The 61,833-nt window shown below is 43.3% G+C and overlaps 2 protein-coding genes across 4 annotated transcripts; one reads left to right on the forward strand and one right to left on the reverse strand.

Moving 5' to 3' along the window:
- Positions 1 to 7,481: 7,481 nt before the first annotated feature.
- On the forward strand, positions 7,482 to 33,069 carry ide (insulin-degrading enzyme). 2 transcript variants are annotated; one of them, XM_083694452.1, is made up of 25 exons: positions 7,482 to 7,597; positions 8,593 to 8,777; positions 9,511 to 9,718; positions 12,255 to 12,424; positions 13,217 to 13,339; positions 17,234 to 17,346; positions 17,451 to 17,613; positions 17,880 to 17,972; positions 18,129 to 18,220; positions 18,411 to 18,491; positions 18,745 to 18,848; positions 20,033 to 20,135; positions 20,605 to 20,727; positions 21,139 to 21,221; positions 21,544 to 21,688; positions 23,875 to 23,985; positions 25,354 to 25,474; positions 26,169 to 26,260; positions 27,139 to 27,250; positions 28,405 to 28,572; positions 28,731 to 29,003; positions 29,585 to 29,646; positions 30,204 to 30,276; positions 30,383 to 30,450; positions 30,595 to 33,069. In XM_083694452.1, exons 1-25 carry the CDS (start codon positions 7,512 to 7,514, stop codon positions 30,688 to 30,690), a joined length of 3,048 nt encoding a protein of 1,015 aa, XP_083550578.1. In that variant the 5' UTR covers positions 7,482 to 7,511; the 3' UTR covers positions 30,691 to 33,069. The 2 variants fall into 2 exon arrangements, with proteins under 2 accessions (XP_083550578.1, XP_083550579.1); XM_083694453.1 differs by lacking the exon at positions 21,544 to 21,688 and adding an exon at positions 22,229 to 22,373.
- A 246-nt stretch (positions 33,070 to 33,315) lies between these two features.
- On the reverse strand, positions 33,316 to 58,933 carry marchf5 (membrane-associated ring finger (C3HC4) 5). 2 transcript variants are annotated; one of them, XM_083695687.1, is made up of 6 exons: positions 58,563 to 58,933; positions 45,358 to 45,560; positions 37,263 to 37,393; positions 36,981 to 37,164; positions 36,361 to 36,527; positions 33,316 to 35,590 (listed from the first exon to the last, which is right to left on the reverse strand). In XM_083695687.1, the coding sequence occupies exons 1-6, from the start codon at positions 58,604 to 58,606 to the stop codon at positions 35,474 to 35,476; spliced, it is 846 nt and encodes a 281-aa protein (XP_083551813.1). In that variant the 5' UTR covers positions 58,607 to 58,933; the 3' UTR covers positions 33,316 to 35,473. The 2 variants fall into 2 exon arrangements, with proteins under 2 accessions (XP_083551813.1, XP_083551814.1); XM_083695688.1 differs by lacking the exon at positions 58,563 to 58,933 and adding an exon at positions 47,101 to 47,125.
- Positions 58,934 to 61,833: the final 2,900 nt, after the last annotated feature.

Here is a 61,833-nt window from a genome sequence, read left to right on the forward strand (position 1 = left end):
AAGGAAGGTGGGAGAAGTGACCTACGAACTGTTCATGCCTGACCGAGGTAAGAAGTATCAAACCTTCCATGTCAACTTGTTGAAAGAGTTTCATGCCAGACAAGACCCTGTGAAGGAGTGTTTGTTGGTCAGAGCAGTAAGTGGGGACGAAGAGGTCCCAGAGATGTTTTTTCCTGTCCAGTCAGAACAAGAACTGGTGGACTTATCTCATTTGTCATCTGTTCAGAAACAGGACCTGATGCGTCTAATGGACCCGGAGCTGTTCCAAGTGAAACCTGGACTCACAAGCGTCGTTCAGCACAGAATCTACCTCAAGGAGAACACTCCATTCCGACAGAAGAGCTACCGGATCCCAGAGAGGCTGCTTCCTGCACTGAAACAGGAACTGGAGGTGATGTTAGAGATGGGGGTGATTGAACATTCAAGCAGTGAGTGGAGCAGCCCTGTAGTGCTGGTTCCAAAGAAAGATGCTACACTGAGATTTTGTATAGACTTGAGGACTGTGAATGCAGTTTCCAAGTTTGACCCCTATCCAATGCCCCGGGTGGATGACCTGTTGGAGAGAGTGGGAGGAGCTAAGTACATAACCACTCTGGATCTGAGTAAAGGATATTGGCAGGTGCCTTTGGCTCCAGACTCCAGAGAGCTCACAGCCTTCAAGACACCCTTTGGATTGTTTCACTTCACAGTGATGCCATTTGGCCTACATGGGGCGCCAGCCACATTTCAGAGACTAATGGACCATGTTTTGAGAGGGGGCTCTGACTACTCGGCAGCATATCTGGATGATGTTGTCATATTCAGTGGCTCCTGGGGGGACCATGTAGCACATGTCCGCTGGGTGTTACAGCGTATTAAAGCCTCTGGGCTGACCATCAATCCCGGGAAGTGTGCTTTTGCCCACAAGGAGGTGCAGTACTTGGGTTTCAGGATTGGAGATGAGGTCATAAGGCCACAGGTGCTAAAGCTTACACCCACCAACAACGACGGTGACCCCCGTCGAGGCTACCATTCCTCAGACACCCTCATCAGACACTGTCACCGTCATCCAGGACCTGTATCAGCAGAGCAGTGAAGGGCTGGACTCGACTGAGACCTGCTCAGCTGAGAGACCTGCTCCAACAGTTCATCAACGTTGCATGCGATGAGGAGTGCACCCAGACCAACCTGGTGCAGCACACAATTGACACTGGCACAGCCCCACCCATTAGACTGCGACTCTACCGGTTGGCGCTTGCCAAGCGTGAAGCTGTGATGCCTGCACCACCAAGAAAGGATGACCGGACGTTTCCATGCCCCTCTGCAGCAATACCAGGTGGAGGCCCCCATGAAGCGGTGTGGACATCCTTGGTCCATTTCCCACCATGGACAATGTCAACCGCTATGTCCTTGTGGCCATGGACTTTTTTTACTAAATGGCCAGAGCGCTGCTACCACAGCCGAGTGGCTGGTGTGCAAGATGTTCTGTCGGTTTGGTGCACCCGAGGAACTACACAGCAAACAGGAGCGGAACTTCGAGGCGCAGGTGTAGGCTGAGGTGTGCCAACGTATGGGGGTGAGGAAAACCAGGACGACGCCCCTCCACGCCCAGAGTGACAAACTGGTGGAGAGGTTCAATCGGACGCTCACAACGCAACTTGCTATCGTCACCTCACGACACCAGCGAGACTGGGACCGACACCTACTTCTAGTCCTGTGGGCGTACTGGTCGGCAGTGCAAGAAAGCACTGGGTGCACACCAACTATTCTCATGTTTGGGAGAGAGCCGCTGACCCCTGCGGACTTAGTCTTTGGCACAGCCCCTGGCACTGATCTTCCCAAGATACCCAGCTTTGAGTACCTGTGGGACATCCAACAACGTCTGGCTGAGGCACATGATTTCACCTGGCAGCGCCAGGAACAGGCGGGGGCAAAGTGGGCGTATGACAGTCGTTGTCAGGGCCACTCCTTTGCTTCTGGAGAGAAGGTGTGCGTCTACAACCCAACTCGGAAGAGGGGAGTCTCACCCAAAGTTACCAGCCAGTGGGTGGGGCCCTGTGAGGTGTTGGAGCAGCTTTCGGATGTTGTGTACCGGGTGAAGCTGTGTGTCTGGGGGCGGGTGGTGGTTTTGCATCGGGACTGCTTGGCACCTTACCGCCCCTTGGCTGAAGGACCTGCAGACCAATCCAGCTCATTTGGCATGATTCCTCCAACACCCACAAGGGACCTGCGACCCCACGGGTTTGTAGGCAGCGGGGACAGCTTCCCCGTCGCTATAGGGACTTTGTTGTCGGCTGAGGACAGGCGACACACTGGTGGGGGCAGTGTAGCTACGAGGCTACACAGTTAGCATTGTGCCTTCCTGTTTTCCAGCATGCATTGTGTTCATACTATGAGAGGTATGTTATTAAGTTTTAAATGTCCTATGTGTTATGAATGTTTGTTCAGATTGTTTCTGTTTATGTTGTAAGTATTTGTGGTATTTGTGGAATTAAGTACTGAAACCATGGTTGACATTGCTGTTTGGTTTGATGACCCCAGCGTTAAATTTCATGCTAAATAAGTCTTTGTCTCTCAGTTTTGCTTGTCAATAAAGAGACTGTGCTAATGTGTGCCTTACTTCACCGATTACCACAATACAGTGCAGCATTCTGTTAATTTAAACACTTTTTCACCAATACTAGCTACACCAATATGTCATTTGCAAATCAATCTTTCACACTCACTGGCTAACTGCAAATGCATGGCAAGAGTGCAGTTCATTGACAACATATATGCTTTTACCATATAAGATGCAAATGGAGCATGTAATAAAGTAAACTGAATACTAAACTGAGAAATAGAGTGACAGTGTATGTGTTACTGATAATGTTAATGTTAATGTGTAATAAAATGAATCTGTTGCCATGAAATACAATGACAATATAGTGGTCTTCTATTTGGATTAATAACATTCAGAATTGCAACATACTCTAACACAAATTGTCTTAAAATAAAAGTCTACGCTGCTTTACAGCGTACAGTGACCATAAACTACATCTCCCACAATGCATGTCAAATTTGTGACCCGCGAAATGACGGGATCCTGTCGCTAAATCGCATATCGGCGTTTGACTAAACCGGTGATGGATATGAAAAAGATCTACAAATAATCCCAAAATGTCCAAGAAGAGAAAAGTCGATGCAGAGGGAAGGCAATTTAATGAAAGGTGGGAAGGCGAATACATGTTTTTGCTTCAAGGAGAAAAACCGATATGTCTTCTATGTTACGAGGCAGTGTCGGTGATGGAGTACAATTTACGTCGGCATTTTGACACGAAACACGGAGTCAAGTATGCAAAATTAAGCCTCCAAGAAAAACATAAAATGATCCAAGAATTAAAAGGCAGACTGCAATCGCAGCAGAATTTGTTCACAAAAGCTACAGCCAAGAGTGATGCAGCAGTGAAAGCTGTTTGTTATTCACTTGAAAAGTTTGATCTTTGATTGATGGAGTAATGTGGGTTTCTTAACCTGATAAATTAAAGGGATTTATGTTATAATAACAGTGCAATGTGCTTACATATATTTTTACATTTATGTAAATACATGTACAATATTTGTACACTTGAATAAATAATAATCAAATGCAGACAGTTATTTGTTACAATATGTTAAGGAGAAGTTAAGGACAACCGGCCCTTTGAGGGCAACCATGATGCTGATGTGGCCCGGGGTGAAAATGAGTTTGAAACCCCTGCTCTAACAGATAACCCCATGGTTACATTTGCAGCACGTGAAGTCTCCATGGAAACAACAAATAGCAACAACTAGCTTCTTGAAAAATCACTCACTGGATGTTGGCTAAGGAAAATAACTTAATAAAGAGGGTAAAAGGTTAATTTAAAAGCGCTGGAAAAACTGCATGAAAAGACAATATAAAATGTATATCTGGCTCCATCCAGCGGTCATAAAGCATAAACGCACCTGCCGACAGTAGCCTATTTTGAAAAAAATACAAACTGTTGTGTTGTGTTGTAATTAGTGGGCTTGCTTTAGCAAAATTGTTTTTGCTCATAGTTATTATTATTAGTGGGCTTGCTTAAGCAAGTCCAACTATTGTTTTTCAACATACTTGTTATTATTATTCCAATATTATTATTCCACTTCCACCTGCTACTCCTACAACTTTAAAACGTGCACAAGGTTCTAGAAAAAGAAAATAAAGACTGTTTATTTGCCATGCAATCAATTCACATCAATTGTTGGAATGTGTCTTTTTGCACACACCCCCCCCCCCCAGACAACACACACGCACTGCACTGCACACCCCCCCTCCGAGACAACACACGTGCACACCCCCCCAGGGAGAACAGAGCGCTGGGCTCTGGGCACAGGGTCAGCCAAGTCAGCGCCCCTGGAGCAATTCGGGGTTAAGTGCCTTGCTCAAGGGCACAACGGCAGTGGTAGGGACCTGGATATGATGCCAGCAACCCTCCAGTCACCAGCACACATCCAGATCCCTCCTGGAGCGGGGATCGAACGAGCAACCTTCCGATTGTTGGCCGGCCTCTTTAACCTCCAGGCTTCTAACTCGCGTTGCTATGACTTTGGGTTTTGATACCTATTAAATCGTTTAAACGTTACAAACTTGAAAGTGCACTTTTTAACATGGAAGTCTATGGAAACTGAAATATGGCATTTTTGAACCACTGCCGATCTTACACCTTTTAAGCTATTAACACTATTTCAACTGTAAACTGTGCTAAAACTCCAAATGATCATCTCTGATGAAAGCTATTTGATACCTATTTAAACTATTACGCTTTTTGTAACTCCCAAACCTCTCATCCTCTTAACATGGAATGATTTAGGCCTACATTCTGTGAGCTCCTCAACCAACAAACCCCCTACCCATTCCACTGAACTACCCCAGGCTTATATCTATCGATCTATGACCTTCTAACATACTATTCTGTCTAACCTTCTATCTTTCTAACCTTCTATCTATCTAAACCTTCAACAGCCTAGCATCATCCTTTCTTCCTTTACCAGTCACTACTGCTTCACTCAGTATAACCCATACTGGTTTACCTCTTAATTGTTTTGATCTTTCTATACCTTCATTCAAGAAAATCTTCATCAACCCTGATAAGAGCTTTCTGATACCTATTAAACTTTTTAAACTATTACTTTTTTTGTAACTCCAAAGACTCTCATCCAGTTAACCAACCAACTCTACCACTCAACCAGCCAACTCTCTAACCACTCCACTGAAGTATCCCAGGCTCATCCTGTCTGTCTATCTATTTAACATTCCATCCATCCAGCCAAACCATCCCTAACTTTATCCGCTATCATAATAAGACTCTTACTTTCTTTACATTACCCAGCAATTCTATCTATTTATTCAAACACTTTTAAACTTTTTCCACAACCAAAATAAGACTTTGCAAGCCCACGAAGGTTCTTCTGGAATTTATTTTTCTAGTTATTCCAATTCTTCCACCTGCTACTCCTCCTACAACTTCTAAGCTTTTCACACCAATCCAACTTTAATACATGCAGAGAGGTTTAACTCGCATTGCTATGACTTTGGATTTGATATGTATTTCACTTTTTAAACGTTACAAACTTGAAAGTGCGCTTTTTAACATGGAGGTCTATGGACACCAAAAGATGAAATTTTTGAACCACTGCCGATATTACATCTTTTAAGCAATTAACACCATTTCAACTGTAAAATGTGCCAAAAACTCCAAACATCTTTAAACCTTCTCCACAACCAAAATAAGACTTTGCAAGCCCACAAAGTTTCTTCTGGATTGTCTTTTTCTAGTTTATCCACTGTAACCTTTCAACTTCTCGTCAGAAAACAGACGCTGATTTAGACAGGAAATTATAAAAATGTCAACGGTAGGTAGGTATTCATTGTTATGTACAATTTTCACATAATTAATTGTTATACATGTTACACATGTACATGTATGTTTGTAAACTTTTATTATGGATTGTAAATGTTATTTCATTGGTTGAAGAGATGTCCCGTCTTCAAAAGCACTCTCAAATACATTCATTCAGTACATTCGGTCCAGAACCAAACAAACATAACAGTAATTCACCTTAGCCAGTAACCGAGAGCATCGCAGGATCTTCAGGAGCTTACACTAAGTGTGTAAATGTATTGTAGTAAATACTCAGAAGGCTCTGTAGAATCAATATATGCTGTCATATCATGGGGCACTGCATAATTGGGAGTGCACGCAATTTTTTCAGGTGCACTTTTAAGCTGTGAATCTCCCGTTCTACCACATCCCAAAGGTGTTCTATTGGATTCAGATCCAGTGACTGGGAAGGCCACTGAACACTGAACTCATTGTCATGTTCATGAAATCAGTTTGAGACAACTTTTGCTTTGTGACATGGTGCATTATCTTGCTGGAAGTAGCCATTAGAAGATGGGAAAATTGTGGCCATGAAGGGATGCACATGGTCAGCAACAATAGTCAAATAGGCTGTGGCATTCAAGCGATGACTGATTGGTATTAACGGGCCTAAAGTGTGCCAAGAAAACATTCCTCACACCATTACACCACCTCCACCATGAAAAGGTGTACAGGTGTTCCTAATTAAGTGTTCAGTGAGTGTATATTGGCTTATAGTGCAAAAACTATTCTAGGCACTGCGATAAATGTACTGTAGCAAATACTCAGAAGAGTCTGTAGAATCAATATATGCTGTCATATGGGGCACTGCATAATTGGTGTTATTGGTCTTTTACTCCGCCCATACCATTGACTACAATGCAAATCATTGTCTATGAAATATGTACATTGTCTTATAGCTCAAAAACTATTCTGGGCACCACGGTAAATGTATTGGAGGGAATTCTCACTTGGGCTACCACTAGCCCTATACAGTCAAAATAGAGCACTTTGAGTTGTATGGTCACAGTAAAATGCCATTAACACTTTGTATGACACCACTCATGGTTGAAGTTCAATTGATTAATATTCTAGAAGTGTTGACGAGTAGGTTGGTACTAATATATGAAAAATATGATAAAATATTGTGATCCCATGACTTTCCAGTGATCTTTTATTTTGTAGTCACGAAAACGAAACCGGAAGTCTCATTGTCAGAACCTGCCGCTTATTGTCATTCACAGAACGCAGATGTTTCCGAGTTGGTCATGAATGATCACTAGTACTGTTTATCTATTTACAAGAGACCTGTTTCAAATGTGGGAGTGGCTTGATACGTTTCATGTACGTTTCAAAAATCGCACATACAGGCTGGTTAATCGACATTGGGATTTGAACATGACACGTGCATTCAAATCGTACTCAGGTCTGATTTTCTGGTAATCACAAAATACTGTCATTATAAATATTTAATTAACCAAAAAACTCATCACTCGTGACCTATAACCAATGACCTAAAATAGATCTGTGCCTGTCACTCGACCCTCTGGCGTCGATTGCATTGTCTGCAGGCTATTATCATATGGCGTCGTAAAGAGCGAAGGTTTTCTGTTGTCTCTGATCCGAAGTATGCTACAATGTGTTAGCCGATCGGTTCAGTTTACGAGATATCTTCCGATTGCGGACAATAGTTTGTTATTTAAACAAGGTTTTAGGTGAGTGTTAATAGTCCGATATTATTTATTGTATAAACGTCTTTAAATGTTAAGATAGCTAGAGTAACTGCCTTGGCAACATGAAGAAATACGGCTAATGACGTAGCTAGCCAACGCTAGCCTTCTTAGCTAGCTAGCACCTGACTAAGCATTAGCTACAACATGGATAGCACTCTGCTAGCCGGTAATCAAAGAACATCGCCAGCAGCTGCAAGCTAGCTAGCTACACACATAGCTAGCCAGTAAGGAGCTAGTCCTAGCTAAATTGGACGCAGTAAAACACCGATTTGTTTTTAATCTGTGTGATGTATAGCTAATCTCATCTCATATGAGCCAAGTCATGTCGTTATGATTCATGTGCAAACGAGTAAAGACGACTAGCATAACCAGCTCCCGGGACTAGTAGTGCTAGCGGTGGGCTAAGTAGTGGGAACTGTTAATGTTAGTAACGTTTACAGTTCAGCCTAGGCGTTGGTGATTGCATTAGCTAGCTACTAACTATCCATACGTGTATGATGACCGAGAAGAGCAGGCGTATAAACGCCTGCTTATTCTCAGTCATACACGCATTATGGCTAGTTTAGCCACTAACTGGAATTTGGAAGCTTGTATTTGAAACGAGGGTTATTTTGTAGCCTGCTATGTATGTATCTATCCCGACACAAATATATAGATTTTTAGCTTGTTATACTTGGGTGGTGGACACCGGCGATGTGCAAAGTTGTGGGACCGTTTCTCCTAGATGTAGAGAAAAAAGACCAACCTGGTCAATGTTGGGAAAATCCTGATCAAGGGGGCCATATTTGCAGAAGATGCAGGGTCTATGCATCATTGCACTGCATGTGTTTTTGTTTGTCTTGTTTGCAGCCAGTCCATATATCCTAGAGTCACTTTGATATCTCTCCACAATCCATTCTTCCACCTTCATTTAAAAAAGCAATCAGTAGGCTGACTTCCTGAATGAATTAATAACCACTCTCTCCTCTATCCTGCAGGCTTGCATCGTCCCTTCCCTTCAAAATGACAGACCCAGCCGTAAAGAGGGTGGTGAATGACATAGTTCGGTCTCCAGAGGACAAGCGAGTCTATAGGGGCCTTGAGTTCACCAATGGCCTAAAGGCTGTCCTCATCAGTGACCCCACCACAGACAAGTCCTCCGCAGGACTGGATGTCAACATAGGTAGGCCAGGCCTATAAACGTACCTACCCCACCCCCTAAATTATAGCAAAATTATGCATTGACAATGCTTGCATTGCGCTATGGCAGTGTGTGAAAGACGCCATCTTCATATTTTTCTTAAACCTGTACCTTTCTTTCATTGCAGCAGTTTTCTTTCCTCACTTTCCTATTGTCCCAGCTATTCCTGTACCCTGTAATACAACAGTTTCTTACTAGTTTGCAATTACACTCTTTGCACTTCTGTTTTTATCCTGTCATCTTAAGCCTACCGTGGACTAGAAGCGTCAAGCATCAGTGTCAGACTCTTTTCACTGAAGCTACCATTGTTTTCAATTGGTTTACTACCATGAATATGAATTAATAAATGCTCTGCGTATCCCTCTTTTGAAGATGCCTATAGTGCTGCTGTAATTAGTGTGTTGTCAGTCGGGTGATGCTATATAATTCTGCATCTGATGTGTGGCTATGGCATCACATTGCCATACATTTGAGTAGCCATGTAGTTGAGTAGTTTTGTTCCTTTATGGGTAAAAACAGGAAATCACTCTCCAGTGATTAGCAGCAACCATTAGACATGGGCATTGTCATGTTTACAGTGTAGTAGTGTGTTGAGTCAAGTCAGTGCTGCTTAATTGTCAATAGAAGAGTGGCAAAGGATGCAGCACCTTACAAAGATAACAAGTAAAGACATGCAATATATTGATTATCTGTGCACCTCTCTCGTCTTACTCAGGTTCATTGTCAGACCCAGCAAACATCTCGGGCCTGGCCCACTTCTGTGAACACATGCTGTTCCTGGGAACAGAGAAGTACCCCAAAGAGAATGAGTACAGTCAGTTCCAGAGTGAGCATGCAGGCAGCTCCAACGCCTTTACCAGCGGAGAGCACACCAACTACTACTTTGACGTGTCCCATGAGCACCTCGAAGGAGCGCTGGACAGGTGGGGCAACAACTAGCTTAAGATGGAACTAATGTAAAAAAAAGAAAGAAAGAAAAAGAAGCTGTCATTGAGTTTGTTTTAAATATTGGGTGTGCCCCTCTAAACTGATATGGCTGTGTATGAAATATACTACTATACTACAGTATGAAGCCTCCCCTCTTCTAGATATGTCTGTTAAGTCCATCCTTCCATTAACTGTACCATGTCTCTATGTAAAGGTGTCCTTGGGGCTGAACTGCTCTTGTCCTCGAGTGGAATGTTAAAGCCGAAGTAGGTGTTCTCTAAATATTCATTTGTGATCCATCCCTTGGATCTCCGGGTGTTAGGCTTATCCCAGAGTGCCATCGGCACACTATCCCTCTGTCTCAAGTTTCCAGTCCCAGGGGTAGCTTGTGTAACAACAACCAGTCTAATTTCCACCCCCAGCTGAGACTTCAGGGATAGATGGGATCAGTTTCTTTAGTGTAGCTGCTCTCATGTGTCAACCACAATGGTGTAAAGGAGATTAGAGGGGTTACTGCCAACAGGGAGTGCCGGACCATGTGAGCTAGGTGAATGATGAGTTTTCAGAGCATCAGCCTCTTCTCCATCTTTCCAATGTTATGGCCTTTTTATTGTGTAAAAAGGTTCTGTAGTTTGTGGTAACTTTTGGATGGGGTATCTAAACTGATTTTCTAGGTGTAGAACGTTTGCGACAAACTTACAGACTATGTGATCATTCTACAAAGAGCACCTGTTCATGCCTCATGGTCAGAGCAGAACACAGTTTTATTCGACTTTGTCCTTGGTGCAGACCATCTGTTGTTTTGGATGATGGGCAATGAATTTACAACAGCACAGATATAGGCTTAGAAGAAACAAAACTGATTCATGACCCAGATAAATGTTTATAGGAAACCAAAGCCACACTCAGAGGGGTGTGTGTGAACCATCTGTACACCGACCTCCAGAAATCACAGTGCAGAGCAATATTTGGTCTAGGGTTGTCTCTTAAACATGAATCGTATCACTGGGGTCTGTGACCTGTGACCTTTTTTGAGCGGGGCAGTCCCACTCATATTTTTCTTTATTGAATACAGACAGTGGAGTGAGACATTAACGTAGAGGAGGAGAGGGCATGTCAGTAGGGCATGAGCTGGATTCAAATCCATGACGACACATGTGCACTGTAGCCCATGGTGCTAGACCACTGGACCACCCCAGGCCACATCTACAGCCTATCTTCACTAGACCACCCCAGGCCACATCTACAGCCTATCTTCACTGGACCACCCCAGGCCACATCTACAGCCTATCTTCACTGGACCACCCCAGGCCACATCTACAGCCTATCTTCACTGGACCACCCCAGGCCACATCTACAGCCTATCTTCACTGGACCACCCGAGGCCACATCTACAGCCTATCTTCACTGGACCACCCGAGGCCACATCTACAGCCTATCTTCACTGGACCACCCGAGGCCACATCTACAGCCTATCTTTACTGGACCACCCCAGGCCACATCTACAGCCTATCTTCACTGGACCACCCCAGGCCACATCTACAGCCTATCTTCACTGGACCACCCCAGGCCACATCTACAGCCTATCTTCACTGGACCACCCCAGGCCACATCTACAGCCTATCTTCACTGGACCACCCCAGGCCACATCTACAGCCTATCTTCACTGGACCACCCCAGGCCACATCTACAGCCTATCTTCACTGGACCACCCCAGGCCACATCTACAGCCTATCTTCACTGGACCACCCCAGGCCACATCTACAGCCTATCTTCACGCCAATTCATTAATTGCAGTCTTTTCCTATTTGCATGGCAGTTGCTCTCTCAGCACCTATTCAAATAATTGCGCATACCTCACCTATACGTCAGTAGTCGCTGTGTACTGTATGTCTGCAGAGTAATCGTACTCAGAAATACAGTAGAAATTAGATTCTCCTATCGGCTAAGACTTAAGTGTTTACTGTGGTTACAACTAGGGCCCAGAGAAATTCTTGACTGCCTGACCTGTCATATTATTAACCAGTAATTCAGAGATTATGCTGAACTGGACACTACATGCACATCTGAGGCCAATCCGTTCAACAGCTTTTCTTCTGCTAACAGTTGACAAATGGACTAGACACACCAATTAATTTAAAAATGTTAAATTCCACAGGCCCATGATTGTATTATTAGCAACAGATTTTCTCACTCTCTACTTTAATCTTGTATACTTGATCGCGCTCTGTCCTCAACATCTTTAAAAGATAAGTTAATATACATCCCTGTTAAAATATTGTGACTCACAGGTTTGCATAAACACACGGTTTGAGAGGGTACTATGCTGTCCTTTTGTGGCTGGGGAAAGTAACTACCAGAGAAATGTTTAGAAGTCATAACCACTAACGTGCATATATTATTAAACTCACTGTTGTACAGTTGAGTTTAATCTCTAACAAAAGTAATGTTTAAACCAAGGTTTGTTTTATGCTGCTGGTTTTGTGACTATTGGCTATTGCCATTGTAATGCCTTGGCATGTATCTCTATAGGTTTGCCCAGTTCTTCCTGTGCCCGTTGTTTGATGAGAGCTGTAAGGACCGGGAGGTGAACGCGGTGGATTCTGAACATGAGAAGAACCTAATGAATGACGCCTGGAGACTGTTTCAACTGGAGAAGGCCACTGGGAACCCCAACCACCCCTTCAGTAAATTTGGGACAGGTAAAAATCTCAGGTCACCTCACACAAACAGTTAAACTTAAACACAGTAGTCCCCTGTAAGAAAAAAAACAACAACTAAAAACCTTGTCAGGCTCTCATTGCTTTCCCACAATTAGACATCAGTCTTTAGACTGCAGGGTCAAGACCAGAATAGCCAGCTGGTGGCAGTGTTGAGTAACAATAGCTTTATTTCAGCTGCTAATAGAACTGAATCAGCTGGACTGCAACACCATTAATGAATGTCCGGGGACGATTATGGTCATGACATCCGTCACAAAAAATTCCTTGAAATGTTTAGCGATGTTTTCCTCTCCAGATGTTGCAGATTTTGTTCAACTGTCTATTTATTTTTAGTGGAAGGAAATACCACTAACTAGCCTGCCACAGAGGAAGTTCTACATTTAGGCTGTGGTTGCAAGTAGGGGAGGGCTAGTCCACAGAGTACAACAAGTGGTCAACTTATGTCACTGATGGGTTTACTTGAAATAATGAGTTGTGATGGTGTTAGGAATATGGAAGTAGTAATTTTTACTTTTAACACATCTCTTGATGCTTGTGAGAAAGCGATTTATTTTGGTCTATGTTTTACTTGGCGAAGATACAGGAGGATGTGTATCTTTATGCATGGTTTCAGTCAGTTCTGTACATTAATTTTGATCACGTTTGCAAGTTGCTTCTCTCCATTATATAATAATCAAGGGCCAAGGGTGTATTATAACAATATTTATTTATGATGCGTGTTTCGTGGCCGAGCTGGTTAAGAAGCCGATCTGATTTATTTTCTTTTTGTAGGTAACAAGTTGACTCTTGAGACCAGACCATCCAAAGATGGCATTGACGTTCGTCAGGAACTCCTGAAATTCCACTCTACCTACTACTCATCCAACCTAATGGGACTGTGTGTGTTAGGAAGAGGTAAGTGTGTTAACCTTTGGGAGTTAGTGTGTGCCAACATGCAGAAAGTTGCTTGGATCCTATACTGGTTTGGTGGGAGAGGAAATAACACATCAACTTTCCAAATACAGCTAAAATCTATCGAGCTAAAAATCACTGTATAAAATAAAATGTGTGCATGCAGCACATCCACTATGATTTGCGGTTGCAAACACAATTCACAAACATCTAACTTAATTTGTGAATTAATACAAGATACACAAACATGCAAATTAATGACATTTTCATCACGCAGCATGTTGACATCATGCAGTACATTACATCGGTAGTGCAATGCTCACACAGCTTTGACCGTGATTTAACTCCATAAAATCCCTCTTGGGTCACACTGAAGGTAAGGAAGTGCTTTCTAAACACTCCTCCTATAAATTTAGCAAAGTCCTGCTGTCATCTGTTTGTTCAGCCCTCCAGAGACTTGGCTACTGCATTTCAGTCTGCACAGAGACCAGGACCAAAGAATAAAAGGAATATAAGACCTCTACTTTTACATGTTGAAATATTTTCCCTAATATCCACTCCTCCACCCTCTGTAGTAAATGATTCCTGAATACCCCTTTGGTTCAACTTTCCACTTCTGGGAGCCACAGACGAGCTATCCAATGAGCCATGTCGCTGGTGTGGTCATTACCAGTTGAAATGGTGCATTTTTGTAACACCATGTCCTCCACTGTGAAATTAAATGGGGTGCACTTGGCTGCTGTGTTTACGATGGCATGACTTCATAATAAATGGCTTTCACAGTTCCACAGTTGACTGTGCCCAGTTACAGACCATTTGCTAGCATTATTGACCATTCCTGTACAAGGTGAAGAACCAAACTAACAAGAGGAAAACTCTTCTGAATGTTTCATGGGAGTTGTACTACTACCTCCAGCTAGTTTGTCAGTTCTATTGTCAGGGCTCCAGAGTGTGACCAATAATCTGTTCAGTGCAACTAAAGATTTTCTTTCGTCGCACCAGTGCGACTGGAATCTAGCTGGCCTGATGTTTCTCTTTTTTTTGTTGTTGTATCCCCAAAACATGATTTGGTCAAATAGTAGGCTAATTTTGTGTGCATTATTTTTTAGCATCCTCCGTGTGCTATATCAGCGGCATTTGTTTCTCTGTCGTGTGTGTTTGTGTGACTGACTGTGAGCAAGTCTTCTTCCCCTCCCCGTTCCCTTGTAACAGACAACATTTTCTGCGCGAAAAGGAAGCTAGCATAGCAAGCGCTGGAAAATGAACCCGTACGATAAACTCATTTTTCGGAAAGTCTACTAATGTTAGGCCTACGGTGGCCAATGCATCCCGAGGCCGAAATGAAACCAACAACAGATTCCAAGCCAGAGGTAGAACAGCCAAAGCCAGCTGCAGCTAAAAAGGCCAAGTGTTACTGTATACCGTTTCGCCCTGAATCGTAGAATACACTTGGCACATATGATAAAGGCATGAAGCACATGTACTGTGTTTACTGTAAACAATGTGGTCCAACTGTTGCAGCAACACACCATTTACAGCTGCAGCTACATTCAAGCATGGCATTTCAACGGCAAGAAACAGACTAATACAATTTAACATGGCATACAACATCGCCAAGGAAGAACTGCCTTTCACCAAATTTAAATCGCAAATACTTCTTCAAAACCCAACTTACAGCAACGACACCTTTGCTCAGTTCATTGGAGTGATAGCGGACACCCTGAAGACCGCTGCGCAAATTTCTGCGTCTCCTTACCTGTCTTTCATGATAGATGGTGACACCGACATATCAACGAAAGAATGTGAGATTGTTTATGCGTGTATTATCATTCGCAAGTGAAGACCGACCAACATCCTGATAGGCCACGTTGAAGTGCAGCATGCCAACGCACAAGGTGTGTATATCAAAGTATATTTACATAAGACATGCAGCACTTCATTTTATACTCTATCTAGGTATGATTTATTAGGATAGGCCTACCTAATGTAAAAGACAAACAAACATGATGGTATTTTTCATTGAAGGAGTCTATTCTGCTACTTTGCTGGTCTCTGGGCACAGTGGGAGGACTGGCATGAAAGAACTGTGGTTAAGGGGGCAGATGGTGTTAAGTTGTTATTTGCATGTGCTGTGACTAAATATCAAATATAGCATGGCATAGACAGTGCATTCAAAAAGTATTCAGACCCCTTCACTTTTTCCACATTCTATGTTACAGCCTTATTCTAAAATGGATTCAATTCATTTCTTTCCTCATCAATCTACACACAATGCCCCATAATGACAAAGGGAAAACAGGTTTTTAGAAATGTTTGCTAATTTATAAAAAAAAAAAAACGATCACATTTAAGTATTCAGACCCTTTGCTATGACACTCGAAATTGAGCTCAGGTGCATCCTGTTTCCATTGATCATCCTTGAGATGTTTCTACAACTTGATTGGAGTCCACCTGTGGTAAATTCAATTGATTGGACATGATTTGGAATGGCACACACCTGTCTATATAAGGTCTCACAGTTGACAGTGCATGTCAGAGCAAAAACCAGGCCATGAGGTTGAAGGAATTGTCCGTAGACCTCAGAGACAGGATTGTGTCGAGGCATGGAACCACCAAGACTGAGAGCTGGCCGCCCGGCCAAACTGAGCAATAGGGGGAGAAGGGCCATCGTCAGGGAGGTGACCAAGAACCCAATGGTCACTCTGATAGAGCTCCTCTGTGGAGATGGGAGAACCTTCCAGAAGGACAACCATCTCTGCAGCCTACCACCAATCAGGCCTTTATGGTAGAGTGGCCAGACGGAAGCCACTCTCAGTAAAAAGCTCATGACAGCCCGCTTGGAGTTTGCTAAAAGGATTCTCTGGTCTGACTCTCTGGTCTGATGAAACCAAGATTGAACTCTTAGGCCTGAATGCCAAGTGTCACGTCTGGAGGAAACCAGGCACTGCTCATCACCTGGCCAAAACCATCCCTACAGTGAAGCATGGTGGTGGCAGCATCATGCTGTGGGGATGTTTTTCAACGACAGGGACTGGTAGACTAGTCAGGATCGAGGGAAAGATGAACAGACGAAAGTACAGAGAGATCCTTGATGATAACTTGCTCCAGATCGCTCAGAACCTCAGACTGGGGCGAAGGTTCACCTTCCAACAGGACAACAACCCTAAGCACACAGGCTAGACAACGCAGGAGTGGCTTCAGGACAAGTCTCTGAATGTCCTTGAGTGGCCTAGCCAGAGCCCGGACTTGAACCCGATCTAACATCTCTGGAGAGACCTGAAAATAGCTGTGCTGACGCTCCCCATCCAACTTGACAGAGCTTGAGAGGATCTGCAGAGAAGAATGGGAGGAACTCCCCAGATACAGGTGTGCCAAGCTTGTAGTGTCATACCCAAGAAGACTTGAGGCTGTAATCTCTGCCAAAGGTGCTTCAATAACGTACTGAGTAAAGGGTCTAAATACTTGTAAATGTGTGTATTTCAGTTTTTTATTTTTTAATAAATTAGCAAACATTTCTAAACCTGTTTTGGCTTTGTCATTATGGGGTATTGTGTGTAGATTGATAAGGGGGAAAAAATAATTTAATCCATTTTAGAATAAAGCTGTAACACAACAAAATGTGGAAAAAGTGAAGGGGTCTGAATACTTTCCGAATGCACTATGTATCTATAAAGGTCAGAGCTGCAACCATCGTTGTGTCCAGTGCTTGGGGCGCTGTGGCACATTTTTGGGGGCGACCAAATTATGTGCTGGTGCCTTTAACTGAAAAAGTTAGTGGCACCAGTGCCAGTAAAGTTAGTTTGGAGCCCTGATTGTATCTCAAGAATGTTTGAGCAAACCCCTCTTGGTGTGTTCTTGAATTTGAATGGCTTCATCACTCTCTCCTCTCTCATTCAGAAACATTAGATGAGCTGACTGCCATGGTTGTCAAACTGTTTGGAGAGGTAGAAAACAAGAGTGTGCCTATCCCAGAGTTCCCTGAGAATCCCTTCCAGGAGGAGCACCTCAGGGTGAGATTCTTGGTTTTCTGCCAAAAAAGACAGACACACACAGTGTACATATGAACGAGTTAAACGCCCCCCCAATTCAAACTTCTCCTTGATTTTCTCCACAGCAATACTACAAAGTGGTACCTATAAAGGACATAAGGAACCTGTACGTCACCTTTCCCATCCCAGACCTGCAGAAGTACTACAAGTCCAATCCAGGCCATTACTTGGGCCACTTGATCGGCCATGAGGGCCCAGGAAGCTTACTGTCTGAGCTCAAGTCTAAAGGTAGGTCAGAGGGGGTGGGCATTTAATAAAGTCAAACTATCAGCCAGGCCTTAGATTATGAAGGGCTTTGGAATAATGGCATATTGGAAAGGTAGAAATACTTAATTACAAATATTTACTTAGCAAATAAAGTACAGAGGACGCTACAGGTATCCCAAAAAACGCACAGGTGCTCTTTTTTTCATTTGAAAGAATATACACTACTGATTAGTGCAAGAGCTGTTGACTCTTACAGTGTAAAGTTAATACCCCTTGATCTTCCACAGGCTGGGTGAACACACTCGTTGGAGGCCAGAAAGAGGGAGCCAAAGGATTCATGTTCTTCATCATCAATGTGGATTTGACAGAGGAAGGACTGTGTAAGGATCAGGATTTCAGTGATTTTCGCTTTTACATTTGTGTATTGTATTCAATGGCAGAAAGGCACATGTCTACAGTTTGTTCCTTCTCTCTTATGTCAGAGGTGTGTGTGTGTGTATAAACCATGTGTGCTAAAGTGTGATTTGCCCCTGTAGTGCACGTGGATGACATCATCTTCCACATGTTCCAGTACATCCAGAAGCTGCGCACTGAGGGACCTCAGGAATGGGTATTCCAGGAGTGCAAGGTGAGTGGTACCACTCGGACATCTGTAGTCTTACCGTAGTCCACTCACTATTGACAATCATGTCACCACCTACCCAGTGGAATACTCTGCCACCTTTGTATATGGGTGTTTCCCCATATATGAAATCTCAGTTGTATGCAATGGGCCTGTACTAACATGCAATTGGCATGTGACTTGTCTTCCCTTGTAGGATTTGAACAATGTGGCCTTCAGGTTCAAGGACAAAGAGCGGCCCCGCGGTTACACCTCCAAAGTGGCTGGTTTACTGCACGTAAGTGCTTTATTAACCTCCAAAGGTTGTCTCCATGGTGACGCACAGCAGCTCTCTGGCTCTGTTTAGAGGATTATTTCACCAGTGCTGCTAGTGCTCCATGTCTTGTGGGAGAAGATGTAGAGATTATGCCACAGTCAACATTTAATTCTCAGTCCTGCTTGAGTCAAAATATTACTATGGTAACAAGAAATTACTGGCGCATACAGCGTGTGTGGTGCTAAAAGCTTTGTGATGTGCTCTTGTTTTGCAGTACTACCCTCTGGAGGAGATCCTAGCAGCAGAGTACTTGCTGGAGGAATGGAGGCCAGACCTGATAGAGATGGTGCTGGACAAGCTGAGGCCAGAGTATGTCAGGTCAGTCCCAACACTCCTCCATGTCACTTCCTCTGTTCACTTCTCCTAGAGCTCCTCTCACTGGAGATGCTAAGTGGTAAGGAACCAAATATGAGATTCTGTTATTTGTGTGAACTATCCCTTTAACCATTTTAAATCTCAGCTTTAGAGGGGTGATGTGCAGTCTTTTGATGTCCAAGAAATGTTACACCAAGACAAGTTATTGATGTCATCATTCTCTTTTCTTACCATGTTTTTCCAGTAGTCAAAAGGGTTTCTCCTTTTGAGATAAGGGGTCGTATTTGTTGGCAGTTTCTAAAATATGACATCCTGCTATGATATTTGAAATAAGCAGCTTTCTATTTTCTGCCTTTCATAGTGTGTGAGGCAACTTCACAGATGAAATTTCCTCCTCAGCTTCAGAAGGCTATTTGTTACAGTACGGACTGGTATTCTTGCTCTGGGGCGCCTTTTTTGTGTTTGACTTGGTGAGTTGGAGATGTATGAATCCTATCAGGATTTCACATTTCCACGTTTTGAACTCCTGGTGGTGTCAGTGTTCCTGTAACTGATCTGAGGCCACGTTGATAAAATGTCCCCTTGAATTGGCTTAGTTACGTGGAGATTCATTTTATTAGTGGCCTTGCTGAAGCAGAGACACTCGATACTCCTCACACTTGTTTATTTATTATTAGTGGGCTTGCTTCAGCAGGTCCAACTATAGTTTAATTCTTAAAAAAGGTAATTGAAACTGTTTCCAATTGAAAATGGAGTGAGACGTGATTGTCACGTTGGTTTGTTCTAGGCACTATTGATCTGTGTTTGCATTGAGCCTAAAAACTGTCATTGACTGAGGCCTGCAGGTCTCAGGTCTACTGCTCTCAGTACTACTATGTTATTGATTGAGGCAGTCTCAGGACAACATGCTTTTGTTCTAAGCACAGTCTATCGATCGGAGGACCGGCATTGCCAAGGTGTAGGACTTCTAAATATAGCTCATCAATCAGTGACCCGACAACGCATTGATGAATCAATGCTGCCTTGGCCTCCTACAAATAGAACCCTGATAGAAAGGCTTTGGGAGGCACTCAGCTGAAATGTGGTGTTGCCGGCTCAGAGAGAGCAGAGTTTGTTTAACCGGGCCTGACGGGATTTTATAAATGTTGGTAATGTGACCTGTCTCCATCTGTCCTCTCTCCCTGCAGAGTTGCAGTGGTCTCAAAGTCCTTTGAAGGGCAGACTGACAAGACTGAAGAATGGTACGGGACGCAGTATAAACAGGAGGCCCTCTCTGATGAGGTTATAAAGGTGAGTCATCTGTTTCAACACTGCAGTGCGTCACAGTCTTGTATTCATCACAGTGAGCCTGCTTTTAGTCAGAAGATTGGCAATGCTTCAAGGAGTCTCCTGTTCATCCACCTGCTGTAATGTATTCAGACATGCCTTGAGATTTATGTATCATACCCACAGTAACAGATCGAGAATAAGGTGATGAATGATGTGCTGCAGCGTAGTAGCAGGGCTTGGCAGAACATCTGAGATGTATTAGTACTGTAAAATGTACGTTTTGAAAAGTCATTATGCAGTCAGACAGACACTTGCACTGTTCTCTGTTCACTTCAGTGAACTCAAGTCCAGGACCAGACTCCCACGAATGTTAGGGGTTTTATGTGCCTAAAGCCTATTTTCGAAGGCTTTTAAAAGTGCCAAGTTCACATTTCATGAGATTTGATGATTCTGGTCACACAAGGTGTGTGTGTGTGTGTTTGTGTTTTAGAAATGGGCAGATGCTGACATCAACGGCAAGTTCAAACTGCCCATGAAGAACGAGTTCATCCCCACAAGCTTTGAGATCTACCCACTGGAGAAGGACTCTCCATCCGCCCCAACCTTGATAAAGGTAAACATCTGCTGGGTGTGTTGCATCAGTGTCGTCACCTGTCATTTCTTAACTGCTACAGACAGCACTGGAAGCATAACTGTGTTTCAGGTGTCTATTCATATTCTTTAATTTGATAATGAGACAATGCTATAAACCTGTCAGCTGTAACTGTAGTTGACAGGGTAGAATATTGTGTTGAATGACTCTTTGTAACAAAGCTATTGTATTTAACCTTTTACCACTGTACACGCAACCCACTGAGTACAAACATGGTAGCAGAGGTTTGAATACAGGCAGATCAAACATGGTAGTAGAGGTTTGAATACAGGCAGATCAAACAAGGACATCAGGTTTGCAGGACTCGCACTAGCATGCCGAGCCTCCTCAGTGTACTCTGCTGCTGCTAACAACCTCGTTTTGTTTATTCAGGACACTGCTATGAGCAAGGTGTGGTTCAAGCAGGATGACAAGTTTTTCCTACCAAAGGCATGCCTGAACTTTGAGTTCTTCAGGTTCGTAACCAAATCTCACCACCCTTATGTGAACGTTCCAAGTACACTGGTATGAGGTGTTGACAGACTGATTCTCTTACTATCCGCATTGTTTTGCCTCTTGGCCAACCAATAGTAGTGCTATGTCCATAATGATGCTGTTTTGATCATAAACTGGAGTCTTGGCAAGGACCGTCAATAGAGTGCTGGTCCTGCTTATCCGGCTCTTTCTACTGAATGTATTACCTATGCTGCTACTGTTTGATGTTCAAGGAGAACTTGGAGAGCACCTTCTGCCTGTGGGGATGTTATGTGTGATTCACCACTGCCATTTTCTCTACAGCCCGTTTGCTTATGTGGACCCCTTGCATTGTAACATGGCGTATTTGTACCTGGAGCTCCTCAAGGACTCCCTCAACGAGTATGCATATGCAGCCGAGCTAGCTGGCTTGAACTATGACCTCCAAAATACCATCTATGGGATGTATGTAAGTATCCTAATGTCCCATCGCCCTCATGTTCTCATGCCGCGACCCAAACCTCCCCTCCAGTCCTGGACCATTCTCAACCTGGGCCTTCGTATCAGGTCCAACCACCTCATCCTTTTCACTCATCCTTCCGCTTTCCCTCCTCCCCAAACGACCTTGTCGCCAACCCAAGTCTCCAGAGGTGTCAGTTTCCCTTTTACAGTGGAGAGGGCAATTGACAGCAGAGTGGTCATTTGGCTAACAGATGGAGAGGGACAACATATTTTCTCAAAAAGTAGATTTCGAGGAAGCAGACACAGCAGGACCCGTCTTTATTGTAGATGTAGTGGTCCTGTGATTAGTGGTAGTAGCAGTGTTCACTTCAGTGGCAAAGTACTCCGTCCCTTTAGACAGACAGAAAGCCGGTCATGAGGCTGCATATACATACTCTTTTTATCAGTCTTCTCACGCTGAACTGTCTTGTCCTCTTTTTCTTTTTTTACGATATCATTCCCCCCATCCCAACAATGTCTTTTCTTTTTGTTTTTCTTTTTTCGTTAGTCGCTACCTATACTCAGACCCCCTGCACTGCAACATGACCTACCTGTTTCTCAGGTTATTGAAGGATGATTTAAAAGAGTATACATATGCAGCCCGCCTGGCTGGTCTGATCTATGGCATAGCCTCAGGGAGGAATGCCATCCTCGTAAGTACAGCGTCCGTCCACCCCCAAACAGCCAGGGGTCTGAGGGGACGAGGGCCTAGCTTGAGGCTTTGAGAGTGTGTGCGACTGGCTTTTTTTTCCTTCTATGCTCTTTGTCTGCATGTGTGTGAGTCTGTCTATCTGAAGGTAGATGGGGCAGGTTGAGCTTCTGTTCCCCCTACCTATGTCCAGTCCCATCAACGCACCAGTCAGGTTGGAGGATTCACTGCAGTAGAGTTGGCCAACCCTAGTCCTCAAGGCTGACTGTCTCACGAGCAGCTACTGTATGTGTTTGTTTATTTGGTCAAAGGTTACCCTAACTGATCAAGCATGGATCACAGTATTTTGCTCCACCGATTTTTACACATCCAAACTAATATATATTCAGATAGAGGTGCTCAGAGGAGGAAAGCCAGGTGACCAGATTCTTGCATTTTATTGATTTATATTCATTCCTCTTTAGCAGCCAACTCTCATTGTGTCAATGTCAGCCAGATTGTAGAACAGTAAGTGTCTCCTTCACAAGTCATAAGGAACAAAGCCAAATGCTGCCAGTTATCTGATATTTATTGTTGGATTCTGCTGACTCATCATTCCAATAGCAAGGTATGACTGGAACTGCATCCAGAAGTCATTGGATACAAATAGTAGATTAATGACTACTTGGCGAAATTGTGCAAGCTCCTCTGATGCTCTCCTTTTTCTTAATAACTTTGGTTTGTGGTGGTGGTGCTTTGCTCTTCTAACACACTTACTAACAACTTTTAAACCTCCTCACTCCTAACATCCAAACTAGGTCTGTGTTTGTTTAGAATTATATTTTTTATGTATATTTTATTTGTAATTGTTTTTCATAACACCCAAAGACACTTTACATAATAAAAACAAGAGAGCAATAATGTTATGGGAATAATTACCTATGGGTTGATGCGATGTAGTTTTGCACTGATGCTCCTAGATCCAGTAGCACTGTTTTTGTATATTAGGCTTTTCTAGGCTGAATGATTGCATTGAGTCAGCAGTGGTGTGGCTGGCTAGGGGTTCATCAAGGGTAACAAGGTTGTTAGATGAGAGGGAGGGATGAGGTGAGAGAGCCAAGTATTGCTGATTCATGAAAAACCAAAGGTTTAGATGATGTTGCAAAGCAGATCTTAGAATAACCTTGACGAGAGAGAGAGAGAGAGAATATATTGACAGTCAGTGCAGATATTTTCACAGCCTGCCATACTTTTGTGTAAGGGGACAGTTCACAGCCTGCTGTCGGACCTTGGTGGACTCTCAGCTCTCCTAATGTCCTCTGTAACAAAGCAGGGCATAGCACCAGAGAATGGGGGGGGGGGTCTACTAAATACTACTGCAGTTTCCCATAATGACAACACTTGCCCTCACCCACACAGAAATAAATTTTTATGCTCATGTTCACTGTGTCCCACAGAAGCAAAGTATATTGTCAAACTTATCCCATCCCTCTCTCCCCCACCCCTCCTCCCTTTATCTTCCACAGCTCTCAGTGAAAGGCTATAATGACAAGCAGCACATCCTGCTCAAGAAGATTGTTGAGAAGATGGCCACGTTTGAGATCGATGAGAGGCGCTTTGACATCATTAAGGAAGCGGTAAACCCCAGCCCAATCCCCTCATCTATGGTTTCATTTGGCTCTGATATCACCAGATTGAGATTAATCATTTGATTTGTCCATTGTATTGATGCCTTAGTAACTATGAAGGATGAACAAACGATGAAGATACTTTTCAATGGGAACAAAATAGTTGTATAATCTCCTGTAGGCAATTTGGACTGTAACAACAGTGCTGATTGAAAGTATGTAAACCCTTGTAAAACCCAATTTTTACCATGTAATCTTTATTTAATCAGAACCATCTTTTTTTATCTGACATAACAGGTTTATATTTACCAATTCCATATGTTGATTTAGAGGAAGTCATGTGTGTAGTAGAAAAACTAAATTATAAAGAAATTAGTGCAAGTGCAAAAATAAGTGAACCCCAAGTTGCATTGGTTAAGTCAAGTAGGTAAGTAGAATAATTGGGTACCAAATTAACCAATCAAAGGAGAGATCTTCAGGAAATATCCCCAAGAGCCACAACAAAAATAATAAATTAGGTAAAAGCCAACCCAAACATAACATCTATAGATTTGCAGATCTCCCTTGCTGCATCTCAGGTAACTGTGCATGCTTCAACAATAAGAAGAACACTGAATCGAAATGGCATTCATGGGAGGGTTGCTAAGAAGAAGCCTCTGCTGTCAAAAAGGAACCAAACTGCCCATCTTAACTTTGCCAGAGACCAACTGGACAAGCCTGAAGGTTTCTGGAAGTCCGTTCTCTGGACAGATGAGGCCAAATTGACCATTTTAGTCACAATCAAAACCACTATGTTTGGCGAAAACCCAACACTGCCTACCACCAAAAGAACCTTATCTCAACAGTCAAGCATGGTGGTGGGAATGTCAAGATCTGCTTTTCCTCCTCTGGACCTGGATAACTCCACATCATTAAGGGAACCATGAATTCTGTGGTATACCAGGAGATTCTTGAACATAACGTCAAGCCATCAGTCAAGGAGCTAAAGCTGAGCTGAAAATAGGTCTTCCAACAAGACAACGACCCAAAGCATTCAAGCAAATCTACCAAAGAATGGCTCAGTTTTGGATTGGCCAAGTCAAAGTCCTGACCTAAATCCAATCGAGATGCTGTGGCAGGACCTGAAGCGGGCAGTTCATGCCAGACACCCCTCAAACCTCACTCAATTGGCTGAGTTCTGTAAGGAGGAGTGGGCAAAAATCCCTCAAAACAGATGTCAGAGACTGATTAGTGGCTATATGTGATGTTTACTCGACTCGACGTTTACTCGACTTACTACAAGTTATCGCTGCTAATAGAGGTGCCACAAGCTATTGACTGAAGAGGTTCACTTATTTTTGCCCACATGAAAACCCCTGGTTTTGTTTTCTCCTCCAGTATATGAGGTCCCTGAACAACTTCCGGGCCGAGCAGCCCCACCAGCACGCCATGTACTACTTGCGTCTGTTGATGACTGAGGTGGCCTGGACCAAAGACGAGCTCAAGGAGGCTCTCGACGGTGAGCCATTCTCTCCTTGCTATCCCCCCCCCCCCCCCCCTCCGCACCACTCAGCAGTGATTGCCTCAGTGGAGTAGCAGATGTTGTTGTACAGGCTGTACTCTGAGGTACAGCATATTCATTTTGTTCAATAATAATAATGCATTGACACAATGTCCTCTGTGTATGAACTAAAGCTCAATTAATCAAACCAGCAATGACTTGGGCAAATACAACCCATCACTCAGCCCTTTCCATGAATGACTCCCTTCCTATTCCACCTACAGTACCTATGTTAAATCCCCCCCTGTGCCCTGCAGCCCCCCTCCCTGGTGTCTAGAGTCCCTCAGTCAGAACATGTCCCTGGTTTTGCTGACAGGCTACTGTGTGTGCTCCCGCCCCTCCCCTCCTCCTCCAGCTACTCATCCACCTCTCTCCACTCTTGGAATCTGGGTCGGATGCTGTTTGAATTCAGATCAATTTACAGAGAGAAATGTGTGCGCATGTGGATGCACGTGTGCGTGTCTCCCGTTTTGCGTCTGTGTCTTTTCAGTGGGACTGGGTGTGTACATGTCTGCTGTGTTTGTGACAGGAATGCTATGCGATGGCAACTCCCACCCAGATGACTGTGATGCCTTTGATTCTTTACTGCCCTGATTAGGCAGAGAAGGGCTCGGTGATTGATTGATTGCTCCTCTCTGTATCTGTTTTCCAGATGTCACTCTTGCTCGCCTCAAGGCCTTCATACCTCAGCTATTGTCACGGTTACATATTGAAACCCTTCTCCATGGCAATATCACCAAGCAGGTTTGTTTGATGTGAACAGACTGTATTGTATTTGCCTGGTTCAAGACTAACAGACAGAGAGCTTTAAGAAATTGTATTATAGGATGTGTCTGTTTTTTATTATTTGTAAAATGTGTGGATATCTTTAATCTTTCTTTTTTTGGCCATGGTCATCCATTTATTTCCACATTGGGGTTTTATGTACAGCCAAAGGCCTCCTCCTGCTTCGTTAAATCCTCATGTCTGTCCTTTAGCAGTGTCAGAGAAAGTGAACACTGACAAACTGATCTGTGCTCATGCAAATGTTGCATTTTACTAGGTATATTGAAATGTTTTTGCAGATAGTAGTACTGCTATTATAATATACTATGTTGAGGAAAGGACTCTTTAATGTTTTCTTGCAGTGTGGGGTTGGTAGACTGGAGTGAGTGTGTGAGAGAGAGAAGGGCTAGTGCATCGATAGTCAGTGCAGAGATTTTCACAGCCTGCCATCCTTTTGTGCCTGCTGTCGGACCTTGGTGGACTCACCAACACAGAAATATTTTTTTATGCTCGTTCACAGAAGCAAAGCAGCAACAGTTATGCATGAGTACAGATCAAATCACATTCTATGTAAGGTCCTAGCAAATCACATTCTATGTAAGGTCCTAGCAAATCACATTCTATGTAAGGTCCTGATTCTTGGTAATGATCTGAGTGATGCAGTCTAGTGAAGAGGGAATTGGATTCACTGCGCAGGGGAGGAAAAACTGGTCCTCTTCATCTCCATAGCAACCCACTATGCAGTACAGAATTATCCACAGGCCTCTGTTTTACCATATAAATTATAAACTCACACAGTGTAAAGAGGAAATGTTCTAAAGACAAATCAAAGACTTTCTCTCTCTTGCTCTCTTTAGTCTGCTTTAGATATGATGCAGATGGTCGAGGACACGCTCATCCAGCACGCTCATACCAAGCCCCTCCTACCCAGCCAGCTGATTCGCTACAGGGAGGTGCAGGTCCCAGATGGTAGGTCAAGTGCCCTCTATCACTTCATCCTCCTCCAACCCCCTGTTCACACGCCTGTCATGCCATCCCCATGGTGACCCTGCTGAAGGTTCCTTACCCAACAGTTACGCCTACGTCATGACCTGTGCTTGTGTAACACCTCAGTCTCTAACGTCCATCATGTCCTCGGGGAAAAGGCCATTTAGCAAGGGGAAACGGACGTCACTGGGCAATACATACTTGTCCCCTGGTGTGTACACACACACACACACACACACAGAGCACCTGTGCTGCCCTCCTGATTACATGAGGAAACCTGAGTGTGGAGGAGAGGAAAAACAGCACTGTCTGGCCACCTAGAAACAGCCTGTGTCCCACCTGAGGGGATTTTCCTGGCCTGGATCCAGCCAGCTGGGGGACAGGAGCAGTCGCTGCAGTGAAAGAGTGATGACAACCCGAGACTCACTGGCCATGGCACTCATTTGAATTTATAGCTCTCAGCTGAAAGTTTAGAACAGAAGGTACACACACACACACACACACACACTGCTCAGACACACTCTGGGTTTCACTCTTCACTTAGATTAGTTTTTGCTTTCGTAGGGAAACTGTTGACAACTAATTTCCCCTGTGTGTGTGTAGAGGCAGCAGAGCTTAGGATGTGAATCAAAAACAACTTACTGCAGTGCCCAACCCTTCTCTCCTGATTCAAAGTCTGCTTGATAATTTCTGTACTCAAACCATCCGAGTCGATATCCAAGTGAGCCACTCAGCAAAATGTGGGACATTGGCTTAAGCAGCTTCTGTCTGGAGATTTTCACCACTGTCCTCTGTCTGAACTCAATTGCTGCATTGAGCTTCTGTCGCAGGCATATGCTCTTTAGTAATTGCATATCAGCTGTTAAGGTCACACAGGAGTCATTGGTTATTCCTGAATGTTGGTAACCATTATATATGCCGGCACATTTATCCGAAGCAACTTAGTGAGTGGATACTTTTGTGTATATGGTCTCAGTGGAACCCGCAACCTTAGCATTGCTACCACCATGCTCTACTAACGGAGCCACACAGATGAAGTCAGTAAAGTCAGTTGGCTGCTGAATGTGTATGAGTGTTGAGATGCTGGAGCTGTGTGTGAGAGTGTGTGTTTGTAAGTCTCTCTCTGTACCTACTAGGGGGCTGGTATGTGTACCAGCAGAGAAACGAGGTGCACAACAACTGTGGCATCGAGATCTACTACCAGACAGACATGCAGACCACCCATGACAACATGCTGCTGGAGCTCTTCTGTCAGATCATCTCTGAGCCCTGCTTCAACACCCTGCGCACTAAGGAGCAGCTCGGTAAGTCAACACAGTATACACATGCAAGTATGCAACTAAACACACACGCTCCAGAACTTTCCACCCCGGAGATCTGGAGTTTGGACTTTAGCAATGCTAGCCAGGTCCTTGCATGATAAGCTGTCAAACAATCCCTCTCCTCTGTCCTCTCTTCCCAGGGTACATTGTGTTTAGTGGTCCACGGCGTGCAAACGGGGTCCAGGGCCTGCGCTTCATCATCCAGTCAGAGAAGGCTCCCCACTACCTGGAGAGCCGGGTGGAGGCCTTCCTGTGCACCATGGAGAAGTCTGTGGAGGAGATGACTGACGAGGCCTTCCAGAAGCACATCCAGGCCCTGGCCATCCGCCGCCTTGACAAGCCCAAGAAGCTGGCCGCAGAGTGCGCCAAGTACTGGGGGGAGATCATCTCCCAGCAGTACAACTTTGACAGAGGTGAGGCCTCCATCTTCACATGGGCTGATATCATAAACCTCTGTTTTTGATATACAAAGTTTTCCAGGATTATTGACATTGTGGGGATATCCAAAAGGAAAGAGAGGTTGTTGCTCTGATATGAACAAATTTGCATTGATTAGGCCCAGAATAATCTGCCCTTGAAGCATGCCTAAGCTGAGTTCTCATCTGTGCAATAATGTATTGTGATTTGCTGGTAATCTGCCTAGCGCCACTAAGTGAAGCACTGCTGAACGACAACAGTTAACAGGCCTCCTTGTTAGAGGTGATGAGGTGAAAGCCTGAGAGCATCAGCAGTCTGAACACCAAGGTCATAGAGAACTGTGTTGAGGCCAGTCATCAGTGAAGCCCTGCACAGACTTGACTAGCATAGGCTCTTCAGGCTACTGTGTTGCTGTTAGCTAAAGCAGTCTTCTTGCAGCAGAAGAGTTAGAGGGATTCATATTTAAAAGTTGTTTATTTCATGGTGACCTTTTTGTCTGTGATGAGTATGTATGAACGTCACACGTTTTGGGAAAACCAAAAGTGAGTTAGTGATATCTGTGTCTCTTGTGTTCCAGATAACATTGAGGTGGCCTATCTGAAGACATTGACAAAAGACAACGTTATACAGTTCTACAGGGTGAGTAGAGGGCTATGCAGCCTGGATTTGGATTCTATACACATGCGTACCTAATAGGGAAAGTTATAGTTTCTTACTTCTCTCCCAGTCATGGAGACGTGGCTAATGTTTTCTAGCTCAAGGTCTATTCCCCACTCCAATTTTGAGATGTCACTTTTAATGTCCCGTCCTTACTTTTCACTATAGGGCTCGGATCCCAGCGCCGTGACCTCAATACAATTGTGTGTGCACGCACGTGCATGACTTTCTATCTTATTCTCCTCCCCATGTTCCTCTTATCCTCCGCATGTCCTGATTCTATTCATAGCTCTGAGGGTGACACTGACACAGTGCACTCACCGAATGTCAACAACAATAATTAGAGGTTGCACCAATGCCAGGCTGTGTTTCAAGGGGATAAGGGGAAGAAAGAAATGAAGAGGAAATGAAGAGTTCTGACTGTATATCTGACTCAGCAGGACTATTCCAGGCCCCCCGTTACTGAATATCCACTGCCGCCCCCCCCATCCTTCTCTCTGTCTTCTGTAACTACTCTCCTTCTCTCGCTGTCTTTGTAGGACCTGCTAGCGGTGGATGCAGCCAAGAGGCATAAGGTGTCTGTGCACGTCCTGTCTAGGGAGATGGAATCCTGTGAGTGCCACACTTCAGTAGGATGGCTGGGTAGTGGAATTAGAGGTTTGATCTGTTTTCATTGTTTTAGTTGTTGTGTTCTAAACCCTCTCTCTCCTCTGTTTAGGCCCAGTTGTAGGAGAGTTCCCTTCCCAAAATGATGTGAACCTGGCCCCTGCCCCTTCCCTGCCACAGGTAATGCAGGAAGCCTTAACACATGAATGGGGACTGTACTGTCTTAAACATTTTTTCAGAGGGTTTCTGAGTTTTATGTTTGGGGGTGTTCATTTAGGGTTAATATACTGACCTGTGTCTCTCTTGTGCTCTCTTCTTCCCCAGCCTGTGATGGTACAGGACATGACAGAATTCAAAAGGAGTCTACCACTCTTCCCATTGGCTAAGCCTCACATCAACTTCATGGCTGCCAAACTGTGAGTGGCCCAGCCCTGCCCTGGGAGGGGGGGTTGCTTGGGACCCTGCTCAGTCCCTCCATGGTCCACCCCTCACCCAGTCAACTGGAGTCAGGAACACATTCGTCTGACGAGGCCTGCATGTGTGTTTCTGTGTGTATGTTTCTTTGGGTATGGCAGGCCGGTGCCACTAGAGGTGCTGGAAAACGGACATGATTCACAAACTTAGCAATGGTTATCATCATAGCCCTGATAATAGTAGAGGTCACACACACAACTCACCACTTTTTTTTTAGTCTCATGGAAAAACCATTACAAATTCATGACATTGTGTAGACTGTTGTAGAGGAATAACACTTAACAGACTTAATGAATAACAAGGCCAGAACCCTGTAAACCAGTACAAGTATTGCTTAAATGATTCATTGTATAGAACGGTTTTAATTCAATTTAGTCAGAAGGATGCTGTTTGGGTGATAATTGTTGGTTTATAATTTGAAGCTGAGGTGTAGGTAGTAGCTCTGCAAAGGTAAATATTTCATGCTAGACAGACATTTCTTTCTTGTACTCATTGATGCACGGCAACCTCCATGAATTTTTATCACAAATGTTTACACTTTGTGTTTAAACATGCCTGCATCTGCAAAAATATCAGCCTTATGAAAATTGTTCTGTTTTAGTTAAACTTGTACAAATTAAGAAATCTTACATTTTTTTCTGATTTTTATTTAAACTAGTAAAATGTTGGGGCCCTTTGAGGAGCCTTTTTAAACTGCTAAATTGGTGGAGAAACATGTTCATTTACCTTTTCCTTTTACCTAGTGCTGTCTACCGGATTGTATTATCCAAGCATCATCTCAGGGTACCTCAAAGTCTTTGCTTTTTATTTGAGATTGAAGAAAAATAAACTATTTTAAATGTTGTCATTTATGTTAATTTGTTGAGTCATAAATGAGCAATTCGATCTCTATTGCATTGATATTCTAGTCGTGTTAATTTATCTATTCTAACCTGAATGAAGTGTTCGACTAGCGAGTTTGCACACTGAGACCCCCCCCAATCCTCCCCCACATCTTTCTCCATATGAGACTTAGCTTGTGCCTTCAAAGGGGGTTGATGATTGGTCAGTGTCTGGCAGTAAAGATGGTCTCTATAGCAAGTGGTAGCACTCTGGACCTGCAGTACATACAGCAGTGTCTGGAGTCAGACACGGCCAAGTTGAGACAACTGCACTTTCGTTTCTGTGGGTCAGACTTGGAACAAGACTGCTGCTCAGTGGACAGAACTGGGGGGGTTAATTCAGCATATCTAGCCTATTCTCAGAACACCCTTTAGCATTGTCATTGTTTTCTTCAGGGGTTCATTAGAGAGAGGCTGGTGTATGGAGGTCGTAGTCGGTCCTGTGTTTTTGAATATGCACTTCTTACTAAGCAATAAACTCAGAGAGGAACCCGAGAGCAGCGTAGTTTCAACCAAGCATTCTTGGGACCATGCTTTCCTCCAGCCTAAAAATGTGGAAATGGCAATTTTCTGAGTGGATGATGGAGTGGATCCTCCTGTCAGTGCCATGTAAACATTATGGTCTGATCTCTCAGGTGTTAACAAGCCTTGCCAAGTCAAACTACCACTGGCTCCAACAACTCTGATAGTCTATATCAGCTTTGTGTGATTTCACCATACGTTCTCAGGCCTACATCCATTAACTGTTATGCTGCATTCCTTCAAAAGGGAAATTAAAGATCTATTCATTCTGAGATGATGCATCTTTTGAAGTCACTCTCGTTCCAATTGTAAAATAAAAACACGACAAAGCATAATCTGTCATTGTTAAAAGCAGTACTTAAAGCTTCTTAATTGTTTTCTAGCATTTTACTATGTTTAAATTCACTGGTTTGGCATCGGTACCTAGTAGTGGTCTCCCAACAAAGTGGAGTCTAGGGGCGTGTTCAGACTGACAGATTTGTTTTGAATCAAGTGTGGTTTGTGCGTTTTGTACAAACCAAACTAAACACAGTCTGAATCAGTGTTCCTTTGGCAGGAATAAATGGTCTGTCAACCAGTAGTTATCATTGCTTGCAAATGTTATATATATATTTTTATTTTATTTTTTTTGGGGGGGGGACCAACCAGTTTTTATTTTCCATGGCAAGTTCTCAGTATAGACTCTAGCATGACATATCAGAATTGGGTGAGGTAATTTCTAGTGTTTCTAGGGAGGAAAAATAACAATTGGGGTCTAACAAATCATGAGAAACTATTCAAAAGTAAGGTGCTTCAGAGACTTGACAAAAGATGTTTGTGATTGATTGCGTTGCTGAATACATGTTCATGGAGTGCTGAAGTGTGGAGTTAATTATTTTTCTTTCCTCCTGTGAGTGTATTATTAATAAATGATTGTATTGCACTATCATTGTCTGTTGTCATTCAAAAAACATAGATTTCTTTGACTGATGTAGCCTGTGCTGAACAGCCGAAGTGGCAATACTGTACATATTCCTTATCACACTGAAAATGCTCTCACCTTCAATATGATTTTACACAAAGCCACTGCAACCTCTCATGAATGGTTATAGGCTGAATTGCATCAGTGCAACTTTGAACTTCTACAACCTTAGATTAAATTGGCATAACTCAACACATCTACTTGAAGGTTTGAAAAAATACATTTATTCACATAATCAACCATGAAACTATAAATTCAGAAGCAATGTCTATACAACACATTTATACAACTTTTTCACTTTTGGCATAATGGATTTTCTGTACAGTAAATGTACTTGAGAAGCTGTGCTGACCACATTTGCAGATTATTGGAGGACATCTGTCTACCAGGCACAGCTTAGAGAGATGTGCACATTAAATATTCAAGTGGTTGGTTTATGGCAAGTCATATACTGTGTATTGGTTCTATATGGTTCTACCAAACATTTAAAATAAAGAATAGTTAATTGAATGATTGTGACTGCTTACAGTCTGTTAAAATACAAAGCAACATGAAATATCCAGGGTGAAATATGAGATTTGAGTTATACAACTACAAGTCATTCTCACTATTATTCAGTGGACAGCATGCCTCCATGTTGTAACTTGTTTCAATGCTGAATCATTCATTAGATGTAGCCTTGCTAGAGTATTCACCCACCTGCACAATGTTCACATTTTGTTGCCTCAGAGCCTGAAAATAAAATACTTTAAATTAGGATTTCCCCCCCCTCACTGATCTACAGTACACAGCCTAGTGGACATTTTCAAAGTGAAAAAATGTATAATTATTCAATACTCTTTCAAGGTATTAAATATATTAAATATATTATCCACCAATCTGCCCCACTGCAGACATATGTTTTTTTTATTTTTTATTATCTCATGACCAGGAAACTACTATCCATCTGAGGATGAATTCTTATTTGGTTGTTTCATAAGAAAAAAGGGTGAGCTGTGCCGTGTTAATGGTATCTAATGATTAGTATTTAAATTAGATTAGACATTAAAACAATTCAGCACTTCAAGAGAATATGACATTTAAACAAAATGAGAAACATGGCTACAAACAGAATCAACATGAAAACTTCCAAGGCATATTATGTGTAAAAAAACTATAAATACTCTCCAAGAATGTTCCATATGAACACACATCTCCTGTACTTTAAAGGGGCAATCTGAGATTCAAACAACAAAGCCGACCACTTTTTTGGTAAACAGCTGAGGGATGGGCCTGGAGAAATGTAACCACTCTGTTTCATAGACTATGGATGCAACGACTGACAATGCATGAGATCAAAATTATTGTTTTAACCATGTTTTGAAGCTATACAGTGTTTGTTTCCAATTACATTGTAGTAAAACAAGCTTATATTTTGGGTGCTGATGGGGTAAGAAAGTTGAACTTGGCTCATGAGGCATTTACAAGTTATATTCTTCAACAGTCAATGGCTATACTGTATATCACTAATTTAAAAGTAAAAAACATTGATGTGCCAATCCCAGATTGCCCTTTAAAGAGCATATTATGCAATCGACTTACAGACAACACACATTTGTAATTATGAAGTGTTATAAAGAGTAGGCTTATGATCTAATATAATCATTACAAGTCAGAGGAGATCATGAAAGAGCATGTAAGATTACAATTTCCTTGCTTTGAACTGTAGTTGGTTTGGTTGTGATCTTACTTCCTCTAAATAATCCTTTAGTGAAAGATATTTTATTATTATTGTTCATCTTTTAAAACACATTCCATACAAGAAAATAATATTCCCCATTCCATTCAAACATCTCACATTGGCAAAGAGAATTTAAAAACTGCAAAATCACCTTTAGAAAACAATTATTTATTATTATAAAACTGCCCTTTCTAATTCCACGTGCCCATATTTTTCTCAAAAACTTAAAATACAACAAGCATTGGTTATGTGGTTTTAAAAAAAAAAAACTCTCCAAACTTGTAACTGCAACACCGTCCGCAGTCACAAAACACAAGTCACATTCCAGTAAAAAGAGAGAGCATGTGTCTGTGTGCTTGTGTGTGTGTCAGTGTATGATAGTGTGCACACATTTTTTTGTTTACGTGTCTTCATGTCTCGTCTGTCTTTCTCCTCCTTCAAATGCTTTAACAGTTTTAAATGAAAGATCTTGGTAATGATAATCATAGCATGAATATCTGCAGCTTACGACGACTCAGGGTAGGGTGAGGCTGCTTGGGGACGTGAGAGGTAGGGGGTGCCACTGATCCCAGTCTGTTGCAGTGTTCCTGCTCAGAGTTCACTGTCACTATCCATCCCCCTGTCATGTGTCTGCCAGGCCCCCCCTCATGCCTCTTCTTGCTCTGGGAAGTTCAGGATCTTGCGGTGGGCTTGCCTCATGTACTGCTGCTGTTTGAAGTACACCTTAAACGCCCCCTTGATTGCAACAAATGCAATACCACCCTGCCAACAAAACAGAGTATTCATCATCAGACATTAATTCAGGTGTTTGTTTGTGTGTGTGACACAGAGTAAACTGGGGTAAAAAAAAAGGAGTCCTGCCGCTCTAGTTGCCATAGCAACTCCATGACTTTTAAAGATTAGCTAGAAGAGTCATTTCTATTGGCTCTACCAATTATCTCACAGAACAGACCAGTAGGAGGAAGATGATACAATTGTAGTAATTGAACCCTCATGAGGTTTAGCTCCAGTGGTTAAGACCCAGGCCCACTCTCTCTGTGCATGACTGCCAGTAAGTAGGTAGTCTCGCGGGGCCAGATGTGTTGCCTCCCACAGATTGCATATGTTCCCGGCATACTGTCTGGAAGTCTATTGTCTTCAAAGTCTGAAGTCGGATGGGGAGGGGCAGGAATTATGTCTCGTTATTTGTCTTCCGAATCTGGTTGTGCCTTATCGTCAACATCCCCCGGCCCCGCACCCCCCCCGCCCCCCTCCGCGACACAAGATTAGTCGCTAACTTCTAGAGGCTTGCCGAAGTTAACTGTCTGTATTTACTACTGTATAGAGATTTATTTAAGAGAGAGCTCAATTTCCACCTTCACTCTGAGCCGCCCTCCTACCCAAAGTCAGTAGGGTTGTCGGTCTGTAGAACAGACTTTTTTTCTCCCTTTTCGAAATTCTCAAAAGCTGGATCCATTATTTCCAGACTTACCGCATTAGCTGTAATGGATGGCTCGAGACCAGACAGTAGGCGTCTTTCTTGTTGTACTCACCAGAATGGTCCTCTGTAGGTTGGAGTTCACACTACTGAACATGAGTTTGCCCACGATGGTGGCGATGGTGGGGAAAACAAGGGCACCACACAGGATCCTTGTTGCCGACACGTGGTCCGCCAGGGGGCTGGCCTCCGCCGGGATCCGAGGGACAGGACACCCAATACCTGCACAGGAGGGATCAGGGTTAGGTGTAGTGTAGTCTGACTGATTTAAATGGCGAGTCTGACGGCGAACCTTAATCATATTGTTGGCTTCCCTCAAGTAATACACATACATCATGTGATGTGAATGACAAGCAAGCACTCGAAGAATAAGTGTGTGTTTTTATTTCTGGCAGCAGAGTGGGGGATGGAGCACACCTGCTCTGGCCCAGCAAACTGAGCCTGCAGGAAGAAAAGCTTGCAGGTCCGGCTGAACCCAGGGGTCTGGTTTCCCCATATCAATCACTGGCCAGTGATTAGCTCAGGGGAAATACACTGTTGGATCTCCCACACCACCCCCCAGGATATACTGCTATCCTATACTAGGATATATGATTAGCAAAACAGTATAACACCTAATCAGTATGACACTTGTGTTGCAGAAGGATATGAGTCCCTATCATAGTGTGTTCTGACCTGGGAAGATGCTGTTGAGGATCTGCAGCTTGTTGGAGTACTTCCTCCAGAGGCGGAGCACGTAGTCCTCCCAGCGAATCATCTTCCCCAAGATCAGCATGACAGGGATGGTGGGCAGGCCGATGAGCAGGAACAGTGGGTCAGCCCGCTCCATCACGTCCAGCCCCTCCTTATGGCCCACCACCTGAGGGGGAGAGGACCACCACAGAGGGGACAAACCATAGGTGACACAGTTCAAACCTTTCTACGTGTGAGCATGGTAGAGTGGGACTGTGGTCTCACCTGCATGACGGTAACGGCCCCGTACGTGACAGCGGTCCAGTAGATGGATCCCACCATGATGCCAGCGGCAGCGAAGGGGCAGGCCTTTGAGATGAGTCTGTCCGCCAGGTCCAGCACGTACACCACCGGGCCTGAGGGGGGTCAAACAAAGCTGGGCTTCAACAGAGGTCATATGAAACTCTTCATGATACACAAGCATTTTGCTGATATTTGCTAATACCTGTTGAGCGTCTTCAAACACGGCCACTGTGGATGATTAACTGATCAAAAAATATATCGCAAACGTACATTCCACTTCAGATACTCCCCTCCTAAATAACTAAATAGAACAAAAAGCTGGCTAAGAGAGACAGAAGAAACATGAAACCACAAAACCCCCGTCCACAATGTCTGATTGACAGGTCTAGCATGGTCAAGACAAAATCAAAAATTTAAATGGGATTGCGATGCAATTTACACTGTGGAAGGGAGTGCGTGACAATAAGGAAATTAAATAGCAAAATTAGGCATTGCGATTGGTTTATCCAATTTGATTGAGCATTTCAATTTTGACAGTCTCATACTTATGAGAGTATGGAAAAATGTTACAAATTGTATATTTGTATTCATCAGTCATGTGATCACAACACGGAAATGAAATGACAAACATGAGAATTGATTTGTATTAAAGCATTTGCATTTCATTTTACAATGTGGCAATGTTTTACCAGATAGTACTATGAAAATATAATGTCAAACAAACGTTGCTTTTTCTTTTTACAATTTGGCAAGCATTATGCATACTTAACCATGAAAATGATAATGCAATACAGTTTTTAATTTCAATTTTCATTGTGCCACAAACAATGCATACACATTTGGGGAAAGGATTTTCAAACACAATATTGATTAATAATTTGTCACATTGAATTTGGCATTTCATTATAGCAGGTATATGCTTCTATAACTATACACCTGACACAGAGTTAAATAAACACTAGAGAGAGCACCAAGTAGTCAACTTTTCTTATCTTCTGAGCAGAGTCAAATCCAATGTTGGTTATTCACTGCCACCTGCTGTACTGAGTGTTAACCCGCTTAGTATCAACACAGGGGAGGTACAGTAGGCCTTACTGGGGTGTGCCATGAGAGAACAGTGACACTTGTCCAAGATGGCAACAGTAACTACTCAATCTTTGCTATAACTCTACCCCCCTATCCTAAAACACTCCAGTACAATGGAACACTTGAAATGTTGTACAATGAGGAAACACACACCTTTACTGAAACATTCCTGAAACACAATGAGAAGGGAGACTTCAGCAATGCGGAAATGCTTAGAAAAATGAGCTTCCTTTGGCATTACATGGTGCTCAGAGCAAAAGCATGTGAGTCATTGGGTTTGACTGGAAAACATTCGGGCTGGAATGTGTAGAGACAGAGAAACTCTGAATATATTTTGATTGGTATGTCCTGGACCAACAACCATGTAGATTTAAGCTACCAATTCTACATTGGTTCTAAACCTTTACTGAATGTCAGGGGGATACAATATTTGTGAAATTGTGAATTACTGTCTGTACCTAGCCTAACTTGTGATTTGTCTACAAACACAGACCCCCTCGGCCATGTCTGGTAGTGAATAACAGGACCGTCCCCTCCTCTTCCACAGATTCACAGCCGTGGTACATTGTAGCTGGAACCTTTACGTTCTATTCCTCATCATCCTCCTCCTCCTGCTCCTCCTCCGATCCCGCATTCCATGGCCACTCAGGGGAAATCATGCAATGTTTAGGGGAACACAACCTGATTTCCTCACACAGGCCCATCCGCATGCTAATAATAACAGCCCCAGGAGCCAGCAGCAGGAAAGCAGGGGTAGACACCAAAGTGACTTACAGTACAGTGAGTACATCCATTTTTGGTGTGTGTGTGTATACACACACACACACACACACACACACACACACAGGCCACTTTATTAAGTACACCTTGCTAGTATCGGGTTGGACCCCTTTTGCCTTCAGAACTTCAGCAGGTCGTCTTGACCATGACTACATGCCTAAATGCATTGAGTTGGTGCCATGTGATTGGCTGATTAGATATTTGCGTTAACGAGCAGTTGAACAGGTGTACCTATACATACACATATATATATATATATATATATATATATATATGGTCCCAGTGGGAATTGAACCCCGCACTTAAATGTTGCGCCATGCTCTATGAACTGAGCCACACAGGACCTTTTATCTGTGCCTAAGCTCTTTGCTTAAAAATGTACAGTAGCCTCTGGAGTGTCATTTGAAAGACATTTAACACATCATTGTCTGAGCAGGATTGGGTTCAGTTCCATTTAGGCCTATTGTTAATTCAAATGTGGCACAGCTCATGATTAGAAAAAAAACTGTAACTGAATTTTTCAATTATTGCCCCCTCCTAAGATGAAATTGAAATAAGTAATAAAAGACCTAAAGCTAACAACCCAAAAGGCTGAGGCAACAAAGCTTTATGCAGTTGCGGTGTGTTGAAGCCTCTGTTTCAAGCTGATTACCTGCCACTGGCTTGTGGCACAATGTGGCACTGTTGCCATGGCACCTGCATACCCTCTACTTGAGATCTCATCAAACGGAGACAGGGACACACACCATCCACTTCTCCAAGACACATTCTGCCACAACAGACAAGAAATCCAGCGGAGATGCAGACAGCTCAAAGTTCACCCTATGAAGTCATGAGAATAACTAGAGAGGAATAATGTCTGATTGTAAATGTCTGATTTGAAAACACATTTTGAAAGAGCAATGAGATGGAAGGCTATGAGCCTACAATTCTAAAATGAGCAGTGGCTTTTTCTTAGATCCACAGGTGATTTACAGTAAAAGGCTCATGCGCACAATAGTGAAAAGATTTTGACTATAGTTATGAACATATTGGCCCCTGTTATGCAGCTTTCCAGGTGCCTGCTTTAGTGCACCTGTGTTTGCCACCAGATTGATCCTGTGTTGCTTGAGAGCATTAATCTGGCATATTTTGATGACAGTGTCGGAATCCCTTCTGCTGTCTTCTTGCCTTAGCATTACGCCCTCCGAACCAGAGGGAACTAGGTCACACTTAATGGCTATAGGCAAAATGAAAAGCTGAGCAATTGTTTTCAGCTCCTGGCAGCAGATTCTATAATTAAGATAATTAAAACTGGGTGGGGGAAAACAACTGCAAATGCATCCCACTTCGTCACTGGCGGGCAGGCAGGTTGGCACCCTGTTCCAACTCGCTAGTCGCAGTAGAGGAGGAATGGCAAGGACACACTGCCCCTCGACTCACACTACCAGCCAAAGCAGTGTGACAGGGTGGGTGGGTCTAAATAAAAAAACGCTTGCCTAGCATCAGCCCCACCTTCACCGAAACAGAGTGTGTCCACAGCTAACTGCTCTGTCCTTTCCTACTGCAAATCACTGAGAGCTTACAGCTCCCAATGGCAGAGCAGAAACATAACCGTGAGATATGGCCAAACACATTCACAGTGTTAATCTACCAATCTGCTCCTGCAGCAGCTCAAGGCCCAGTCCTGAGAGAGAAACATGAGTAATGCATTTTAGTAATGTTTGTATTCATTGATGATGGCAAAAATTCCACCTGGCATATATACAGTACCAGTCAAACGTTTGGACACACCTTCTCATTCTTTATTTTTATTATTTTCTACATTGTAGGTTAATATTGAAAACATCAAAACTATGAAGGAACACATATGGAATTATGTAGTAAACAAAAAAGTGTTAAACAAATCAGAATGTTTTATATTTTCGATTCTTCAAAGTAGCCACCTTTTGCTTTGATGACAGCTTTTGACTGGTACTGTGTGTGTGTGTATATGTATATATATATATATATATATATATATATATATATATATATATATGTGTGTATATGTATATATATATATATATATATATATATATATATGTGTATGTGTATGTGTATATATATATATATATATATATATATATATATATATATATATATATATATATATATATATATATATATATATATATATATACATACATATATATATATATAGAGAGAGAGAGAGAGAGAGAGAGACCAAGGTCTCTTTTACAGACGTACCCTAATACAAATGCTAAATATATCTAAAATATACAACCCATTCAAATAAAAAACACACTAATTATCAAAAAGTAATTTTTAACCTTCCATTGTCAGCTCAAAGTGTAGCTATGGCCTGATCCATATATAGCACATCATATGGATCACTCTCTTATCCACCACAGCCACTGCAATCTGATCAGGAACATTTTTAACATCTTTCCACAACCTTCATTCCTCTTGGATCTCCATTATTTTATTTACATTTTGATGAGTGAGCTGTGCATGAGTGTGTGAGCTGTGCATGAGGCTAACGTGGTACCCACATTTCGGGGACCCGTTTTTGGCTCACCAGTGCCAGGAATAGCAACTACAGGTTAGAATTCTAGAAATTATATAAATGTCTGTTGAATAACTTTAACTAAGGATTTAAAGCGACTGTAAATGCACTAACCTCAGTTAACACTGTTTACAGTGCTGTTCCCAGACGGCAAGGTGGAGCTACCACGGTCTTGCTTATACTTATCAAATCCTTTCAGATCTACAAAAGTGTCTAGGAGGGTAGGGTCACTTCCTGGCTCTCACAGAGGGAGACATGGATCACACCAGAGAACAGGGCAACCCTCCACTGCCTACACACCCCCAGACCCTTGGGGTCAAGGAGGGTGGCACAGGCCTTCTTATCTCACCTAAGTGAATGTTCTTCCTCTATCATGTATGTCTATATCCTCATTTGAGTTCCACCCCCACCCATCCAACTCACACTCACTCAGCCACTGACACATCACTAGCACACTACCCTATGGTAAGAAGAACACCGCATTCCACCAGAATAACGATCCTAAGTTGAGGGTGTCATCATTTGACTTCAGAACTCTGCAAGTGCATATTCCAGTCCCGTGGGTGGAACACAGGAGAATGGGGAGCCAGGCAGAATACTGATCCAGGTGGCAGCATCAGTGTGCTGATTGGCCAACTGCTGTCCGAACACAAAGCTATTTTTGGGACATGAGTTTTTGTGCTTCATCAGCAGTAATGGCAGCTCCAGTCTCCACCACTGTTTGATGAGCTACACTCTCCTGCTGTGGCCCAATTTCCTCTCTCTCCCCCACACTCTCTACAGCTCTGTCTGTCAGTACACAGGGGAGGCAAAGTAATAGGCAGACTGACTGCCATGCTAGTCCACGTGCTTGCCAAATCACAGGGTCTCTCCACTTTTCCTCACTTAATCTTTCTGTCCTTCTCACCATCTCCCCTTTCCTCTCTCTCACTCTCTATACAGCTAGATGTCTGTTCAAAACACCTGAGGGTATCAATTCCTCTCTCCATCCCTCTCTCTTTGTCTCTGAGAACATCTGGGTGATGGTCAGTAGCCTGGTCTGGGGCGATCTAATCTCATTGTGTTCCCATTGTGTATTAGCAGGAGATTAGCTTGTGTGGGGTTGCACACGACATCCCATGTTTGAGCCCCCTCTCCACGTGAAAAAGGCCGCTGGAGACTTTCAGACATTGTTAAATCAAAGTTAAGACAAGCGCTTGGGTATATGTCAAATGATGAGAGATGTAGGCCCACTATATGATTCTCTAAGGACAGTATCTTTCACCAGATCATGTACATTGAGAGGAGGTTTGCTTTCCAAATAAACCATTGCTATCACTTTGTAACTGTTGGCTAAACCACAAGAGTATTCAAAGACAAACAAACAGGGAAGGGCACCTGGGATGGGAGAATGAACAGGAGACACTCTCTCACATCCTTTTTCTCCCCCTTTCACCCCTCTGTTTGACGGTTAACCGGATAAACGTACGGTGGGATTTCCCAGCTGCAGAGGCGAAGGCAGAGTGACACAGACAGACTTATCCCAAAATAACCAGCAGACACAGGGGCCTCTGGAGAGAGACAGAGACAAGGTTATTTGCACAGCCCCAGCGTTAGGCTAATGTGTGTGGCGTTAGGCTACTCTATACACCCAGAGTCATTTACATAATGGGCATGAAATATAACAGGATGCCCTGTCTGGGACAAAAGAGGGGGAAAATTCACATTGAGATTCACGAGATGCCTCGTCTACCCACGGGATTACTGGAATCAGAAATGACATTCAAAAGTCGGCCGCTGAACCAAATCCCTAATATGGATTTATGCACAGTCAATACCATCTGAAATGCTAAGCAGAGGAAATAGTTCCCTTGGTGGATAGAGGATGATGGCAATGTCAGTCAAGCCAGGTACTTCAATGATGGAGTACTGTGTTCGAGACAGTGAAAGAGGAAGAATGCATTAATCTGAAGTACTCCAAGTTAACAGAGTACGCTGGCTGTCTTTCATGTGACATTACTTTATTCAGACTGTCACAACACATTAGTGAAGTCCAGTACTTGGCCTGAGTCATTTCAGACTCAGAGAGCCAAGTGTCCTAATCCCCGTACCCCAGTACTCCTGGTGTAGTTGAGCCTGCTGGTTATAGCATTGAGGTGACTGACAGCACAACCAGGCCACTAAAAATACATGTGGCCTTGCTTGCCAGCAGAGCTGAGCCTCCTACTCAACACTGTCTTCTGTCCTGCTCCTGCCCTCAGGCGGCACCTCGTCTCCAAGTGGTTACTAAAACAACATTTAACTGTTATTGATCCACTGGTTCCTGGTAGCCTTCACTGCCCACTACACCCTCATTAGATGTGTATGGAGAGTGATGTAATGGCTTACCAGGCAGACTGCTAGTCCACGTGCTTGCCAAATCACAGGGTCTCTCCACTTTTCCTCACTTAATCTTTCTGTCCTTCTCACCATCTCCCCTTTCCTCTCTCTCACTCTCTATACAGCTAGATGTCTGTTCAAAACACCTGAGGGTATCAATTCCTCTCTCCATCCCTCTCTCTTTGTCTCTGAGAACATCTGGGTGATGGTCAGTAGCCTGGTCTGGGGCGATCTAATCTCATTGTGTTCCCATTGTGTATTAGCAGGAGATTAGCTTGTGTGGGGTTGCACACATGACATCCCATGTGTGAGCCCCCTCTCCACGTGGAAAAGGCCGCTGGAGACTTTCAGACATTGTTAAATCAAAGTTAAGACAACCGCTTGGGTATATGTCAAATGATGGCAACAACACATAGGCTTCACTGCCCACTACACCCTCATTAGATGTGTATGCAGAGTGATTTAACGGCTTACCAGGCAAAGGTACTTCTCTTTGGGGAGTACATTCTTACCAGGCGCTACAAAATGTAAAACTAAAGTTTTTCCCCATGGAGTATCCAGAGGTTCCACTTATGTTTCCTCTATCACTATGACTGACCTGAAATGTCAATCTTCATCACCAAGTGCTGAAGAACAAAAAAAGTAAAAGAAAAAGACATATTTGCAAGGGCAGAGAAGTCCTACACAAACAAAAATGGCTGTGTTTACTTGATGACTAAGTGCCAGTGTTTGGGAACAATCAGTGCCCCCGTCACTCTGACGTGTTGAGATAATTGCATTGGGTACCTCCCTCGCCCTCTGCTGTTCCTTACTGAAAGGGGGTATTTACCAGACTCGCCACTTAACCTACGCTTGGTCTGGAATAAATAAACACGCAAAGTAAAAGACAGGCAGAATGGCTTTAAGAGCTCCTGATTACTTATACTCTGAGCCACTGAGTCACTGTTACTGTGCAACAGTTATTAGGAGAGCAGGCAGTAGCTATTAAGAGTGCCCTCCTAGGAGCATTTTGGTATCAATTTACATGGACAATTGCCTTTGAGTGCCACCTCAATATAAGGGTTGCTATGACAGTATGACAGTAACGGTAGACTACCTTAGTTTGAGCAGTAACACAGATGTTAGGCTCAATGCCATCTTAATTTTGTAGACTAGCTGGAACACAATTTCAGTACACAAAATCACATCAATATTCTTCACAAAAGTCCTGAAATCATAGAACATACTATATTCATTGCCCTCCTCCTACTTCCTATCTCCAGCCCATGTTGCCCACCCAACCACCACTGTCCTGTCGTATCATACCCAGCTTGGGGAAGACGATGAGGTACTCTGCGTTGCACTGTGGGCACGCCACACGGGCTGTGCTGTTGCCTCTCTGCTTCTCGTCCACCCAGCGCTGGAGACATGCCTGGTGCACCCACTTAGTGGAACCACGGCAACGGCATGGACGCACCCACTCCGCTGTGCGGTCATCCTCGTCTGTGGCAAAGCACACCCAGCAGCTCCTGAAACACACACATACACAGGCAGGGTTGGAGTTTTTGTACCAGTTTTTGAACCATTAAACAAAGACTGAGCATGTACATCTGACAATGAACGAATGCTTGCGTGTCAGGGATTTGTATTAATTAATTAATTAATTAATTATGTGACCTTCCTCATGTAAACATCGGAGCAACCAAACACACTGGCTGATTAAACTGTTCTCAGAGGAAGAGCAGAGTGTAGACAGAGCCATGGCCATAGACCTATATAATGGCAGCAGTGGCTACAATAGGTATTTGATCAATGAAAGAATGGGATTCATATGTTTGAGATGAGCATTGTCGTTTTGGGTGGTTAGCCATCTTCAACCACTCTAATCAGGTCTCTAAATATGGCCAAGGTTGTCTGTTTTCTACAGTTTAGGGCTACTTCTCTTGACACCATGGCTTTGCAAATTTGAATTCTACATACCAAAAATGCCAGTGGTCTTCCTCATAACACAGAACAGCAATATTCTAATAGACACTAGAAAAAGCACCTAAACCAGGGAGAGATGACAGTGGCAAGGAGACTGAACCTCATCTCCCTTCTTGTGACATTCAGACAGATGTTGTGTGGCTCGACCGGAGCCAAGACACAATTTAATATAACCAACAAAGCCAGGGAGTAGGCTACACCATAATGGCCATTAATCAACCTCTGAGCCTCCAACACTCTCCTCCTCCCACAACATGAGGACACAAAGCATCTAAATGACCCTCCTCAACACGCGCCCTTTAAGTATAGTGGTGTCGCTACTGGGCTCAAGGCCAATTCTTTGTTCAAGACAAGTGCCAGGTTGGGATACCAATCACACACAACTTAAACCCAGACTATCTTCAATCAATCAACAAATGACTACGCCTACTGATAATGTAGCTTAATAAACAGAGCTATCTAAGACATTTCAAAGATAAACAATAAATTCAAATTAGTTATCCCACTCCCTACTAAGTGCTCCCACTTTCTCTTAAAGAGAATAGAGAACTCCAGGTTCCATCGATGTGAGGGCTTGTTCATATGTATCTCTGTTGCTAGGTGATCTGATATCTTGACTGTTTAGATCCTATTTCCAATCTGTCCGTATGGCATTTACATTCTTATTTCCATAATTGCACTGAACCTTGAACAGTTGTCATTTCTATGGCTGAATGAAACAATGATTAATCTCTTCCTCCCATATAATCATAGCATAAATTCAATGAGAAGAGACAGGGGACCTACATTTTGGATGAATTTTCATAAGACAATGCACGTGATTAATTGTTAAACAGATTTCATTTTCAGAAAAGTGAGCCGAGCAAGCTAAAAAAAAAAAAATACTATCCAAATGTATTGAGTGTACGAATATCTATTTTAGATGAATAAATATACAACTTATGAGAAATATTATGTTACATTTCAGTCTGATTATTAAATATATTAACATGGGCCCTAGGTGAGATATTTGCTTAAGTCATTGGTGTTTTGGTTGTGGAAAGATGATAAGGGTAATTATTACTATTACTAATGAATAATTACCTCATTATTCATAAGTCATATTTATCAAAATCCAGGGGTGCCTGTTAAATGCTGCCATTTAAACATCAGCTATGTTCGACCTGAAACATATAAAGCATATTCAATTTTAGCCTAAGGAAGAAATAACTTCTGTCTTTCCTAAAATACAACACTGCCTCTTTAAGACCTCAGTCAGACCTCAGCCAGCCAGTGTGTCTATCTTGCTTTGAACAGCACACAGCTGTAAGCTAGTTGACCTACAAAATATGAAATCTAAACTAACTCTGAGATTCCTAACATTGAATACTCTCCTTTGCTCCACTGCAGGCTTTCACGTTTCAACTGCTGTGCTACTAGTCACAGTAATGTCAGTAATGTCAGTAATGTCCAAATAAAGCACTCATGTTTAGTATTTGGTTGACAATCCTTTGCATGCAATAACTGCCTGAAGTCTGCGACCTATTGACCCCCACCAGACGCTGGATATATTCTCTGGTAATGCTCTGCCAGGCTTGCACTACAGCCATCTTCAGTTGTTGTCTGTTTTGAGGTATTTTTGCCTTAAGTTCCCTCTTCAGCAAATTAAATGCATGTTCAATTGGATTTAAATCTGGAGATTGACATGGCCACTCTAGAACTTTCCACTTTTTGGCCCTGAAAACTCTGTAGTTGCTATGGCAGTATGTTTGGGGTCATGGTCTTGTTGTATGATGAAGCGCCGTCCAATGAGATTGGAAGCATTTGCTCGTACTTCAGCAGACAAGATGTTTCTGTACTCTTCAGAATTAATTCTGCTGCTGCCATCACCAGTTACATCATCAATGAAGACAAGTGAGCCAGTTCCAGTGGCAGCCATACACAGCCAAGCCATTTACACCCTCTCCAGCTTCTTTAACCAAAATAAGCGAATATACAGCTGATTGGACTATTTCCTGTGCTTATGAATGGGGGTGATTATTGAATCCCATAATATTGCCATGCATAATTAAACATGCCTGCTCCCAAGCCTGAATAATGGATGCCAAATCTTTGGGCCTCTGTCATCATCCTCAGCCCAGGGTGTGCTCTGTTACTGAGGCTGCAAGGGGGGGTGGGGGGGGCTCTCCTTTTTCAGGGCCTTAGCATCAGGCCCCTACTAGGCCACTAGCTCAGGTACCAGGCTGATTTTCCATCCTCCAGCAGTGAATAAAACATGACCACGTGGGAGAGCTCACTGGAGCTTAGGGGTCCAGCCACTCGGGTAACGTGGGCCTGCAGAGGAGGGGTAGGGCCACGTGGCGAAAGGCGTCTGACAGAAACCTTAATCGTCCTTTCTCTACTTAACTATCCCCATACCAATCTTCTCCCACCACTGTCCTCTCCTTTCTCATCCCCTCCACTACTGTATTTGGCTGTCCACAAGCTGTGACACTACAGGCTTACATATCTTCTTTTACCAGGAACTGTTGTTACAATGGGGTAGAGTACTGTACTGTGTAGACAAATGCCTGTTTAGCCAAAAAAGCTACGTAAGGTCCTACATCAGAACAGGAGAGTTTTTTCCTGCAGTATTTCCCTTCGTCCTCCAGATCCACAGCATGCAATCACAGAGAGCATATGTTTTGGGTGAAGATTATAATAGTCTATTAGCACACAGCCACGTGAATATGAGCTCGGCTGGGGTGAACAATGGCCCAGGGGAAAGAGATCGGTTGAACATGAGCTGGGGGGCAGCAGAGTCGGAGGCGGAGAGATTAAATGGGAGGACGCTGATTGGAACGGCGGACGGACGTCTCCACGGGAGCACAGCCGCAGCAGACAAAGCCCAACGTGGGCGCTCTCCCAGATTCACTGGCTCCTGTTCCCGTAACCCGGCCCATCCATATGACAGGGCCCGATACAACAGCGCCGAAACGCTATCTTCCCTGTGAAACCCTAACCCTCAGCTCACTGATGCCTCCGTCCTGTGCAGCCCATAAAGCATACACACACACAAATACTCAAACCAACCAAGTAACAAGCACACTACGAAACTTAGGCTACACACAAATTCTTATTTGACAGAATCAAACAGAATCACCTGGTGTTTTAATCACAAAGGTCACTAGCTGTTTCCATGGAAATGGCATAGAGCTCAATATGCAATGACAGCTAAGCTGCCTCACTACAGCAAGGTGACCTGTTCCACAGGCTAATTAAGTAGGGCCATGCCATTTTCACAATGAGCTCAAGCAGTGCATTTCATCCTTTTTATGTATAATAAACCTTACTCGATTTTTGAAATCATTCCAAGTCTAGCCCTACTTGCCAGGACAGCAACAGTCTGCCGTATTGGATCATTGTGGTCGTAAGAATCCAATCACCAGAGAGAACCCAGGATTTGGAGAGGAGGACCCTGTCTCACTATATCAGCTGTTCCACATCTTTATTTTATATATTTTGGCGATTTGCAGAACAAAATGGTGTAATAAGGGTGTAAATTATACACAAAGGTGGGAAAAGAAGATGCTTGCTGTGTACAAAGATGAGTGAGAGCATGGCTATTTTCTCATGGTCTCACAAGTCAGGCTCCTGTTTTTACGAAGGGCCTAAGCCACTCCACAATGGCTCCTTTCATTCAGCAGCAGTCACGTGACTGTGGGAAAACTGGAGGTTCCGCAGCACAAAGGCAAGCGCAGGAGCACCGGATCCTGGCCCACAAAGTCTTAAATGAAGGTTAAGGTCTGGGGGCTTCTGCATGTCTGACTGCCTCCACTACACAAACAGGCCCCGTCTTCCTGAACTACACAACAAATAAACCTGGGCTGACTCCACTCCATAACAAACAAGCTGGCTCAGCTACCCCATGAAAAACATTACCAGGCCCACTCCATAACAATCAAAACACCTACTACTCCATTTGACTGTTTGGCTGGTGGATCGGATCCCGTTAACCAACAGTCTAGCAAATGCAGACAGAAATTTAAAGGAGAGTTACACATTGAGGTTGTGTGTGAGCCAGATAAAGGTCAAAAGTATGTTGAAGTGTGTCTTCCTCCTCTATTCTTGAAACACTGCATTGCATGGAGAGCCAGCTGCTAGTGGCAGGCCTAGATAAGAGCCTGTGGAGTCTTGTGTTTGTCACTGATAGAGCTGGGTACACAACCGCCTAAAACCAGGGGGCATCTTCTTGCTATCAGTTTCTTCAAACAGAGCCAGGGTTATTTGCACTGAGCCCTGTTGCATGGCAGCAATGTACCACTGGTTTCACAATGTTATTGGGGCAGTATATTGATAAACATACACTCACCGGCCACTTTATTAGGTACACCTGTTCAACTGCTTGTTAACACAAATATCTAATCAGCCAATCACATGGCAGCAACTCAATGCATTTAGGCATGTAGACATGGTCAAGACGACCTGCTGAAGTTCAAACCGAGCATCAGAATGGGGAAGAAAGGTGATTTAAGTGACTTTGAACGTGGCATGGTTGTTGGTGCCAGACGGGCTGGTCTGAGTATTTCAGAAACTGCTGATCTACTGGGATTTTCACACACAACCATCTGTAGGGTTTACAGAGAACGGTCTGAAAATGAGAAAATATCCAGTGAGCGCCAGTTCTCTGGGCGAAAATGCCTTGTTGATGCCAGAGATCAGAGGAGAATGGCCAGACTGGTTCGAGATGATAGAAAGGCAACAGTCACTCAAATAACCACTCGTTACAACCAAGGTATGCAGAAGACCATCTCTGAACGCACAACACGTTGAACCTTGAAGCAGATGGGCTACAGCAGCAGAAGACCACACCGGGTGCCACTCCTGTCAGCTAAGAACAGGAAACTGAGCCTACAATTCGCACAGGCTCATCAAAATTGGACAATAGAAGATTGGAAAAACTTTGCCTGGTCTGATGAGTCTCGATTTCTGCTGCGACATTCAGATGGTAGGGTCAGAATTTGGCGTAAACAACATGAAAGCATGGATCCATCCTGTGTATACATTTATATACTACAGTGGTTAGACAGCCAAGATGAGCCCTATGAATGGGCTGTCCTAGCTCAACAGTAACCCAAAGATGTTAAAAGAATAAGAAAGAAAAAGTGGCCAAACATGTCAATCTCAGACGAACCTTAGTGCAGAAGTTCAGTTACAGCTAATGAAGGAAGTTTCTGCACAAAAGGAAATCATTGATGCCACACAAACAACCTTAGAGGACACATCTGCAGCTGTAGCGAAAGTACAGACAGCTTATGATTACTTATTAGAAACATGCAATAAGAGGTCTGAACACATTTCTTGGGATAGACCAAAACAGCCGGACACACAAAGGCAGGGGGATAGATTATCTGCTGGTACAGTAAGGTTCCCCTTAGCGCCAGTGCATAAGTCAACCACTTATACAACAGCTCCTGGTGATACACCAAGGCACTCAGTCATCACCACAACAGTGAAACCCATGTCTCCCAGAGACATAGATTCAATAGTTGATATTGAGTCTATATTTGGTTTCAAAGTTTGAGCAGGTTCAAAGTTTAAAGAATTTTTAGCTACTTTAGAACACCAGGCTGATTTACATAGCTTAACTGATTGTGACACGTGTGTTGTGTTGTCTGACCCATTCTTTGGTCAGAATATACAGACTAAGAATGCAGATGCGGAAGCTAGAAAAAAGCCTTTGCTTGCTGTATTGGGTATTTGTTCAGTAAACTAGCAAAAGATAAATTAGGTACAAATGACACCAAATTAACATCCGGCAGGATATGCATGCAGATTGTGAGAAGCTTTCAATTCACACTGTGGCATTGTTGGGTTAACTCAGCAAGACCTCCTTTTTTTTTATTTATTTTTTTTAAGTATGTTTTTAGGGCATTTCTGCTTTTTTTTATTGGGATAGAGACAGTAGAGATTGACAGGAAGGATGGGAGAGAGGAGGAATGACATGCAAGATAGGTCGAGGGTCGGAATCGAACCAGGAACCTTGCAATTACATGGTAAGCGCATTAGTGTGCTACGCCACTGAGCACCCCAAGACCCCCTTTTTAAGTCAGCACTGATTGCACAGAGCGATGCTAACACACGACAAGCCCTTGCACTACACAGAGATTTGAACCCCATTAATGCCAACTACAAGCTACCCTGTAGCTGCTTTTGGGTACACACAATGTCCTTCTCAGCTCCTTCCCTGAGGACGGCACACTGCTCACACTACTGGGAGACTTCAACATCCAGTCGGGGAAGCTTCACTCGTCTGGAGCGCTTGACCTTCTATCCTCCTTCGGCCTTACCCTGTCCCACTCTCCTCCCACTCTTAAGGTGGGCAATCAGCTTGAGCTTGTCTTCACAAGATCCTCCCATACCTCAAACCTCACTGTTACCCCTCTTCCGGTTTCGGACCATCATTTCGTATCCTTCTCCCTCCCTCTCAAATGCTCACCCTCCCAACCAGTCTCTACCCACACTGTATCCTCTCGTCGCGGCCTGCACACCCTCTCACTCACCACTCTTTCTTCCTCTGTCTTATCCGCCCTACCCTCTGTTGAATCCTTCTCTCTTCTATCCACTGACGCAGCTTCCTCCACCCTCCTGTCCTCTTTCCTCATCCTTCGACTCTCTCTGTCCACAGATCTCAAGGCCGGCACCATCCACTCCACGCGCTCCCTGGCTGTATGAAACCCTGCAAGCTTGTACAATAGGGCTCCGGGCAGCTGAGAGGAAATGGAGAAAATCTGGCCTTCCTGATGATCTAGACCCTTATCTCTCTCTCCTCCTCAACTACACCTCATCTGCATCAGCTGCCAAAGCCTTATACTACCATTCCAAAATTGAATCCTCTGTCTCTGACCCAAGGAAACTGTTCTCCACATTTTCCTCACTCCTCAACCCTCCTCCTCCCTCCTCTCTGTCTGCCGATGACTTTGTCACCTATTTTGAAAAGAAGGTTGATGACATTTAGCAGCTCCTTCCCTCTACCTCTCACCAACAATGCTACCACTCCTCCCAAACCCACTGTGCAACACCCAGTCTCTGGTTTATCAGATTTCTCCCCTGAGGATGTTCTAAAGCTGGTCACATCCAAGCAGGCAACCACCTACCCCCTCAATCCTATCCCCTCCCCCCTTCTCCAATCCATATCCAAGACCTCCTTCCGTTCCTTACCACCTTAATCAATTCCTCTCTATCCACAGGATCTGTCCCAGCTGCCTTCAAGACAGCCAGAGTCAAGCCTCTTCTCAAGAAACCAACTCTTGACCCGTCTGCTGTCCATAACTAGACCGGTATCCCTTCTCTCCTTCTTATCTAAAACCCTTGAACGTGCTGTCTCTAACCAACTGTCTAACTACCTCCTTCAAAACAACTTCCTTGACCCTCACCAATCCGGCTTTAAAGCTGGGCACTCTACTGAAACTGCTCTCTTCGCTGTCACAGAGGCTCTCCACTCCGCTCAAGCTTCCTCCCTCTCCTCTGTTCTCATTCTTCTGGACCTGTCTGTTGCATTTGACACAGTAAATCACCCAATCCTTCTTTCCACCCTCTCAGAATTGGGCATCTCTGGCTCTGCACTCTCCTGGTTTGCATCCTACCTGGCCGGTCGCTCCTACCAGGAGAGGATCGCTGTCCTCTCCACGACCCCTCACCACTGGTGTCCCCCAGGGCTCTGTCCTTGGGCCTTTACTGTTCTCTCTCTATACCAAATCTCTCAGCTCTGTAATTTCTTCACATGGTTTCTCCTACCACACCTACACAGATGACACTCACAACTCTTTCTCTCCTTCCCCCCTTCTGACTCACAGGTGGCAACACGTGTCTTGGCATGTCTTGCAGACATTTCTGCTTGGATGTCAGCCCACCACCTAAAGCTCAACCTTGACAAGACTGAGCTGCTCTTCCTCCCAGGGAAAGCCTGCCCTCTCCAAGACTTCTCCATCACAGTAGAAAACTCTACTGTGACCTCTCCCCATACAGCCAAGAACCTTGGGGTGAACCGCTTATCCTGTGTGGCGAACATCACAGCGACAGCACGCTCCTGTAGATTCTTCCTCTACAACATCAGAAGGATACGTCTATTCCTCACCAGAGAAGCAGCACAACTTCCAAGCACTTGTAATCTCTCGCCTTGACTACTGCAATGCACTCTTGGCTGGACTCCCCGCCTCCTCCATCAGGCCTCTGCAGCTCATCCAGAACGCTGCCGCTCGTCTGGTGTTCAATCTCCCCAAATTCTCCCATGTCACGCCCCTCCTCCGCACCCTCCACTGGCTCCCGGTAGCAGCTCGCATCAAATTCAAGACCCTGGTGCTTGCCTACCGGGCGGCAAAGGGAACAGACCCTCCCTATTTGCAAGCAATGGTTAGCCCCCAAACCCCTGCAAGATCACTCCGCTCGTCCACCTCAACTGCCCACCTGGCACCGCCGCCTCTACGTGGATGCAGTGGCCGCACTACTCGGTCACGGCTTTTCACTGTCCTGGCACCCCGCTGGTGGAATGAGCTTCCCACTACTGTCAGGACTGCAGAGTCACTTCCGATCTTCCGCCGTAGATTGAAAACCCATCTCTTCAGGCGACATCTTAACAGTCCCTCCTAAAGACAGCTTCACCCTCACTACCCCCCCCCCCCCCCCCTCCCTATACTAACCTTAACCCCGAGACCTTCTCCCCTGCTACCCCCCTGTACAAGTTCTCTCCTGCTAATAAAATATAGATTAAAAAAACTGCCTACTGGCATTACGACTGCCAATGGCCCCTGGTGTGAGCATTGATTACTTTGTTATGATTGTTATGATGACTGTTGGATAGATGATTCACTTACTTAAACAAATGTATTGTTGTAAGTCGCTTTGGATAAAGGCGTCTGCTAAATGCCATAAATGTAAATGTACCCACTTTGGTAGGAGAGCATCAAGGAAGCATAGGGGTTATAATACCCCAATTGAAACAAAGCAGCCAAAGAGGGAGAGACCCCCAACATATGACTCAGATGGAGTTATTGTTTACTATAAATGTGGGGAGAGTGGGCACAGCAAGACATTGTAAAAGCTTTCACATGGGGAGATCCAATGGAATGGTTGTCTGTTTTGCATGTGGTAAGACAGGGTATATTGCTAGACAGGGTAACAGTGTTGTTTGTTTTGCATGTGGCAGAACTGGGCATATCGCAAGACAACGCGTCCCATCAAGGTGATAGGGCAAGCTATCAGGACCTTTTGAGGAAGGTAGAGGAGTTGCAAACTGACATGGCAATACTTTTAGCAGCAACAGATGACAGCCATATACATTTGGAATAGATTGTTACCCGCAAGACAGATGTGGCAACAGTGACACAGTAGTGAAGAATTGGAAATAAAAATACTGAAGAATAGAGGATGGGTTAAGAATAATACATACATGTATTCCGAAATAGAACTTTAAACGGTTATGGACATGATGAATCGAACTCAACAAAAATGGTCACATGACCAACCAACACAAGTTAACATTACGTTATATCTGACTCCAAAAGATATTTCATGGTTTATAATGATTGACAATGCTTTGCTCATCCCTGTGTGACAGACAATCGATCATATTGGAACCTAGACTCATTAAGAATACTCACAATGCTATTTTACCATGCTCTCCAGTTAAGATAAATCGGAATATGATGAGTTCACACTCAGACCAATATCTGAAGCTGATGACTCACTCTATGTGTCGTTAACGATGCATGTGAACATTATACATTAACTGGGAGAACCCGGTCACGATTATGTTGTGCTGTATTAACAAAACCTTTATCTAGCGCACAACATCACATTAATGCACATAGAACAATGAGAATACAGTATCAACAAATTAACCAATTTAACAGTTTCAAAGCAAAACATGACTGTAAGTCTAACCATACCAAACCATGTCCATGTCAAGGACAACACGGGAGACCGGTGACCATGGGCCTAACCCAAGTATCTCAAAGGACATCAATTCCCAACAAAGGACAAGGCGTGAGACACATTACAATCGCAAAGGAATTGACAAATGGCGAGGGTGTGATTTTTTCAGGATGTCCACCAGGCATGCTCATTCAACTGTAAATAATTAGGTATAAACATTTAAATCAAGGCTGGTGCCACCAAAATCTGTCTACAGTAGGACGTTTGGTTTAGTATGAATTTGAGATTGATAATTATGATTGTGACCAGATATTCAACCCTGTTTACAGTCAAGGGGGGAAGGTCTGGAGGTATAGAGTGGGTTATGCAAAATGTAGCTCTTGATACAAGGCAGAGACTCAATAAGGTGTGATAACAACACCTTGGGGATAGACTGGGATAACATGATTAGTAGACTTCACATCAAATTGCCTACTACTGCAGTCAATGACCATTACATAATCCAGGAAATGTTTAAAGAAAGAGCAGAATCAGATGGACTGATGGAATAACTCTAAAGACAAGTCAGACAACCGAGGAGCATCTAGCGTCATCAAAAACAATGGACACTGTTTATAAAGACATTGGACAATGTGTGGATATATCAGATTTAATATTTTCGCAGATGGTGTTTTGAAGCCGGATTTAACATCTAAGGAGATATCGCATGAACACTACTGTTGTACAAAATGGAACCTGTGGAGAATACTCAGCCTTTAACTTGAAGGACTGGTAAACATATTTTCTCAGATTGCGTTCTGAAACTGGAGGTTGGCATTTGGAGAGGTTGTGTAGTTTTGCCCAATTCTGATTCATTTATTTTTTGTCTGAGGCAGACATATTTCTATTAATTTGGGTTAAAAGCAAGTGTTTGTATTTCCTGTCAAAAATATATAGTATAACCATATTTTAAATGTGCAGGCTCTTGGAGCAAAAGGAATTGCCTCCAGGGTAAAGAAAGAATACTAATCTAGAGACAAGTAACATTTCCTTAGCAAGAGGGAGACAACCTTAAGCAGAATGGTATATTCACTAAAACTGAAGAACTGTCAATTGTTATGATTCTATTTAAATTAAGTGAGAACAGCATCATAGGGTGGAATGTAAGATGTAGACTGTTAGAAGACATGATAATCAGGCCAACCATTTGGAATTGGTTTTCACAACAGCCTGTGAAGGTGAGTGATCGAGTTAGGTGTGACAAGAACTATCAAACCAATTAAGAGGGTAACGCTTTTTATTCTGCTTCAGACTGGGTGATAGATCAAAAGGGGTAAAAGACTAGAAGAGCTGATGTAAAACTCAGTTCTCAGCTCAGACCACATGGATGGACCCAGAGCATGGACGGCTCTGCTGTCGATTACACAGAGTAAAATATTCCTTGTCACTGTCCTTTTATTTCCTTCCAACAGCCTTACTCTCAGTCACCACTGGATCACAACCACAGTCACAACTCTAATCATCGGTCTCAAATGTTTAGATAAACTTGGGTTAGTCCCACAAAGTTTAACTAATGGAATGTCCATTTTTTAACTGGAAAATTAACTCATACTTCATTCACTTATTTGGAACTTTTGTAACTTGAGTACAAAACAGTTATTTAAAACAAACAACATACAGTATAGCCAAGTATTAATTAGCATAAACACGTGTCACCCTAGTGATGGACTTCTCTCTCCCTTTCTGTCAGATGGTACAGCAGCATAACAACTCATAACACCAGGATCAAAGGCAAACCCCCAAACTGTGAGACTGATGAACAGCTCAATCTCTCACAAGTCTTTCATATCTATGCATCCCACTACACACCAACTATTAACATTTGTCTCTCTGCGAGTCTTACATCATATAGCTAGTCCTAGGTCTTATAGACACATTGTATTATATGCCTCAGTCACCGCATCTACTCTAATAGTGTATAGAATAGTCACTGTTGCTATTGTGTTACTATATATTGTGATGTTATTCTGTCAGTGTGTTAGTATTGCTACTAGCAACTGTTTTCGAAGAGGAGAGTGAGTAAGAATGTAATTGTGTCACACACTCCTCTGTATCACATTTGACAACTTTGAACTTGAATATTTTGCAGGTGAACTGTAGCTCTAACCCAGACAACCCAACATTAGCTCTGATGCACACTAGCTATTAACTTTATGCTTATTTTTCGACAACGTCTTGGGCGTAATTCAACCAAGGGAGCATGGTTGATGATAAATCTCAGGTAGGGAGGAAAAGCAGTCTAACAAGTAGTTTATAGGTCAGCAATGTCTAACGCAATGATTTATATATAGGCCTACACGTGTCTAGTCTAACGACAACACCTCTCACTCACAGCAGCATCACTTCGAGTCAGTCGACCAGCGTTTTGTCAATCGCACAGCCATACCATGGTGGAACGCTATAGCTAACGTTAGCTATCAGCATCTAAGACTGCTACGGTGAAATAGTTAGCTAGCTAGATTTTCAAAAGGTAATATAGATATTCTTAGTAAAACATTAAGGTTATTCCCTACGATTGACACGCTGTCATGTATGTTGATGCCGTTGCAATGTTAGTTAGCTAGCAAGCTAGTTACAACGTAGGCTTAGTACAGGTAGCCAACAACTCGACTCACCTGTCCAAATTCTGTTGCATTACCACCGCCCCATGTTCCGCCATAATCGCGACGAAATTGAAAAACACCCAACACAACAGTAAAGTTATAATCGATGATGGGTGTTCGGGCGCTGTCAGGCCTGTTGTGACACGGACTGTCTGAGCTAGGTTAACTTAGCGTTGGCTAGCTATTGGCTAATCAAATCAGTTGTGGCTCACCGAAATGAATTATTGCTAACGTTTAGCTAGGTGAACTTCGAAAATAATTCCTTTGCAGTCATGATAATCGTTAGTCTACTTGTCGACACCTGACATGCGGTATCAAGTTAGTTCACATCGATTAATACTTTAATTGTCATGAAAATTATCGCATCGGTGTGACCGCTTGACTCTATTGACTGCCTGTCTCTATGAGGTAACGCAAAGGGCCGCAGTGCGTCACTAACAATAACAAGCGTGTCAGAGGCAGAGATCACACATAATGCAAGACGCTTGGGATATGTAGTTCGAGCAAATGTGTTCTCCTTCATGTGCCCAAAAATATCAATGTAATGTCCTAAACGTAATAATAAGTATATGGTTCTAACCCGAGCCGACGGATCTACAGGCACCAAGTCATCTTGGGAAGACGAGCATCATGAAGATACATATATGGCTACAGAATACCTCTTATTGCGGTAGGCTCCTGCATAGAATTAGCTGTCTCTCAAATGTAGCCCGCATGCGTAAGTTAATTTTATCGTTCGTTACTAACGGTACCTAAATTCGCATGGTTTGGTTTTCTGCTGTCATAGGACATCATAGGGTAAATTATTTTACATTTTTCCCCTGATGACATGAGTTGCCTAGATGCTATGCATTAATTGTTCCAATCAGTAGCCAAGCACAGTATGTGTTGTTGCAGAAAATAAGCCCAGCCTTATGTGGCTATGAGTAGATACCCTCGTTGTTCCATACTTAATTTCTATGAAAAATACACGCAATAAAACCTGAATTGATACATTGCTCTGATATTGCAAACTTTGCATTCTGGACGAGTTACACAGAGAAACTACAATTCCCGTACCTCCCCTGTATCATCCATGCGCTGCAGTCAATCAGCTGTTGAAGCAACTGCTGACCACATCGGCAAGCGTAGCTCATTTGTCATATCTAAACCCAGAGGGAGGCCAACAAGAAATAGCCTTATTTACAGAGTCCCAAAAGGTGAACGATAAAGGTAAATTTTATTTCATGTTAGACCGAAAACTGACACGGTGTGCATGCTGTTGTCGTATTTGATTGGGGATTTCTGTTGTGGATTAAGGGGTTACGAATTTATGTAAACCCTCTTTATGAATGTATGGAATATCTTGTAACACTGGGAAAATACTACAGAATTGGTGTTTAGACTGATAAGCTTTCCCCTATACTTTAATGACCTTGAATAGGCAGCTTTGCATCGAAGAGAAAATGATGTGGCTGGAAACGCGGTGCAGTTGGCTACTGCAGCGATAACCCTTCTGTAGTATAGCAATGTTCTGGAGTGTACCTCACACCGATACGGCAAACCTTAATCATGCACTTATGCTATCTAATTTGACATGCATGTGTGATCATATGGGTTGCTATAACTAAATTCCACTCAGTGCGGCTTTATTATAGCCTACACTACGCTATGCCACAGTTCTTACTCTAGCAGTTGTGGTTCAAAATTGAAATAGACAAGAAGCAGTTTGTAGGCCATGTCCATATAGCATTTGATTAATTAGGGCGCGTTCAGACATTGTTGTCTGTCAGAAAAGGATGAAGCAACTGTTTTCCAATGGTGCTCGGACGAGTGAGACGCTCCGGGCGCATTACGATTTTTGTATCCGTCGACTGGGTTGCGCATACGATTATCGTCAAAAGTTCAAGTCAGGACGCGTTCAGATAGTATTTTAGTGTCTGTCAAAAAACGGATGGAGCCTATTGTTTTCCTATGGGCCTCATACCATGACATCGGTTCATTCGTAGCCTATGTCTGTGTTCTCCTGACGTCTAAAGGAGAAATTAGTTGAACTTATGACGAATAAAAACAAGCCAATTAGTAGTTTGTTTTTCATGTCTGTTTGAACAGGCCCTCATTTGATGTAGGCCTATTATAATTGGCTTAATCGGTTTTTGGAGACAAGAAAATCCTGTCGGAACAGGGCTATGCTGCGTGCAAGCTGTAATGGTGCGTTCGAGTGGTCTTCGGAAACCCGGAGCTTCCCAGTTAGTGACGTTGGTAAATACAACATGAGTGTGTTCAAGTGCTTCTGGTGCTTCGGAACAACTCTTCAATCAATTCGATATTGCACGTCACCAGATATTGAGATAAATGTTGTAATGTTGACATCATAAGAAAGCTTCTACTTTTGGTGCTCATTATTGCATTCAAGAGACACCCGGGGGAACTACTTTCTCAACCATGATAAAACTGTACAGAAATGATGGAAACTGTTATTTGTCAAAATCTGTGTTTTGGCTGCCATTTATCCACCGAGAAGGTGAAAGGTAACAGGATAGGTCACAACTCTTAAACTGGTATCGGGTATAATCCTTCTACCTCGAGTTTCCCAGTTCCGATTTGAGGCTCGATCGAGTGCTTATTGAAAACTGGTATTGACTTGAACGCACCATAATTCAGTCCGGCGTATGGTACGTCATTCAGGTAGACAAATTGGAGTGGCTTATACAATATATTTCAGTAGTTTTATTTTTGTATTACTGAGTGGAATTGCAATGTTTTCACATGGCAAGATTCTATGCAAAGTTATCAACGAACCTCCTCACTGAATAAACCAATTTAGAGTTTTTGATGAGCCACTACCCACTGGACAAAAAGCCAAATGTGGAATCACTGTCCACATTTCGTTGATATTTTATTCAGTTTTCAACAAACACACATTCCATTTGAAATAACCTAAGCCTTGAAAACCTGTAATTGGTTTGTGGTTGATGCTGATAAAGGACATTGAAACGCAACATAATTTTTGCTAGAAAAAGACTAATGACATTGCAGCCTATGACAGCTCCTTTAATAGTTTTTCGAGGGCATTTTGTGCACCAGGAATGGCACAATGTTTCATTTGGTTAACTTGGTCCCTTTTGTAACATTCAAGCTTTTTAAAAGCTTCCCAGTGGTTGTAATGACTGTTTTCTGACTCTCTTTGCAGTTATGACATCCATGTTATGAAGGTGGAGCTATATACTGTCTTTGGTCAATCTCAAAATGTGGATCATTCTTAAGACACCTGCAATGTTAGCTATGAATGACTTAAAGAATC

Source organism: Argentina silus, assembly GCF_951799395.1.
Source record: "Argentina silus genome assembly, chromosome: X".
Classification (NCBI taxonomy): Eukaryota; Metazoa; Chordata; class Actinopteri; order Argentiniformes; family Argentinidae; genus Argentina; species Argentina silus.

Coding starts and splice junctions, on each gene's coding strand:
- ide (XM_083694452.1), top strand. CDS start 7,512: ATGCTACAATGTGTTAGCCGATCGGTTCAGTTTACGAGATATCTTCCG. Junction 17,614..17,879: donor GTCTGAGCTCAAGTCTAAAG/GTAGGTCAGAGG, acceptor GATCTTCCACAG/GCTGGGTGAACACACTCGTT. Junction 18,492..18,744: donor AAGTGGCTGGTTTACTGCAC/GTAAGTGCTTTA, acceptor CTTGTTTTGCAG/TACTACCCTCTGGAGGAGAT.
- marchf5 (XM_083695687.1), bottom strand. CDS start 58,606: ATGGCGGAACATGGGGCGGTGGTAATGCAACAGAATTTGGACAG. Junction 45,561..58,562: donor ATGCAACAGAATTTGGACAG/GTGAGTCGAGTT, acceptor TGTGTGTTTCAG/GAGCTGCTGGGTGTGCTTTG. Junction 37,165..37,262: donor GGGCCGTTACCGTCATGCAG/GTGAGACCACAG, acceptor TCTCCCCCTCAG/GTGGTGGGCCATAAGGAGGG.